Source organism: Ylistrum balloti, unplaced genomic scaffold (assembly GCF_031769215.1).
Source record: "Ylistrum balloti isolate Yb309-2 unplaced genomic scaffold, AGI_CSIRO_Ybal_v1 Utg370696, whole genome shotgun sequence".
NCBI classification, from domain to species: domain Eukaryota; kingdom Metazoa; phylum Mollusca; class Bivalvia; order Pectinida; family Pectinidae; genus Ylistrum; species Ylistrum balloti.
Genome location: NW_026782418.1, coordinates 345,784 through 412,558, shown reverse-complemented (window position 1 = coordinate 412,558; position 66,775 = coordinate 345,784). Strand labels below are relative to the sequence as shown.

General features: G+C 36.5%; 1 protein-coding gene and 1 long non-coding RNA gene across 4 annotated transcripts; one reads left to right on the top strand and one right to left on the bottom strand.

Annotated features, from left to right (window-relative positions):
- Window positions 1-7,650: 7,650 nt before the first annotated feature.
- Window positions 7,651-52,844, bottom strand: LOC132557561 (septin-7-like). Of its 3 annotated transcripts, none has more exons than XM_060222059.1 (13): window positions 51,907-52,844; window positions 31,634-31,907; window positions 19,901-20,007; window positions 18,928-19,028; window positions 17,348-17,482; window positions 17,066-17,183; window positions 16,829-16,921; window positions 16,253-16,349; window positions 16,025-16,076; window positions 14,946-15,065; window positions 13,747-13,882; window positions 12,759-12,901; window positions 7,651-11,705 (listed from the first exon to the last, which is right to left on the bottom strand). In XM_060222059.1, exons 1-13 carry the CDS (start codon window positions 51,952-51,954, stop codon window positions 11,672-11,674), a joined length of 1,458 nt encoding a protein of 485 aa, XP_060078042.1. In that variant the 5' UTR covers window positions 51,955-52,844; the 3' UTR covers window positions 7,651-11,671. The 3 variants fall into 3 exon arrangements, with proteins under 3 accessions (XP_060078042.1, XP_060078040.1, XP_060078041.1); XM_060222057.1 differs by lacking the exon at window positions 51,907-52,844 and adding an exon at window positions 37,809-39,151; XM_060222058.1 differs by lacking the exon at window positions 51,907-52,844 and adding an exon at window positions 37,833-39,150.
- Window positions 22,329-23,438, top strand: LOC132557562 (uncharacterized). Its single transcript, XR_009554518.1, has 2 exons — window positions 22,329-22,434; window positions 23,089-23,438. It is a non-coding gene; the product is annotated as an uncharacterized LOC132557562 (long non-coding RNA).
- Window positions 52,845-66,775: the final 13,931 nt, after the last annotated feature.

The following is a 66,775-nucleotide window of genomic DNA, read 5'->3' as shown; positions in this document are numbered from 1 at the left end:
AACATCTTTGAAATCATGAAATTCATTTTCCGTCGGGGCGCTTCGCCCGCCTAACAACGCCCCCACCCCCCAGCAGGGTCCTGCCCTGGACTCGCTGGGGGCCTAAACGGCCCCCAGACCTCCCGCCTGGGCTTACGCATTTCTGCTGGGCTATAACTACGCCCCTGTTTTCTCTCGTTGGCCCGGATACATGTGTCTTATTGCATAGAGTGGAGGTTACAAAGAGTAACCGGGCGAAAACCCACCTGGTCCGGCAGGTGTCCTATACAAGAACTTATAAGACCAACTTAAACACAATAGTCTTCACATATCGAAGTTGCACGTATAAAATGTTTAAACTTTGAACTTTTGTCAGTAAATTATATTTGGTGATGCATCATATCAATCCATTATTAAATTTGTATCTCGTGATCCATTAGGTGTACGTGCTTACAAACTGTTTCATTTCAACGCTTATACGAATACTTCAATGTTCAGGTATCCCTGCACTGACTGTATGGTTTAGCTGAGATCTTTGTCAACTGGTCAGAAGGGTTAGCTGAGATCTTTGTTTCAACTGCTGTATATAGCAGAAGGGTATTATTTTTTAAACATTGATTTTTGTTTTAGCACTCATGTGGTTAGCAACGTAAAACAACTTTAAAAATACACGTATTTTTAATGACCGTAATTTGTCAACCGGCACATAAACTTGCTATATTTCGTTTAAATAACGCTGCCTATATAGCACGAACAATGAGACTATAGCTTTGCGATGTCTGACCGTCTTTCAGTGTTCCCGCTATCTTATTCGACCTTTATATCATCTCTAAATTTGTATTTTAAAATGGGTGTTATTGTGGCAGACACTGCTGGTGGACGGTCCTCGAAGTTTGTCGTAACCAGCCAGAGGCACGGTTATGAAAATACATATATGTATTTGATCATATTCTAAAATTTTCAGATATATGAAAATAACGAAATTTATTAAACCACGGGAGTAGTGATTTTTTTTCCATCTACATGTTGACTTTTCTTTCGATCACTAGGCTTCAAAATGTATAAGCCATTAATATCACTGGTGAATCTCAAATGGAAAGACGAAATAGTCGTATGATGCAGTCTGGCCTACGTCAAAGAAAAGGTTTTTCTGGGCTCTGTCTCATACACTAGTTGCAACATAGTTTATTTATCAATACAACAGAAGCGACTTAGTTATGACAAATTAGACAAGCATCTTTCCTGGTTTTCACAATCAGTACGATCAAAGGTGATAGCACAGAGATAAAAGTAAAATAAAATTGTTGTCGATATAAAAGCAATTATTATTCATTCTAGATGTGAGTAAATGATTATTTACTTTCACTAATAGTTTTCCTTATTTATTTTTTCACTACTATTTTTATGAAGCTGTAGGATATTTGACTTTTGAACTATATACCACTATCTATTTGGTATGTGTTACCCCTCTATGTTGTACTATCCTTATGTTATACAAAAGACCAGCAACAACCGTTCTCAAGTACAAATGTTGAGTATTAACACAAGTTACAAGAATGATAACATGTATGGCCTGAGTATCGAGCTTAACCAGTTACTCCTTCCACGGCCACACCAGGACTGACTCTATTTGCTGTGATCTTACAGTTTATCCTAAAGCAATTATAATCTAATTCTGATAGGGAAAGTGTCTTCTACTGATCTACAATTAAACCGTGACCAGTTAATGTCTCCATGGTGGAGAGCATGTCCAGCCAATGTTTCACGGCATGATTCTGACACTAAGGTGACCGCAATTAAACTATCTGTCTGATAAGCCAGCCGGTCACATTAAGATTTAACACAAATTATGTTCTACACTTGAGTGACAAATTTCACTATTAACAGTATGATTAATGCACAAGTAAGAGTAGATTTTCTGGGAAGTGGTAGAGGTGGACACTATCTGGTTCAACGTTGATTCAAGTATTCCGTTAAGACTAGTCGTAATGGTAGATGTTATTGGAGATGTGTAGATAGCCAGTGTCCAGCAACAGTGACCACACTGAACAACATCCCTGTGACGTTCACGAACCAGCAACCCAAGGCGATATAAATCTTCAGGCAAAATGGAAGGAAACATCAACTGGTGATCGTTTTCTTCTTTGTGACGATATTATTGCTTTGGGAGAGAGGATTGTGGTATTTTGGACCGACAGCAAAATCCGAAGATCAGCTGATTCAACAACCACCTTTGGAGATGGGACGTTCTATTCCTACCCGGTACCGTTCTGTCAACTGTACTCCATCCGTGGTTATGTGGAGAACAGCGTTTTCGCGTTAGTGTCTGCCTTTCTGCCGAACAAACGTAAACAGACAAATTTAAGATTTTTCACCCTCCTCCAGAATGCTTTGATACAGAAAATTCTGCGATTTTTATCTGGAATATGTGCTTTTATATTTTGATGTGGCAACGAAGAATACTTTGAGGACAGTTTTCCCAACGGTAACAATTAAAGGGTGTTTTTTTCACTATACACAGTGTACTTGGACGAAGACCCAGGCCTGTCGACTTGCCATCAAATACAAAGAAGAGAAAAACATTTGACAACTAGTCCGCCACGCAGCACTTCTGTCATTGGTTCCTCTGGACAAAGTTGAAGATGCGTGGTTCCAGGCCTTAGAGGACAATAGTGACATCTGCCCGAATGTTATCAACTTCACGGACTACTTGACAGAGACTTGGGTTGAAGGTGACCAACAGTAGTGGAACCATTATGATCACGATGGAGCACGTGCGACAAATCGCATGGAAGGCTGGCGCAGCAAACTTAACCGGGTATACAAGCGTGCACATCCAAACATCTTCTCCATGGTGAAACTGGTACAGGAGATCCAATCTACCAACATTGTAAAGATTCTGTAGTATCAGGCGGGAGGGAGACCGAGAGCTGCAGAACAGACTTTATGTACTTAAGGGTAGGCTTCCGAACAACACCATGGACGTGGAATATGATGCTGGTAGTGCTTCACACCTTCTTCATCTGGAGTAGATACCAAAAACCTTGTGGTTTTATAGACATTGACTCAACAGATAATAAATTTGAGGACAGACTAACTAACGTAAGTGTATATTTCAGTTCTACCTTTGTATACACGATTATTATAATGACAACTTTAATCCTTGTAGGAAGTTGAATTTTAGTTATCAGTGGCATTTTGTGGTGTTAAATGGACATAGACTCTTAGAACTGTGTGGCCTACAATTAAAAAATATGTTTAAAGATATTTAGTGCTGTAAGATATTGATCAGAGTGTACATGTTTATTGAACATGTATATTGTAATATCATTCAAGTTTTAAAAAATCATATTCACATTTAATGCTGTTTCTTTGTTAAATAGTATTTTGAAAAGATGTTAAAATATAAGGTTTGATGTTGACCATTGGAATATCTTTGTTGTGATTTACATATATACATCTTAATATATATATTGGTATACTCCAAATAATTCCCCAGGTAAGTTGTTACCGGAGAATCGGTCTCTGTAATTAGTACCATTGTTCTCTCCCGTTACAACATTACCTGTGCTCTATACTAAAATAGGATATGTTGGTTGAGTGGGAAGACATCTGTAAAATAACCCACGAAGGCGTAGTATTCGTCTGCATTTCACCCGGGATGTAGTGAGTGAAGGGTCTGGGAACGGAGAGCTATTCAGTTTAATATTTAGTTCACTTTTCATTTGTACCAAACAGTTTAAGAACACTCTTGTATCTCTCCGTTGGTTATGTAAAACCCACGTTTCTATTAAGTTGATTCTACACATGTATTTGCCGATTTTGGTCGGTTATGTAACAAGCGACCTAGCGGCCTTGAGGTACGCAGTTATTGCATGTAAAGGTAAAAGGTTAAGTAGCTTTGAAGGTCACGAAAAAGAAATTGTGACATTAATGATGATAAGACTGAAGTGATATGTTTAGCCAATGTTAATATATGCGTTGAAACCGTCATCATAGACTAATGAACCTAACAACTATATTCATTTGATTCTACCATATCGAGATTTTTAGAAGAAGTCTTTTGAAATTGAAGTCAATTTGACCCCTTCTGGGACCAACAATCAGCCCTTGAGGGTCAGCCTGGATCAGCATGAGCTTACCATCAAGCTGTGATCCTTTGCTCATAATTCACTGAAAATTAAACAAATTATACTCACAAATGTACTTTTCCTAGATAACCTCATTTGACCCTATATACCTTGAAAGTAGGTCAAGGTCAATCTGAATAAATCTGGTTGCCCTTCATCCAATCTTGTTAAAGAACCATCAACATCTTGTTCAGAAGTAATTTGAATTCTATCACATGAACAAAATTAATAACATTTCATCCCAGCATGTCACAGGACCAATATCAGTATCCTTAGCCTTTTGGTTATTGCGAATAAGTTGTTTAAAGATCTGAACATATTTGACTCATATGACAATGAAAAATGGTCAAAGTCATTAATTTGAACAAACTTAATAGCCCTTAATCCCAGCATTCTACTGTAGTCCGGTGGCAGATACCATCAGGCATGCATCGCGGTCCGTACAAAGATTTTTGCTGTTTTTATATCTCTGATATACGCTCTTTCAAAATCTGTATGATGCCTCTCTGTCATCCTTGTGCAATCCGAACAATATGCAAATGAAGGCCGCCATTACTGAAAATCTTGTTTACATCAATATATCAGTAACAATTAATGGTATCGAAATCATTTTGGTCTCTTTCCCCATGTTTTGAGGGATGAAGAATCAGAATAAGTCATTTCAATGAAGAACGCACCAATTACTTTATGGTGAATAGATATTTTTAGGCAGCCATTACTGGAAATCATTTTTGTCAATATCTCAATAATTACACGTGGTATCAAAATAATTTTCGTGTTCATACCTATGTTCTTAGGGGTAAAGCATCGGATTAGGCCATTCCAGTATTGATAACAACTGCAAAGAATGGACAATCAACTTTAGTGTGTATGTGAATCGTCAAAGAACATTCCAATTATTACTTGTGTTGAAGCATGTTGTCTGTCACCAAACAAGTCAGAAACATTGTCACTGTCATCAACACGTCGGGTGTGCTTATTCGGGCAGTGTACTTCCCCGTGACATACACAAAACATTGTGCACGGCAGGTGATCTTTTTTAGCATCCATACATTGTTGTCAAACATGGATTATCCGTAGCTTAACCACATCTTATCATTTTCCAGCACCTCCGGTGGAGTAAGAATGACGTCTGGTTGCACTGTTACTGGAGTCAAGTATCGGGTACGGTCGTCACGTTTCCATCCGAACTGGACAGGATCCAATGCTGGAGGTTCTGAATCAAGAGCAGACTTCCAAATGACAGTTTGGCTGTGCGCCCGCTTTACATTCTCTTTGAATGCCTCTTGGGAAGGTGGGAGTGACTTGAGCTCTGGAGCCTTTGTTACGTTTTTTTCTGCCCATCCTTCTTGAACAGAACTCTCTCCCCGGGCCTCAGCCATGTTCGACGTGACTGAGTCTCTGACCCCGTAGCATGCAGTCATGAGTGCTGTTATTTTTTAATGATGTCAACCATGTCATCAAATAGTACACCCAATTTCTGCAGTGTTATACCACTCTTGAGAACTTTGATGCTTGGTGCTTTTTCCTATTCCGAAGCACTGAGCGACAGTGTTACAGCCTGAAAGGGCATGTGCGGCTGGTAGTTGTAAGAGCAATTGTCCATATTAATTTACATTGGCCCAAATATCTATAGTAGTTCGTTCACCGCTTGGTCCTTCCATTGTAAGACAACAAGGCAAGTTCAACTAGGCGTAGAAGTGCAGCAGGAGAACAAAAATATCTGTGTCCTCACACACGATGTTGATTCTTCCTACGTCACTTTCCGCCACCTTAACCATCTGATGTACGATTATTACTTCCGCTACTTCGTGGTATGTCATGAGATCGTCTCTGTGAAAGACAATACCATCACGAATTTCAACTGGTGCAGGGTCAACAGTGGTGATGACTAGACTATTCATGCTGCTTGTTCTGTGCTTCCTGAATGAGAATCAGACATATCAGATCTATAACCTGTACCTTATTTTCAGTGACTGTAAGGACTGCTTTCTGAGGTGGCAGTGGAGTATGTAACTGCAGTTTGTGTCGTCGGATTGCTTCGTCACCAGCTCGAGCTGTCCGCGTTCCACTTTTAATGCTGAAGTCGAAGTAGTGATCGAAGATAAGATATGTATCCTGGATTGTTAACTTTTTCATCTCATTCCTCGTGAAGCCTCGACAAAATCTGCCACAGTTCCTTGATTCGGTTTATAACCCAAATGATAGCACATCCATCCAGTATTTCTACCACTTGCTTCTAAATTAGACGATGTGACACAGCCATCTAAGACTGTTGCAACCCTAGTACCCGCGTGAAAATGAGATTCGTGTCATACACATTGTTTTCAACCCTTACTGCCTAGCGATGATTCTGCTCTCAGTTCATTGACTGTCATTTCAATAGCCACGTCCACCTCCTCTTGACTGATACTAGATGCTGCTGAAGCTGACTTCACTGACCGAGATGAACAAAACTTCTTGTAATTGTCGGTGTGGTTTCTACCATCGGCTGCATGCAGATCACTCACTGCCCCAGCCAAGTCTGTGAATCCTATCAGTACTTGCTATGCAAAGTTCCTTCTTGCTTCCATCTTCATTACAGAAGAAATAACACCTTTCTCTTAACTCTACCTTGAAGATATATTTTTGTTTTCTTCCGATTAATGTTTGCTGATCAATTACTGAAGGTGAAACAAAGAAGTCAGAACTCAAGTTCTGTAACAAATCTCTTAATACAATGTCCAAGTTCCACATACTATCTGAACAACCTGTTTCTCCATCTTCAGTTTATGTAGTTTGGATGACCCTGTCAGCTTGGGTGACTCTGTACACGTGGTCGCGGTTCAACGTCTCATCCGAACAACGGTGCTGCACACGTGGACACGGTTTAAGGTCACATCCGAACGACAGTGCTGCGGTTCGCCTGTTCCTTCCCTTTTTATATCACTTTAGGCGCTTAACTGTCGGAACAGTTTCTGCTTTACATGGCCGTAACAGTTGAGATTATCAATGATGGAGGTCTTCATTCGCACATTCCGCAGAAAACAGTTGTGTGGTATTTAATGGAAAGGTCTTATCTGATTCTGTACCCCTCGAAACATGGGGTTGGATGTCCACCTTTTTGTTCTTGATACCATGTGGTCCTTACTGAAATGACTTCATCCGATTCTTTGCCCCTCATAACATGGGGGTAGACACCAAAATCTTTTTGACACCATTTGCATATTGTACGGATTGCCCAAGGATGACAGTGGCATCACACAGATTCTTGAAGAGCACACTACAGAGGAATAGAAAAGGCAGAAAAACTTTGTACGGACCGCATTGCAAGGTTCTCCAAAAATCTTTGGTTTAGCAACCGGACTACAGCCCCATACCAGCACCATGAGCATTTTGTTTATTGAGAAGTTGTTTTAAAGATATCAACACATTCACCCTGTGACTTTGTAAGTGGGTCAATGTCATTCATTTTAACAAACTTGGTGCCTTTCGGATCATGTAAAACATGAAAACAGAAACACTGTCCTTAAAGTATTTACATAAATGACAAACACAAGTGTATAGTAGCATTTATATTTATTTTGTCTTCATGCCAATGAATACCAATGCAATTTATTAGAGAGAAATACATGGATAATCATACAAAGGTGAGTTTCGTTACTCGTTCTATAAGCAGAGCTATATTTCGTCCCCCAACAGTATAGCAGTAGGTTTTTATTTCCCCCTCAATATACATTTAGTCCTGTAAGTCATGGTTACTCTATCAAATAAATCCAAATAATAATTACCAAGGTTATTGTTTCATCTTATTTACTTTTTTATCAATTTCCAACATGTATAGTAAACATTTTACAAAGGAAACAACAATGTGTGTAGAAGTCTAATAAAAGTACCAGCTGTGTATTCTCCAGTAATGAGTATAGTGTTCAATTTTGAATGACAATGATTTCTGACTAGATGTAATGTGAACTTTTGATTTGTCTATTTGGATGTATTACTTTAAACCTTCTAAACTATATTGCATGTCATACTCAGTGCAATAATTTCTTAAAAATGAAAAAAAAAATATATAAATAAATGAAGTTTTGGTAAACTTTAAGAAAAGAAAATCAATTAATGACTTTTCCTGATGTTTTCTCCAAAACAATGTAAGAATTTATTGTTACAAAAGTCCCTGATTGGAAGAATCACCAAAGAAAATTTAGGAATTGCATTAGATCACATGTAAGTTATTGCAAGAAAGGTTTATGGAAACAAAAATAAATGCATTAATACATGTTTATATGTTTATGATGGCATGAGAAACCAATGTGTTAATAGTTAAAAACTGCGTATAAAATCAGACTACGTTACCACAAAAACAACCATTCAAACGAAGACAAAAAATAACAATAAGGCATACATATACATTGTTTACAGGACACTCACTAGTAATACTTTTGTTTTACAAATTAATTATGAATGTTACAATCATAAATAAAAATGGAGTACACAAACATCTATGCAAGTACAGAGATCCATAATAATTGCAATGATTGAATGTATGACGATACTATTGGACCCTATATCTCAGTAATATATAGACATATTTACCAGGCTGATTATGCTTAAGATAATACATATGTATAAAGAGTTCTGGCATAAAAATATTTAATATGCTGTATGACTTTTAGATAGTTTAACAAATATATTCTTAAAGACATTTTGACAATTTTATTTCCTTCCCTGTTGAAATTTTACAAGAGTTTTCCTATTGGTTATTTAGACAGTTAAGATATTTCCCATCATATCAACATCACATATTTATACCACAAATATTATGGGGGAACATTGTAGTGATTGGAGATCTGTAGAACATCTCTCCTTACCATGGGTTATCATTGATACACAGAGGATGATTATGATGGATTGTATTCATCACATCTCAGTAATATTAGGAAATACAAAACAATTAACATAAAATGTCTACTGAAGTCAATGCACCAAATTATGATGAGGAGTAACAACAGGTTATCAGTAGAACTGCACACTTCTTCCATGGTTAAGTATACCCCTATAACACCTGTGGTGAATCACACAACAGGTTATCAGCAGAACTGCACACTTCTTCCATGGTTAAGTATACCCCTATAACACCTGTGGTGAATCACACAACAGGTTATCAGTAGAACTGCACACTTCTTCTGTGGTTAAGTATACCCCTATAACACCTGTGGTGAATCACACAACAGGTTATCAGTAGAACTGCACACTTCTTCTGTGGTTAAGTATACCCCTATAACACCTGTGGTGAATCACACAACAGGTTATCAGTAGAACTGCACACTTCTTCTGTGGTTAAGTATACCCCTATAACACCTGTGGTGAATCACACAATAGGGATTCTTATCATCCCCAGGGAATAGCGAGTTTACTATCACACCTATGTCACCCTAAACATGGTGAGTCGACCTTCCTCAATCACTCCCTAGCGTTGTGAGGACACCTCTTTCTTATCCATGGCTGGTGAGTTTACTGTCACACCAAGGGGATGACGAATCCATTCCTATATATATTACCTTGGACATGGTGAGCCTGTGCCTATAACACTTAGGTCATAGCAAATCCACTCCTGTATCCCCCTAGTCATGGTGAGTCTACTCCTGTAACACCCTGGACATGTTGAGCCTACTCCTTTATCACCTAGGACATGTTGAGCCTACTCCTATAACACTCTGGTCATGGTCAGCCTTCTACTATAACACCCTTTCCATAATGAGTCTAATTCTGTATCACCCAGGGCATGTTGAGCCTACTTCTATATCACCCAGGGCATGTTGAGCCTACTCCTATATCACCCTTGACATGGTAAGTCTATTAAAACACACGGCACATTGAGTCCTATTCTTAATAGGATCATATTGGCAAGAATATCTAAGAAGCATCTGTAAAGCTTGCTGCTAATTTCGAGTTAAGACCCTTCTAAATGAAACAGTTTTCACAAAGCTGATTGTCATTCAGTTGACAAGATATTTTTATGACTGTTGGAACTACTAAAGGACATACGCAGGTGTTCAAAGCAGCTATTTTGGCAAAACAGTGATTTTACATTACAATACAGAATCCTGGAAGCATCACACTATAGTTTACTGTTACACATAGCAGAACTACTATTTAAGGTAAAATTACAAAACTGCATAGAAAAACAATTACCCTCTCAATCATCAACACTAAACTTCACTCTATCCCAGACTACAGAGCAAACACAACACCATACATTGGTGCATCTAGGAAGCATGTAAAAATTTACTGTACTTAAACATACCTTGTATGAACTGACTTGTAACTGCTACATGTGTGTTTGGTATGATTAAATTAATGCCTTGTTCCAAGTACTTTAGTGATATTATCACCAAAACAGATGCTTAGTTCCCAGTGCTTAGGTCTGTTACTATCATAGGGATATGTACCATGCCAGGTCCCTAGGGCAGGCACAGATGCTAGTCAACACCTGGTCCCTAGGGCAAGCACAGATGCTAATCAATACCTGGTCCCTAGGGCAAGCACAGATGCTAGTCAATACCTGATCCCTAGGGCAAGCACAGATGCCATAGCCAATACCTGGTCCCTAAGGCAAGCACAGATACTAGTCAATACCTGGTTCCTAGGGCAAGCACAGATGCTAGTCAATACCTGATCCCTAGGGCAAGCACAGATGCCATAGCCAATACCTGGTCCCTAAGGCAAGCACAGATACTAGTCAATACCTGGTTCCTAGGGCAAGCACAGATGCTAGTCAATACCTGGTTCCTAGGGCAAGCACAGATGCTAGTCAATACCTGGTTCCTAGGGCAAGCACAGATTCAGTGTTTGGTTCCTAGGGCAAGCACAGATTCCATGTTTGGTTCCTAGGGCAAGCACAGACTCAGTGCTCAATTTCAGGTCCCTCAGACAAGCACAGACAACATTTATTTTCTGGTCCCTACAGAAAGCAGGCACAGCACAATCCTCTACCTTCATAAAGTGCCATTAACAGAGATCACTGATAGTACATTCGAAGACCTGTTCCCCAGGGTGGAAGGATGGATGTCTTTTGGTATTAGGGCAGTTTTATCTCGTATGACAGCAGTAGATTAAAACAGTCAAAACTGATCTGACAATCTATCATATAAAAACTGACAAATTGTTTAACACAATACATAAACAATAAGTCCATTAAAGTACAGCTAAAGAAAACTCAAGTCCACTTGAAAGGTCAAAGGTCAATTAACCCTTGAGGCATGAAGCTGCCATATCCACCAGGTAACTGTATCAGATGTCTCAAATGAAACCTTTTTGAAACTGTCATCACATCCTTTGACATATGGACTCTTCTATCACCTTGTCAAGTATTGTACTGTGAGCAAATCTTATATTTCATCAATCCTCCTGCCCTCTAGGTGTTGGCTAATAATCTCCAACAGCTAACATTTAAGTCTCTAATGAACACTGGGATCATGATGTCTGCACAGTATTTAACATTTCTTGTCACCAAACTTGTCAGATGGTATTGGTCCAAATTTTACCATCTGAGTAAAAAAAGGCATCTTCAATGCTGTTTTTTAGAATAACCTCTTCTTGTCTTTTTTCCCTGATCTGAAAAGGATATAACAATGTACCAACTTTATTAAACTATATAGAAATATTTTATTTATTCTGAGAAAAGTTGACTTGTTGAAAACCTTATAATAAATGTTAAACTGAAGTTCTCAGTTTTAACTCATACAAATTATCTGGTGACCCCTGTAGATACAAACCACATTTATTTAAACAGTTGCAAAACAAGTTATCCAACTTACACTAATGACTCTTGTTGACCTGAACTGAAGCATGCAATGGTTCTTAGTGTGTACACTGCAGTACCCGGGGAAACCCACATGGTCAGGCAGGTAACCACTTAATTTTTCATATTCATCTGGGAAATTACATATTTTCTAATAATCATCTACAAACATATCATCCGGTGAATCTTTTACCAACATATTATCTGATGGCCCCTCTACTTACATATTATCTGATGGCCCCTCTACTTACATATTATCTGATGGCCCCTCTACTTACATATTATCTGATGACCCCCCCTCTACTGACATATTATCTGATGTCCCCCCTCTACTGACATATTATCTGATGGCCCCTCTACTTACATATTATCTGATGACCCCCCCCTCTACTGACATATTATCTGATGTCCCCCCTCTACTGACATATTATCTGATGGCCCCTCTACTTACATATTATCTGATGACCCCTCTACTTACATATTATCTGATGGCCCCTCTACTTACATATTATCTGATGTCCCCCTCTACTGACATATTATCTGATGTCCCCCCTCTACTGACATATTATCTGATGTCCCCTCTACTGACGTATTATCTGATGTCCCCCCTCTACTGACATATTATCTGATGTCCCCTCTACTTACATATTATCTGATGACCCCTCTACTTACATATTATCTGATGTCCCCCCCTCTACTGACATATTATCTGATGTCCCCTCTACTTACATATTATCTGATGATCCCCCTCTTCTTACATATTATATGATGTCCCCTCTACTGACATATTATCTGATGTCACCTCTACTGACATATTATCTGATGTCCCTTCTACTTACATATCCTTACATGATCCCTTTACTTACATATTCTCAGAAGATCCTTTGCCAGTAAGGCCTACAGAATCCTCCCAAGTGGATTTTTCCTTTTCAAATTGTTTCCATTTCTCATCCAGTTCCTTCTGTTGTTGTTCTAAGGACTTTTTCATCTGTTCTGCTCGTCTTTGCAACTATGAAAATAATAACAACACTGATTGTAAAATTGCTTTTTAGGATAATTGTACTCATAAAATCCACAGGTACTTATATGCAATCAGTATGTAACTGTCACTTTCTAAACACATAATTTCGTGGAACAAAAGTACTCGGAAATGTACAAATTCCAAGTGTTAATGAAATGTGGAATATTTCCACTAAATAACAAGTGCTTAGTTTTGAAATCATCTGGAGGACTGTGATTGGCTGGTTACCACAAGATCTGACTATCAGTTGTGCAGGACTGTGATTGGCTGGTTACCACAAGATCTGACTATCAGTTGTGCAGGACTGTGATTGGCTGGTTACCACAAGATCTGACTCTCAGTTGTGCAGGACTGTGATTGGCTGGTTACCACAAGATCTGACTATGAGTTGACTGATGGGCATTTACTCATACCTGACTATTTGTTCAACTGATCCTTCAGGTAATGGTGAAAACCCACCATTTGATGTGTATAATGACTGATGCTTTGACTTTTTGTTGACCAGACGGAGAGTAAAGGGATTGAGAAATCATGCAGAACACCCTATTTATGATGTTGATGACAATAAATTTTACAATAAAACTAAACAATCTAATTTCTCTGACAAAGATCAGTCATTAGAACTTGAACAGCAACCTACAACCAGGATATGGTTTCCAGGGAGAAATGGTTGTGGAACTTTGAAACTAGACTTATGTCAATATTGTACCAGCAGATTTAGAGATCTTGCCATTTCCATGATAAATATTCACACAAAAATCATTTTAAGATTCAGCAGTTGTTGATGGATTGTTCCAACACACAGTCCACTGGCAGTACATAATAACACTTACATCTGCTTCAGAGTCTTTGAGCTTCTGTTTCTTCTCCTTGACTTTCATCTCAAAAACTTGTTCCATTTCTGCTTCCATCTTTTTCATTTTGTTGTCGTGTTCACGCTTCTCCTCTGCCATCTGTGACAATGGGTCTCTGTAACAAATGACAAATGACATGTAACCATGGTAACACATAAACAGAGCACCAAGTCAAAATGGTGAGTATTTCAGTTATGTTTTACTAATGTTTGTATAGTAACTTAACAGATTATACGGTTTTATTGACCATGATGAAAAAGTGTAGACTTTTAGAGATTTAGACATCTTTTCAATAGTTGTTTTAAAAAAAATTTCAGACTTAATACTGACGATCAGTGAGTACCTATGCAAGTCATCAGTCCACTGCATCATTAGTGGATCATCACCACATACATTACCTTTGTTAGTTATCATTTTGGCATATTTAGTCATTTTAACGTTTGCTTCCAGACAGCATGCTTGTAGTCAGTAGGTGTATTTGTGCATGTTTGTCACCAATAGTTTATGTTCTTTCAATGTATTTCAATTGTATTTCCTAATCAAATTATGGTCGAAGCATAAGGATTTCTTGGGCTGAGTTCAATAAACACATTTTATTTTTAGATATCATAACAGCTAACCAGGTTCTGGCATGATTCACTTCCTATTTTTTCTAGGGACCCAGACCTAATGTCTAGCAGAACACAAATAATCTATTTCCCTGTAATGATGTAAAATTTCAGATATAGGTGATTGTTAACATTGAGACAGGGCTACTGTATCAAAGTCGCGACTGTCACAGCTACCATTTATAGGTATAAGATGGTCAGAGTAGATTGAGAAACATTTGTACTCAAATACATTCTTCGAAATGATAACACAGAGGATAAGAAAACTGTGATATAACACGGTGACTATAGTTAACTACCTAAAATACTTACTTGTTACAGTAATGTTTACCTGGCATTTGTTTAATGTCACTGGGTGGAGTTTAAGTAGAAATATTATAAATTAAGCCTTGTTTACCTGAGGTTGAAGAGACAGTTGGCCAAGAGTTTCAGAGGTCTGACGGACCAAGACCAAATAGTTCCTTTGACTTTATCAGTGATTTCTTTTCAAGTCTTTTAATCATTACATCAAATCTAGATCTAATTACTCAATTTAACATCATCTTGTTTCACTTTGAATGAATTTCTTACTTGGACATAGAGCCTGGTTTGACTTGCTTGCTGTCTCCAGTGGAGGGGGCTAGTTTGCTGTATCTGTAATTCTCATAATGAACGTTATTTGTGACATCCTTCAAGTCTTGCATGTGTGTTCTGAAAAGAAATTATTTTTTGGATTACAATTTCAACATTAACTTGTCAGTTCAGGAATGTGTCCTCTCAATGACAACAAGTGTACAGGACATTTTAAAACAAAGTATGATAACAAGCATTAATGTATTTACTGAAGTAACAATTTAACAATAACTATCACTTCTATGACTTTTGTTATAGATATCAGCATTAACATAAAACCATATCTTTACATAGCTATTATAGAGAATGGAAAGATTTCATAATAGCCACTTTAGAGATTGGAAAGATATTTCATGATATGTAGCAAAATTATAGTCACTATAGAGAACAGAAAGATATTTCATAATAGTCACTATAGAGAACAGAAAGATATTTCATAATAGTCACTATAGAGAACAGAAAGATATTTCATATTAGTCACTATAGAGAACAGAAAGATATTTCATAATAGTCACTATAGAGAACAGAAAGATATTTCATGATATGTAGCAAAATTACATAATCACTATAGAGAACAGAAAGATATTTCATGATATGTAGCAAAGTTTGTCACAGGTTTTAGTTAGTTTACTATCACTGTTTTCTACATATGATAACAGGGAATCTGTTAATGCTGGGAGGAGCTGTAAAATGTTAGGGGATAATGCGTGTCGTGGAGGCCTATTAGGGGATAATGTGTGTTGTGGAGGCCTATTAGGGGATAATATGTGTTGTGGAGGCCTGTTAGGGGATAATGTGTGTTGTGGAGACCTATTATGGGATAATGTGTGTTTGGCCTGTTAGGGGATTGTGTGTGTTGCAGGGTCCTGTCATGGGATCATGGTTGTCATGGAGGCCTGTTAGGGAATCAGATGTGTTGGGAAGGCCTGTTAAGGGATCATGTCTGTTGGGAAGGCATGTTAGAAGAGCATGTGTGTAGGGAAAGCCTGTTGGGGGATTATATGTGTTTGATAATGTAGCAGTTGAATCTGTCTTACCTGATAAGCATATTTCTGAGGGCTATGAAGTCATTGTGCTCCAAATTTTCAACTGAAAACAGAAGATTGGTATTTAACATTTTTTTTTTTTCAAGTTTGAAAGTTCATGGATTTAAAGAATATATACAAATAAATCAAACTGAATACAGAAACATATTTTGACTAACATCATTAACAATAATAACACCAATCATGAAGTATTTATAGAAAACTACAGAGGACACTCACCCTCTACAAGGCCCCACGGGTACTGTCTGCCACGCACTCTTTTACCTCCAGCTTCTATGACTCTATTGCTCCCCACCACAGCAAATGGCACACGGTCCTAACAATACACAAGAGAATGAAATATGGCCACTGTACTGTGAAAGTACATACTACAATGGATTACAGACTTGAGACTGGTCTTGTGTCTGGATCTGGAACTTGTGATCTCTGATACCAAATCACCTCACCAAGAAATACACAAAGCTCTGTAAACAAGTAATCAAAACTACTGTCACCATGCATGGTGACATCATAAAAAAATTTAAAAGTTTGACATGTCATTCTCTTATCCTTTCATAACAGCACAAATTGTCCTATAATTCAAATTTACATGCAAAAATATAACATGAAAGTATTCAGTGAAGAAAACAGAATTTATGTGATGAAATAAACATATTGTAACAAAAGTTCATTATGTAGATTACAAAGCTTTGATATTGATTAGCAGTCCATTCATATTGCAATTTACAAACAAACAGTTGCATTATTGAAACATAAAATATTAACCACATGGTCCAGCATTGTTCTATTACCTACCCGTAATTTTTTCTGTATCTTACTGTCCTCATCATCATCACACTCAGGAAACTCGTATATCCTGATTTTATGACGGGCAATTTCATTTAAAATCTGTCAACAGAAACATTAAAATTACAACATTTTTATTTCAATATGGCACTTAATAAAGCTTATATTGATTACCATATCAAAGATATAATAATGTAGAACTACTGGAGAATTTGTGAGAAAGGAATGAAAGTTTGAGGGACTTACTGTCTTTTTGAACTCACGGCATTCATCTGGTGTGAGCGTGTCAGCCTTGGCAATCAGAGGGATGATATTTACTTTGTCATGAAGTCTTTTCATAAATTCTACATCTAATGGTTTTAAGCTGAAATACAAAATAAAAAACATCATGATCTACACAGAGATGGTTCCAGTTAAAGCTCTGTAGAGATCAGAAATATACTGTTTCGCAGTGTCTTGATAAAAGATTTTGTATACTACAGCTATTATAATTTATCATATAAGGGTGGGAGCCTTTGAAGCACTTACCCATGCCCTGTTGGGGCGATGAAGTACAGACAGGTGTGTACTCTATAATCTGGCATTGTGATCCTACTGACTCGGGACTCAGAATTGAGGTAATCATCATATTTGCTATCGATGAAATCAATGACTGGTTGCCAACTAGAAAAGAAAAATATGGCATCACCGAATTATAACTGAAATATCAATACTCATATTTGTTTTTAGTAACAAAGTAACAAAAATGAGCTGCCAAGGAGACTGAATCTATTCCAAACTAGTAGGAAAAACTGTAAGAGATATGTTGTGTGATCTTTTATTGTATCTTAGGCCAGTTCAAAAGATGCCCGACACCAATACCTTCATCCTGCATAAAGTTGACCAAACATGTAGTTAACTATGGTTACAACACTGAAACTTCTTTTTCATAGAAGACACTGCAGGCTAGTGCACTCACAATGAGCTCTTAAACATCTGCAAGGGGACATAACTCAAACACCCTCAGACAAATGAGCATTGTGTCCAGCAAGCAGCAAGGCCTACGTGTTTGACCTGTGGTACTATCAAATGGATCACATCTTTTAAAGTTGGCTAAAGTGGGGTCAAGTTTTATACCACTTCACCTCTAGTAAACCCATATCTAACATTGTGAAGGGTCTGAGGGCGTGACCCGAAACATGATCCTACAGAACAGCCACTGTGTGTCTAACACTACAACTAACATACAAAGGCTACAAGTAGTATCACATATCTTAAACATGGATCTTTATTTGTATTTCGACCTCAAGTATTTTATTTGTCTAAAGTGATATATCATCAATAACACATATCCTCAAGGCCAAGTAATATCATCCAAATGTTCCAAAGAAACCTCTTACATATATATCCTTTGATCACACTAACTTTGTTTCCATTTATCCAATTAGCTTTCACACTTTTGTTTGACACTTTTCATAAACTACAGGAGATACCAGTATTATGATAAAATGACTAGAGGTACAAATATAGAACAAAAGAGTCTCTTATGTCTGTAGTATAACTTTATCATTAGAGGTAATATAAGATTGTGTAAGGTTGGTTTATCAAGGCCTGGCTATGTCTCCTGGGGATAGAGTAACCCTTTATCAGCCAGTCTGATACAGGAATGGGCTGATTTCCACCTAATGAGGTGTTAGTGAGACTGTGATGTGTGAAGGGGGTCACTAACCTGGACTACACATACACAAATCTCTCTCCTAGACTATGCCACTGAGAGAGTATCTAAGTCTACCTGATGAATTTTAAATAAACATTTGAAAATAATACAGTATTTAAAATTAGAGGCAATAAGAGGTTAATCAAAACAGTCTGACCATATTTTTTATGTAGATTTTATTGTTTGCTGTTACTTCGATAAAAGACCCAATGTCAGATAAAGATTACTGTCAATGCTATAATACTAATATTACTAATGCTAATGATTGAATAATTCAGCCTATTTGTTTCTGCTCTAAAGATATTAATCACAACACTTAACAAAGTGGTTTGATGTTGACATCAATTTAGGAATCAACAGGTTGACCACCCTTTTAAAGACATGTTTCTAAAGTTTCCTAAAAACCACTTACCAGTTACTATTATCTACTGCGTCCCCAAATCCTGGTGTATCCACAACAGTTAGTTGTAATTGTACCCCATTTTCCTTCAACACGGTTTTAGTTGTCTCTACCTGCAAAAGCACCAATCAAGCTTTATAAAGGAGTTAAACTGGTTTCCTACTTTTTTAGGAAAGAAATCTGACAATTTTTTTTAAACATTCAGATGTTAGTGTTTAGATTCCAAGGCAAAGATTAAAAACAAAAACGTCATTTTTATTCAACATTGCAATAATGTCTCATTAAATTCCACTTTTTCTAGAAGAATGGCAGAAGAAACCAGAAGACAAAACAAGAATAAGAAACCAAGCAAAGACATTTTGTCCCAAACAAACAATCAAAGATAACCTATTATTCTCCATATTGGTATTCAGAGTGTGGTTCAATAAGATTCCAATGTACAATTTGAAAACATCTTTAATATGCCTAACTCTTCCAGGCTATACTTTCTCCTTTAGACACATGTTGTAGCATTTCTATAAAATACCTAGCTTCAGTTCCTTTCAATTAACTCAACCTCTCCTGATTTTCCTACCCCATTGCTTGCCTGCATTTCTTTCTCTTGCCTGTGTCACTTTCTAATCTGATTCTGACCTCTTTCAAATAAGTTTGTAATGTTTAGCAATGAGGCCGAAACTTGTGCACTTTAGAAAAGAACTAGAAAATGATTGTAAGATATAAATGTCCCTGCTCCAATCCGAAATTTTATCAACATCTGACAGATTTCTTTGAAGGTAATGGTGACCTTGACCTGAGAACATTGAGGTATGAACTCTACTGAAGTATTGCTATAGTTTAACAATGGGACAGAAAAACCACTAAATATTACTCCTCAATAAACCCTGAAAAAATCTTTCCCCATAAAAGTTTGACTGAAATATATGACAGAATCTGGGTTATAAGTGGTTCAATAACTGCTGTGTTACTGAAGTTTAGACTGCCTTACTTTGACAGTTTTCTGTATGCGATGGGAAGGGCCTGGATAGTCCCCACTGTAAAGGTCAGAAAGGAACAAGGAGTTGATCAGTGTGGATTTTCCCAGTCCAGATTCGCCTGAAAGAAAAAAAATGATATAAATTATACATTCTGAAGTAATTTAATAGCAGACTGCAGAGAAATTAAAGTGTCTTCAGAAATGTACAAATTGTCTTTAGTAGAGGCACATCTAATTGTGACTTCTATATCATTAGATTTTGAAGTTATCTATCTGAAATTTACCCTCCTGTACATAAAATAGGCTATGTTTTACCAAGAGCATACTAGATTGAATGATTGATAGTAAAATGTCACTTATATGCAAATCAGTGTAATGCAAAGTACATGTTCTATTACAGATCTATGATATGTTGCCTTTTGACAGATCTATGATATGTTGCCTTTTGACAGATCTATGATATGTTGCCTTTTAGCTGATCTATGATATGTTGCCTTTTGACAGATCTATGATATGTTGCCTTTTAGCTGATCTATGATATGTTGCCTTTTGACAGATCTATGATATGTTGCCTTTTGGCAGATCTATGATATGTTGCCTTTTGACAGATCTATGCAGGGTTTTCCATAATTTTGTTAGTAGTAGGCTGTGTAGTGAAAGTAGGAGGCTGGCCTGCCATGTACTTGTAGTCGTGTACGGAACATTATTATGGAACTGGATTGGTGTAGGCGGCCAAATGATCAAAGTAGCCGGTCAAATTGGCCGGCGACCGGCTTTTATGGAAAACCCTGTCTATGATATCTTGCCTAACCTTTTTGCTGACATAAATCACACTTTTCTTGAAATTTTCTGTGAGGTTGTCTCCCTTTACTCTCTTAACAGACAATCCTTAGCAAAAAATTTTGATATTCTTGAAAATATAAAGGATACAGTCTTTGTCATAATTGATCTCATTTCCCATTTTTTTGCAGGTTTCAAATTTTCTGATGGTTGTGTCATAATCTATGATGTTTATCTAATATATGTGGGCCAAACATATGCTTAGAGACAACTTTTTGGCGAGATTTACACCTTAAGACAACGATACAGGGAGGGAACATGTGCAGAACAATTTTGTTACAGAATTATACATTCACTGCATCCTGTACACAGACACACTGCTCTGATATAATCATCTTTTTTATCAGAGAAATGTCTTCATGCACAAACTGGCCTGGCAAAGTTCCAGAAGTTACACAGTGTGTGAAATTGCAACCGACTGGCACAGCATTCCTCTACCACACATGATAATGTACAGACGATTGGTAACCATGCAATTATGATCAATGACAATGTAATGAGTACAGGAAAGGGTGTCACTTAGAGGCAGTGAAAAGGGAGAAAATCATAAGAAGGGTGACAAGAGCAGTGAAAGGCATCCCTGAAAGGCAGCGAAAAGGTGGAAGAGTACAGGAAAAGTAATGTCCCTCAGAGGCAGTGAAAATTTGCATGTATAGATATATCTACTGATGATACCACAGCCATGTATAAACCCACTTTTGAGGAGACTTGGTGTTATTTGGAAACAAAATATAAATAAACTTGATCGTGGACATACCCTTTGGACACAAAAAATGGCTAGATACACACAGACTACTGGTGCAGTTTATTTCACTTTACAATGTAGGTATGAGTTCAAACAGGACCTGTCCTGATTTATGAGGAACAGGAAGTCTGGTGTATCCACCTTGAGAAGGTGAAGGCCATCTGTCAATGACTCCCTTTTAAAATTACCGGGAAAGTAAATAGTCAGGGATCTGTTTACAGAAATGATAGACAACTAAACACATGTACTGTCCTGACATATATGTCTATTCCTGGCAATTGTTTTACTTATATAAGTGTAAGGTGCAGGTAAGGGCAACAATGTCTGAAATTTATACTAAAAAACAATCCTTACACTAGAAATTGTCTGTAGGACATGATTATGTTGACCTTGAAACAGGAACTAATCCAAATTATTGTTGACCTTTGTATAAAGTTATTTAATCAAACTCCCTTCAGAATGAAAAGAGACAACATTTGTTGACAGGCTTTTCAAAGGGGAAACATGGTTAACACTATAATGTTTCCCTATACCCAATTAAGTTTGGTATTAATCGTTTATTTTTTACATGGAATAGCAATAAATGAAAAATATGGAATAAAAAATAGATAAGGCATCAGAGGCAATTTACAAGTCTATCTTATAACTGTTCACTCCCTTATACACAGGAAGTTATCAGAAGTACACAAATAACAGGAAGTTGTAACTCAGCTTCATCATTACACACCTGCTCATCTAGACCTATCATCAATTACTTGTAACCTAAAATTGCAATTTGATGCCAATTTTACACATATATTTACAACTAAATAGATGAATAACTGACAACTTTCAGGAATATCTTTATATGAATGATTCTAGTCAGCAGCAGGCAGGCAAACTTATGGTACTTTCAAACAAGAAATTGTGAAGACTTTCAGAGTAACAAAGAATGGCCTGTGGAATAATGCTTCATCAGCAGGTAAGTTGCTGTACAAAATGGGAAACCATGGGAAACAAAAAGGGCCAAAGAATTCCTAGGATAACAAAGTCAAATTACTAAACTCACAACACACATGGATATAGAGAGTGTGATAATTACTGTCCCTACATCTCCACACTGTCACAGATACATTGGTGATACAGATGATGTCAAGGGAGATAATTACTGTCCCTACGGCTCCACTCTGTCATAGATACATTGGTGATACAGATGATGTTAAGGGAGATAATTACTGTCCCTACAGCTCCACACTGTCACAGATACATTGGTGATATAGATGATGTCAAGGGAGATAATGACCATCCTTATATCTCCACACTGTTACAGATACATTGGTGACAGATATATAGATATATATAGATACAACATCTCATTGGACACTTGTCACTTCAATATTTGTAAGAATAGTATATACTGAACAGACAAAGCTGACATACTATACATAGGATATCTCAATGGACACTTGTCACTCCAACATCTGCAGATATCATAAATGTTTTACTGGCCCTCTGATGACAAGCTGAATGTTTCCAGCACAACAATTTTATCCAGTTGTGACCAGGCTTCCTAACACTCATTCAGCAATAAAAAAAAAACTGCCAAACACATACATGCAAACATCTCATGTTTCAGAAGAAAAATTACCAAGACGAACATGGTCCCTAAACCTTATCTACTGCCATAAACTTGATACCACTGCGCCATCTACACCAATGTTCTACTGAGGTCTCAGAGAATGGAGTTTCACATGCATTTGGTGATGTTTGATTGATTTAACTGCTGTCCTGTCAACTCTATCTTTGTGAGGTATGCCATCCTCTAAACATTAGCTCTTTTTTATACCACCATGTTTATATGCCTGTACAGTCAAAACACATTGGATACTTCATTGGCATCAATCTAGATAATGTGAAATTTTTTCCCATTGGAAACTGTTTATTTCTATCAATAGCAGTTAAGGAATAAAATTCATTTGACATACATTATGTCCTAATTATTTTTTAATTGGTGACTAATGTCCTGATGCTAATTCAAAAGTACTTATCCTGCATTAAACTTAGGAGACCAACGTCCTGACTCAAAGTCAGGGGTGGACAACAAAATAAAATTTGTTACTCTACTGAACAGCAATAGAATTAGGGAAAATATCCTGGATGGTTCAGTAAACAAACATCCAAAAGTGAGTCATCCAGAGGATTGCTAACATCAGATAATGCTTCAAGATACAGTTCATTACATATAATTCTGCTCAGGTTATTCATACTGAATTAGAGAACCTTTGAAGGTCAAATCAGGCACACCCAAGGCTTGCTCTTAACAGTGAAACACAGAGTCTGACTAAAGAGGAAGAGAAATTGTATTGTAAGTCCTTCAAAACAATGGGTTTCAAGTATTCCTGTTGTACAGTAATGTCTGGATAAGTATGGCTTATATGCAATATGATTAAAAAAATATCTCACAATAAGACTATTATTTTTTAAAAACATTTCAGAAAAAAAATCCTGAAAAGTTTTGCTGACAAATGAACTCAATTTCGTTGTAAAGAGAATATTCCTTGTAAAAATTAACTGTTACTTTGACACTAGAACAACAGTAATACATAATACATAATAATATTATGGGAAAGGAATTAATATATGGGAAAGGAATTAATATAAGCTTTAAGCTTGTTTTCCCATCCCATAAGATTATGCGTACCTGTCTGTAATTAAATGCTTATTACTGAATAAAAATATTGTTTAAACTAACAGTAATACAGATTCATCTCAGTTATCCTCATACTGGATCTTAGTGAAAGTTTGACTAAAATCCAGACAACCGTAATACAGGTTCATCTCAGTTATCCTCATACTGGATCTTAGTGAAAGTTTGACTAAAATCCAGACAACAGTAATACAAGCTCATCTGAGTTATCCTCATACTGGATCTTAGTGAAAGTTTGACTAAAATCCAGACAACAGTAATACAGGTTCATCTCAGTTATCCTCATACTGGATCTTAGTGAAAGTTTGACTAAAATCCAGACAAATTACCATTGAAATTGGTAATGATGAACATGGCCTTGAAACTCTAATGTAAGAACTCTGGCTAAGTGTTTTGAAACCTACATAAGTATTGGACAGGAGAGGCCAATGCTATCGTCCATAATCAAGTGCTATCAGCTAGATACTTTTGTCAATTGCACATCACATGTTACCTACATTAATTTACATTTTTTATACACCAGCTATTCCTTAAAATTCTTATAAGTTAAGCAATATTTTCCAGTGTTTTGTCATTCAATTTATTAGTTACCCTAATTGATGAAATAAATTACCAGCCATGTCACAAAATAAATACCTTTCACTATGTATACTACCAATGAAACATCATTTTAAGTAGTTAATGGTAATAATGAAATAATTATTAGAGGTTGTCCAGATATTCTACATTAACATGTCAGTAGTGATGGAAAGCGTTAAAAGGTTTCATCAGCTATATTACAGCATCAAAATTGGAACTCTGACAGAAATAATCATGCAATATTCTGTTCTAAATTATATATGGCATTACATGTAGTCTGTTGTGACATGTGATAACAAACCAGGAGTGGCTTGTGATGGAATTCATCTTTCGATCTTTGAATTTGATGAAATTGTTGATTAAGTAGAGTGACTTGGCAATGAGGCAAAATGTTACTGAATTCGTAAACAAAACTGGCAATAATTAAATTCGAGAAGGAAATACAGAATATGGGAAACCTGGCCAGCATGCTGCAAGTTATACATGAGTAGAACATAAGGAAAAATTGTTTTTTCTGTGTGTAATTACTACAGCTTGAATGAATGTGGCTAATGAAAATGTATTTACTTAACATACAAACAATAACAAATATTTAAGCAGGGTCTTGAAACATTGAGAGAGATCTTAAGATGCATGTAATCTATGCTTTGCAGTTTTATCCTAAAAACATAGCTGGTCATCTCCATGACATAAAGTTTATTATGAACATCCCCTTATATCAAACAATGACATTCACAGTGTAGGCTGTTTATACTAGGGTTTTATTTCAGCATATATGTTCATATTAAAGAGTTGATATGTAAATATATTGTGCAGATTTACGAATCCAACACATTGAACATCCACACTAGATTATTTTCTGGATTTCCAAACTAACTGTTCTGTCTTCACTCTTTTGATGACTAAAACAAAGAATGAGCAGGCTGGCCTTCAAGTGGACCCACCTTGAGCTTTGTGTTACTTTTCCCTCTTCAGATGTTTTTCTTATGCATTTCCCAATTCTATTTGAAAGTTAAGTAAACATGACATGACCTATATGGTTTTTTTTTTCATTCATAAGTTAAATAGAGCAACTGGTATCTAGCTGAGTACATGTATAAAGGTTTAATAGTCAACATTACCATTGATATACATTATACTTAATACAGAAATTCAGAAAAAGTCAACTAAATACTGACCCCAGATTGTCCAGGTTACCACCAGTAATAGCTTTAGGAATTTTAGAGATTTCCAGGTTATATTAAGGATACTAGAACAAAGTTACAGTCTGTGATTTCCTTTCTAACATTTTCTTTCCACATCATTTTATCTTTATATTTCTCTCCGTCATGTCTGAATGGCATCTCTATGTAAATAGAAGAAGACTTTAAAGAGATACGCCCAACACAGAAATGCTATTCCTGCCCTTGGACATTTCACATGAACTTTATGTATAGAAAGACCCTTTGTTTTATAAAAGCTAAAATTCCTCTCCTATATAACATCTCACCTAGTAACCAGAGTTTAGATGAAGATTGAGCTATGCTGTATACATCATTATCTCCAGTTATGTCAGTTTCTGATGTTATAATACTTCAAAACAAGGTTATTATCTGCTGCTTTACTGAACAAAAACATTTTTGAGCTAATCCAACCAACAAAAATTGTGTTCCTGTCTGGTAAGACAAATATATGACAGGAAATCAACCAAAATACATTAACAAGTACTAATTGTAATGAGGACCATTACAAATGTCCCCCAAACGTCCCCTTCAGCAGTTAATGATCACAATAATCAGACCTGCAGCCATGCCAAACATGGACTACGCCATTTTGCTCCTAGTGCCACTTAATACATGTATACCAATTTTCACGAAAATCGGACAATATCTAACATTTGGCCAAATTTTGACCACAGCTGACCACTCAGATGACCGATTGGAAAATTTCAAGTGGCCTGCACTCCACCTTGCATGTATGAATATGTATGTCAAGTTTTGTTAAATTCCATGCAACATTTTTGAGAAACGCGTCGGAAACCTCGCCAGCGGAAGAAAGAGGAAGAAATAATATAAATAATAATAATAGGAAACGGAGCAAACACAATATGTCCCCCCACTTCATTTGGTGTAACTAACTATAACACTGACAACTGTACAGGTGTAACTGACAACTATAACACTGACAACTGTACAGGTGTAACTGACAACTACAACATTTGTATCTATATATACAGGTGTAACTGACAACTATAACACTGACAACTGTACAGGTGTAACTGACAACTATAACACTGACAACTGTACAGGTGTAACTGACAACTATAACACTGACAACTGTACAGGTGTAACTGACTACTATAACACTGACAACTGTACAGGTGTAACTGACAACTATAACACTGACAACTGTACAGGTGTAACGGACAACTATAACACTGACAACTGTACAGGTGTAACGGACAACTATAACACTGACAACTGTACAGGTGTAACGGACAACTATAACACTGACAACTGTACAGGTGTAACTGACAACTATAACACTGACAACTGTACAGGTGTAACGGACAACTATAACACTGACAACTGTACAGGTGTAACGGACAACTATAACACTGACAACTGTACAGGTGTAACTGACAACTATAACACTGACAACTGTACAGGTGTAACGGACAACTATAACACTGACAACTGTACAGGTGTAACTGACAACTATAACACTGACAACTGTACAGGTGTAACTGACAACTATAACACTGACAACTGTACAGGTGTAACGGACAACTATAACACTGACAACTGTACAGGTGTAACTGACAACTATAACACTGACAACTGTACAGGTGTAACGGACAACTATAACATTTGTATCTATATATACAGGTGTAACTGACAACTACAACATTTGTATCTATATATACAGGTGTAACGGACAACTATAACATTTGTATCTATATATATATATGTGTAACTCACAACTCTTCCATTAAGAACACTACAGGTGTAATTGACATGTCAACTAACAACTAAACATGTATAGTTGGCAACTCTTATTGATAACTGCAGGTATAACTGATCACTCCACAGGTATAATTGACAACTGTGAATACCTCACTGAGCATTGAATTTGGCATATTGTTTCAAATTTATTTGACATATTGTTCCTGATTTCCACATCTTCCAGAAATTTTCCAACTTAATGGAATTCCTTTTTCTATGTTTTTTTTTTCTTACCAGCTATTTATACAAAGTATCCAATCTATCTATACAACAAGAATAAGAAGTATAACATCTATATGCACACAAGTCATTCTAGCACTAGACCACTAAACATTTGGGTATAAATGACTCATTCACTGAAAAGTCTGCCAGAAAGCACTTGAGCTCACTTTGTCCCTGTCTTGCCCTCCTAATATGATCAATAGTACTACAGCTATTACTACCACACAAGCTTAGTCTCCATATCTCATTCACTTAGCAGCCAGCTGTTTGTCTCCTCCAGTATCTCCTGTTCTATGTCTGCAATGACTGTAATACAGGGAACATGTCAACTTTACCACTGTCAGCATTTATGATATTCATAGTCATCCATTTTTTCATATCCATCCAACTTCAGAAGCAGTTGAAGAAGTATGCACGAGTAATTCATAGAACCACAATCTCAAAAAAATCAATGGTAAGCAACTGCTTAACATGAAATGGAAAATTTGGTCATGACATTCATAGATGATATGGCTGTCATTTGTATATGGATTAATTACACAATTATCCCATAGAGTGGTGTTAGATTTTATTTACTGCAGCCAATGATTTGCAATGATTTACTAGAAAACGCAGCAGGTCTGGGTGTGTATAGGCTGTCCCCAGATCCTCTTCAGCTCCCTATGATGAGATAACTACAGTAATATTTATAGAGGTGAATAATCTGCAATCTACATCCTTCCCTTTACAACATGACAACAACTATAAACTGAAATGTACAGTCATACTAGAGGTATGCTGTTTGCATAAGCTCTTCCAAATTTGCTGAATCTCATTTTTCATGATTTTTTATCTTTGATTCTTCAACACAGAATCTTGATGAGATGATGCATTACATGTATAGATAACATGAAATAGTAGATAACCCTGTCCTTCCCCAACCCCCTCACCAGCTGTAGGGGGTGGGGATGCAGGGGAGATTTTGACAAGCTGAAGATTGCAGCACCAAACCAACAAGGTTATATCTCCGTCACAAACAGAACCTTCTTTAAACAGGACACAAACTTCTTACACAAAGTTTTCAATTTATTTTATCTTTGCTTGCCTTTTTAGCACAAATTAGAAATATTTTGGTGAAGTAGAAATTATGAGACATATCAGCTGATTCGGCACATACATAAGCTCAGGTCAATTAAATACAGTATCATTTTGTTTTTTGATGTAATGTGATATTGCTACACTTGATATTAACTGCATAGTTTAAATTTGATTTTCCTGTAGCAGTAATACTGCAGTATGAAACAGTAATAACATTCCTAAGATGTAATTATACCATATGTCACCTAATGATTAAAACATAACATCTGGTTTCATGTTTCTAATGACCCAGACAATACAGGCTACACCAGATTTGCACCAAGACTATTTATCTGGTAGGGATCAAAACCACACACTGCTGGCAGACATGTACCATACCAGTTACAATAAACCCCCAAGTCTCACTGTTGACAGAACTGTACCTGTCACTTCTGACAGATATGTACTGAACAGGTACAAAAAACACCCCAGTGTCACTACTGACAGAACTCTACCACGAAGGTTTTAAAAAACATGTGAATCACTTCAGACAGAACTCTACAATAAATGCTTAAAAACACACCCCAGTGTCAAAATTGTCAAATAAATGTGAATCATAGCTGTAGCATTTTCAGTTTGAATAAAATTGATGAAAAGGCTAAGAGTTACAGCATTTTATGTGAAAACCTGTGTATAACAAACTGGTAACCATGGCAATCAAAAGTCTGCATGCACATATGAATATAATCCTAACATCCCTGCATTGTTTTATTGAAATCCTTCTGCAACATAAGGAGGACTCTGGAAAAGAACTATCCCATCATGGGTCTCATTTGGTTACCATAGAAACCAAAATAATAAACACCCCAGTGACACTACTGACAGACATCGACCATACAGACTACAATAAACATCCCAGTGTCACTACTGACAGACATCAACCATACAGAATACAATAAACACCCCAGTGTCACTACTGACAGACATCTACCATACAGACTACAATAAACACCCCAGTGTCACTACTGACACACATCAACCATACAGACTACAATAAACACCCCAGTGTCACTACTGACAGACATTTACCATACAGACTACAATAAACACCCCAGTGTCACTACTGACAGACATCTACCATACAGACTACAATAAACACCCCAGTGTCACTACTGACACACATCAACCATACAGACTACAATAAACACCCCAGTGTCACTACTGACAGACATTTACCATACAGACTACAATAAACACCCCAGTGACACTACTGACAGACATTTACCATACAGACTACAATAAACACCCCAGTGTCACTATTGTCAGATATCAATCATACAGACTACAATAAACACCCCAGTGTCACAACATTGTCATTCATATTCCTTTGTCACAACAACATATATATATATATATGTAACATCGTTCATATTCAAGTGTACATGTTATTTCCACGAAATTGGTTAATAAGTCTATCAGGAGTTGCCCATACATAATAATTCTACAAAATGACACTGGCATCATTACAGATAGATAGCACACTCAACATAGGCTCCAATAACATTCTAGTGTTACCACACACAAACATGTACCAAAGACAGTGTATCTGTCGTTTGTTATAGATATAAGGACTATCCCCATGGCTTGGACTATGTACTGCTATAAGTAATCTCTTCATTCCACATTTGAAGAGAAATGCTGGTTTCCTTAGGCTTGCACAATACCATCTGTGTGTTTTTAATTACAGGCTAGACACTCAGAGACACATTTGGCCCACATTCATTGAGCTAGCTTGTATATACAGACAATGAAGAGCTGTTCACTTAGAAACTTTATATGCACACATAGCAAAATAATTACCTTATTACCTCTTTTTCTCTTGGTAAATTTAAATTTATGATCATGATGATGAGTGAGTTTCAAATCTTTAATTATGATGATGTGTGAGTTTTAAATTTATGATCATGATGATGAGTGAGTTTCAAATCTTTAATTATGATGATGTGTGAGTTTTAAATTTATTATCGTGATGATGTGCGAGTTTTAAATTTATGATCATGATGATGAGTGAGTTTCAAATCTTTAATTATGATGATGTGTGAGTTTTAAATTTATGATCATGATGATGAGTGAGTTTCAAATCTTTAATTATGATGATGTGCGAGTTTTAAATTTATGATCATGATGATGAGTGAGTTTCAAATCTTTAATTATGATGATGTGTGAGTTTTAAATTTATGATCATGATGATGTGCGAGTTTTAAATTTATGATCATGATGATGTGTGAGTTTCAAATCTTTAATTATGATGATGTGCGAGTTTTAAATTTATGATCATGATGATGTGCGAGTTTTAAATTTCTGATCATGATGATGTGCGAGTTTTAAATTTCTGATCATGATGATGTGCGAGTTTTAAATTTATGATCATGATGATGTGCGAGTTTTAAATTTCTGATCATGATGATGTGCGAGTTTTAAATTTCTGATCATGATGATGATGTGTTTATTTTATAAAATGATCCTGGTGATGCTTTCTGATCTCTGAAGTGTTTCATATGTATTTCAGTAATTATCCGAGTTGTTTATGTCTGAAAAATGTCGGAAATTATTTCCAAGTAAGATTTACTTACCCACAACCATCAGTGTGAACTCAAATCCCTTCTTCACAGATTTTCTGTACACTTGATTGGGTAAACTTGCAAACCCAACATAACCATCTAGTTCTTTCGTTCCCTCGCCATACTTTTTGTCCTTATCTTTGTCTTTGCCATGGTCTACTTCCTTTCGTGGAGGTTCCTGAATTCTTTCACGATCCACTCCAAACCGAGAACTCGGATCAAATTTTGGCAGTTGTGCTGAGGTATCTCCACCTTTAAAGAAGGCTTCTCGCTTGGCAGCATTAATCTGGAAAATTAATTAACACAATCAAATGAAACATTTTCATACTTGATGCAATGGTGATCTCAAGAAAACAACTTCAGTCATACCAAAGTAGGTCACTGTGACCTGGTCAACAGACAGTCAGAGAGGATTTAGTCAATCAGATACCAAAGTAGGTCACTGTGACCTGGTCAACAAACAGCCAGGGAGGATTTAGTCAATCAGATACCAAAGTAGGTCACTGTGACCTGGTCAACAGACAGCCAGAGAGGATTTAGTCAATCAGATACCAAAGTAGGTCACTGTGACCTGGTCAACAAACAGCCAGGGAGGATTTAGTCAATCAGATACCAAAGTAGGTCACTGTGACCTGGTCAACAGACAGCCAGAGAGGATTTAGTCAATCAGATAACAAAGTAGGTCACTGTGACCTGGTCAACAGACAGCCAGAGAGGATTTAGTCAATCAGATACCAAAGTAGGTCACTGTGACCTGGTCAACAGACAGCCAGAGAGGATTTAGTCAATCAGATAACAAAGTAGGTCACTGTGACCTGGTCAACAGACAGTCAGAGAGGATTTAGTCAATCAGATACCAAAGTAGGTCACTGTGACCTGGTCAACAGACAGCCAGAGAGGATTTAGTCAATCAGATAACAAAGTAGGTCACTGTGACCTGGTCAACAGACAGCCAGGGAGGATTTAGTCAATCAGATACTGATTGCGCGACAGTCAGTGTATTACATATTTCATCATATACTTACAATATGCTAAAACAAGGTATTGATTAATTATTTTTTAGTGATATAATTAGATATCAACATTCGACCTGTATTAAATTACAATCTATCTTTTATGACTTTTTTATGGATTTAAAGTGCTATCCTGATTTCATCATGTCTGACTTCAAAGTCTTTTCTGATATCATAAGACAAGGTGTAGCAAAGCATACTCATGTCCCTTCATGGTTTGTCTAATTCCATCTTGAAAGGTAAAACCATTTGTTTAAAGAGAAGAAAAATGATATCACAATACCTCATTTTAAGAAATACAAGACTTTACATGGAGTCCTGGATGTTATTCAAGATAATCATAAACATCATTGTTCCAATACCAAAGGAAAAAATATTACTGTAAAGAGATTCTTATATACAGCACAATCACAGGCAAGCACTTTCTCTTTTTCGGATGAACTCAGAATGGCCAAACAGAATTGAAAAAAAGATTTTGTGCAGAAACCAATTTTTTATTTATAGTAACAATGACCTTGACCTAAGAGATCATCTGAAAAGTAATCATATCCAATGAATTTCTTTGAGGAAGTACTCTAGAGTTTGAGTGGAATATAACTTGGCAATCAGAACTTAACTGAAATAATGTGCAGAATGAAAAAAAGTGGAAAGCTTGATGTATGGACCTGTAGGAACACAACGTCCAATACTGATCTCTGAACAAAACTTCTATATTTATATTTCAACCTATTAAAATAAAAACAAACTGTTAACTTCAATAATATTTCTTCAAGATTTCTTAAAATAGCCAAGATCAAATACTGACACTTGGTAATGCATCTGTAGAGCTACTTAAGCTAGATACAGAAGTATGAAAGTTTCTATACTAACTATAGATCAGTTACCCTGTTTGTCTAGGAACTGTTTAATTTACTTTTGTGAAGTCAGACTGCTACATAAATGTAGATGCCAGGTGTTCATATGTAAACACACAAGAATGAAACGTTGAACAGGAACTGGTTTTCTAAACAGGAAATCCGCCCCTCTAGCAGTAACCTTGCCCTACAGTATGCACCTAACCCATGATTAATCATCAATCAAACATGCCTATGTCATTTCCAGTTTGGGATACAAATCAACTCTATCTGAACAATTTGATGTAAGAAAACAAAATATTGCTATCGAATATTCGCTAGGAAAGGATTGTAACCTGCCTCAGATTTTATATTCATAATCATTAATACATGTAAAATTGCTTTGTTAATTTCATTAACCTAAAGTTTACATTGAAATAACATATTCACTTCTATAGTACAACTCCTTATAATCTAAACAACATGCGTTAGGTATCAAAACACTCCACGATGTTGATAAGAAATATAATTTAAAACCTACACCCAGATTATATGTGGTTCCTGTAGAGTAAACATTACCGATTCCCTTGCTACATCAGCCTGGGAATGTGTGAACCTGTGGTAGTGGTACCAGAGATACCATAGCCTGACCCCCTGGGGAGTCTCGATAACTCCTCATCCCTAGAGTATAATGAGAGAGTGACCTCTCCTGCCCTACATGTCCCTGAGGAGAGATAGGTACTCTATCTAGGACTTTGCTCTGAAGATATTGGGGAAGGAAACAGATATAAAACTGACAGGCATCACATGTGGTAGTAAATTTCTGCTTCTTCTTGTGAATTTACGTCCATAGCATGTTATAAGCACAGTGATTACAATGGAATCTACTACAGAGCAGCTGTAATGCTGATTTCGGGTCACAGAGGTAATGTGTTATGAGACCAAAAAGTTCAACGATAAAGAACCAATTTTGAACAGAAGTCTTGGAGTTATTGCATTTATTGGAAATATATATCTAGCTATAGTTTATAAGAATAAAGCTGAGTCTAGTACAACATGTGTTGGCATGTGTAAGTAGCCTGTCAGTGTAGGTGATCAAGATGCGACTAGCTAGGTTTAGTACACTTAATCTAGGTGTATAATTGGCTCATGTATGAGGTAAGGCCTGGGTTCACTTTATGGCTTTAATGATAAGACATCTTGACAAATGGTTGATGAAGACCAGAAGGTCTAGGAACATCTTGGTATAATCACTTTAGCTGTGGAATATGATATACCTAAATGTTATCATTATCCCAACATAGTTAATTATCATCACCCAGAATACATCAGGTACATCAACACAGGTCATCATCGTGATTACATCAGGTACATCAACACAGGTCATCATCGTGATTACATCAGGTACATCAACACAGGTCATCATCCTGATTACATCAGGTACATCAACACAGGTCATCATCCTGATTACATCAGGTACATCAACACAAGTTATCATCCTGATTACATCAGGTACATCAACACAGATCATCATCCTGATTACATCAGGTACATCAACACAAGTTATCATCCTGATTACATCAGGTACATCAATACAGGTCATCATCATCGTGATTACATCAGGTACATCAACACAGGTCATCATCGTGATTACATCTGGTACATCAACACAGGTCATCATCCTTATTACATCAGGTACATCAACACAGGTCATCATCGTGATTACATCAGGTACATCAACACAGGTCATCATCCTTATTACATCAGGTACATCAACACAGGTCATCATCCTTATTACATCAGGTACATCAACACAGGTCATCATCGTGATTACATCAGGTACATCAACACAGGTCATCATCCTGATTACATCAGGTACATCAACACAGGTCATCATCATCCTTATTACATTAGGTACATCAACACAGGTCATCATCGTGATTACATCAGGTACATCAACACAGGTCATCATCCTTATTACATCTGGTACATCAACACAGGTCATCATCGTGATTACATCAGGTACATCAACACAGGTCATCATCCTGATTACATCAGGTACATCAACACACACCATCATCCTGATTACATCAGGTACATCAACACAGGTCATCATCGTGATTACATCTGGTACATCAACACAGGTCATCATCCTGATTACATCAGGTACATCAACACACACCATCATCCTGATTACATCAGGTACATCAACACAGGTCATCATCGTGATTACATCTGGTACATCAACACAGGTCATCATCCTTATTACATCAGGTACATCAACACAGGTCATCATCGTGATTACATCAGGTACATCAACACAGGTCATCATCGTGATTACATCAGGTACATAACACAGGTCATCATCGTGATTACATCAGGTACATCAACACAGGTCATCATCCTGATTACATCTGGTACATCAACACAGGTCATCATCGTGATTACATCAGGTACATCAACACAGGTCATCATCCTGATTACATCAGGTACATAACACAGGTCATCATCCTGATTACATCTGGTACATCAACACAGGTCATCATCCTTATTACATCAGGTACATCAACACAGGTCATCATCGTGATTACATCACGTACATCAGCACAGGTCATCATCGTGATTACATCAGGTACATAACACAGGTCATCATCGTGATTACATCAGGTACATCAACACAGGTCATCATCCTGATTACATCAGGTACATCAACACAGGTCATCATCCTGATTACATCAGGTACATAACACAGGTCATCATCCTGATTACATCACATCAACAGAGGCCATTGTCACCCAATACATCATATATATAAAGGTCATTGTCACCTTGATACATCACACATACAAAGGTCATTGTCACCTGGATACATCACACATACAGGTCATTGTCACCCTGATACATTACAAATACAAAGGTCATTGTCACCTGGATACATCACACATACAGGTCATTGTCACCTGGATACATCACACATACAGGTCATTGTCACCCCGATACATCACACACACAAAGGTCATTGTCACCCCGATACATCACACACACAAAGGTCATTGTCACCTGGATACATCACACATACAGGTCATTGTCACCCCGATACATCACACACACAAAGGTCATTGTCACCCGGATACATCACACACACAAAGGTCATTGTCACCTGGATACATCACACACACAAAGGTCATTGTCACCTGGATACATCACATATACAAAGGTCATTGTCACCCTGATACATCACACATACAGGTCATTGTCACCTGGATACATCACACACACAAAGCTCATTGTCACCTGGATACATCACACACACAAAGGTCATTGTCACCTGGATACATCACATATACAGGTCATTGTCACCTGGATACATCACACATACAGGTCATTGTCACCTGGATACATCACACATACAAAGGTCATTGTCACCTGGATACATCACACATACAAAGGTCATTGTCACCCAGATATATTACGCATACAGGTCATTGTCACCTGGATACATCACACATACAAAGGTCATTGTCACCTGGATACATCACAAACACAAAGGTCATTGTCACCTGGATACATCACACACACTAAGGTCATTGTCACCTGGATACATCACACATACAAAGGTCATTGTCACCTGGATACATCACACATACAAAGGTCATTGTCACCTGAATACATTACACATACAAAGGTTGTTGTCACCTGGATACATCACACATACAAAGGTTGTTGTCACCTGGATACATCACACATACAGAGGTTGTTGTCACCCTGAATACATCACTTACGTCACCACAGGTCACTATAAACTGAATTACATCAAGACATGATAGAAACTGGTCTAAACATGTGGTTTCAATCAGTCATATAGTGTTGATGTTACAGTTTACACTAAATTCTCATTCTGAACAGAGATAATTTAACCTTAGAAGATGAGATCCTTGTTAACAAGAATATCAAGGTTAACATAAGACATATCAATTATTGGACTTGACATTACAATAATGAGGCTCTCAGATAATGACAGTAAACTTTGACAGGACTTTTTGCTAAGTTTTATCAATGAAGTTTGATATTTGTCAACAGTTGTATCTAAGAAATAATTTTTGATATTTCAAATCATGTCAAATCTTCACAGCTTCTGACTATGTATTCTAGGAGAATTGGGATGAATGCATTACAAGAGATGATAATATACAGAAGAGAGTGCATATTAAAACGGACCTCCATATCACAGGGAGTGGGGATTTCTGTACTCCAGGGAAGTCAGGACTGAAATGTTTCCGGTTGTTGGGATTATGCACATTCTAGGGTTGGGACTTAAAGGGTGCTCAGGTAGGGACTTACGTATTCCACAGACTGGGAACTTACAACTGGAGGGTGGATCTCCTTGTTTTCCATCTGAACTGGGGTAGTTGTGGGTTTATCACTGGTGTACCGGCCTACCCCGGTCATGGAACTCACGCTGCTGGCAGGGGATGGTGATTCAGATTTGTCACCATTTGTAGTGCCATTACTGTTAGTTGGCGGTAATGTGGTGCTTCGGTCAGATAAGGGACTTGCTCGACTATCCACAACTTTTGGTTTTTCTGCTTCTTCTTTTCGAAAGCTTGATCGAAGAAGACGTGTCCGTTCTGCGACAGAGGGAGGTTTTTCAGGGAGAGGTGGGGCTGGGCCCCTTGAGCCAGTGGAAACAGGTGCTGGGGCGGGGTTTGTTGCTGTTGTAGATGCCATGTTGGTTAATCACGCTATCCAATGAAGACTTGATGTAACTTAAACAACACTTAATTGATATATTCCCACAACCTCAAACAGAAATGTTGCACACAGATGTTTTAGTATTCATAAATTCCAATTCGAATCACAGGAAATAGGAGGTGTTTTGCTGCCAGACAGAAGCAAAAAAAAAAAAGGCCCTCTGATATTTGGTGCCTGCAGCCACAACACTGAAACACTCAGCAAAAAAACACAAAACACTAATTAATCCTTCAAACTCAGTACTGTTCAAGCAATAATCCTGTGTAGACTAAACTCATCATTGCCATCAGAAAATGTATTCCTTCTACATCTGTTTACTTTGACAAAAACTTCCTCAAACTCCAACCAACATGGAGAAGGAGGCACACATATAGAATGTACTCAGTAATGCAAGTGCCAAATTCTTCAGCCAAGCCCAGGGTTGAAATTTAATCTCCTCCACCAAACACACACACAGTGCAACTTTCTCAGTCTGCCATCACTTTCCCTTTCTATGGTGTTAGCAGTCCACACAGATCATGGAGAGGTGGCTCAGGGCACTTTTACACTTAAAACTCCTTCAATGGACGGCCTGTTTGTTGGGTTGAAAAAATATTTCCGCTAGCTGGTTATGTTGCAGCAAGAAAACCCACTTTCCCCTGTGTATGTTAGAATTATGGTAGTATGTACAAGGTTAATCTGTTCTAGGCTATAATACACATAGGCTGAGGGCTTGGCTATACACAAGTTCATAGGACTGTTCACAGGGCCGGATGTACAAATATTGAAAAAGCTGGTCTTGGTTTTAGGGAGTGATGACCTTCATATTACACCCTGACATCCTCCTCCTCCAACGTAATGTGTAAGTTATGTCTGACTGTACAAACCCAATCTGATGTTAATTAAATATATCTCTAGCAGTCAACACTGGGATCCAAAGTATTTTTCCTGCTTCACAGTTTTACAACCAAATATTATCAAAATATTAATTATAACACAAATTTATCAGAGCCAGTTTCACTTATATTCAGCTGACACTATCGAAATGCCTCAATTAGCCAGCAATGGTCCTTAGCAAGTCAAGTGTAGAAATACAACACCTTCCTTCAAAAAATAAGACTGTGTAATGATTCTGTAAAATTTTCTGCAAGAAACATTTAGTAGTGAGGTATAATTCTATATTTTTTCATCAGTGTAACATCTTTTCCTTATTTCTCCTGAACTTTTATCAAACACTTCATCAGTGAATATGCCAGCTGTTCTACTTTATACCCTTAGGAAGTTTGTAAGATCTCTGTCTCTGATCTTACACAACAAACAGGGTACTGGTCTATGTAAATCCAGCTATACTAATGTAGATCTAAGAAGCTAGTATCTCCAAGGATATAAACCTCAAATCTGTTTAATAACTCAGGTCATATTCACTTCACCAATTAAGTTCCAGCCTCACTATCTCAGCAAATGTAGCATTCCACAATCCTACAGGCCACACAGTTGTTGGTTTTCAGATAATTTTCCTCCACAGTTCAATGCAGGTAACACAAACTTTTCCTTGTAGTAAAAATAGCATTCGAGATCATCTGTTTATCACTGTTTGGTAATCTGTCTTGTCACAAGTAGAAAAGGGAAATGAGAAAGTAATGTCATATTTCCTGCACAAACATAAAAAGTCTGGGTACTTTATGATCCATGTCTTCATACATTCCACAAATGACCTTTTTAGTCATAGATATACGAAATAAGTGTATAACATTTAAAGAACTGTACTAAAAACTTGCATCTATGATTGTAGCAAAATGGTGGGCTATTAAATATACGGAAAAACATGCAACATGAAGACAGAAACGCCAGCTCTTGTATCCTACTCCAGCCTTTATAGTCTGTACTGATGCAATATTTGAAGTGAAATTCCTGCCCCACCAATGATTTCCTATCTCTTGTTTATGTAAATGATCAAATTATTTTGTTGGCAGAAAATCAACTCATGAAATATTTGTAGAACTGAGGAGATATATGTGAAGTGGGGAAAATCCATGTTAATACATCTTGTTCATCATACTGCTGTAGTTCTGCACAGAAATCCTGACTGCTCAAAGTACTAGTCACCAGATAAAAAAGTAAGTACCAAGGAGAGTGTACCTGTCAGTTCATTGTCAGAACATGTATCTAATTATCAACAAATATTTATCTGGTACCTGCACATAGGTATATTACTTTACATTCACTTTACTTAGTGTAGCTCTGCACCTCCAAGGTCGTTCTGTCTAGTCACTTTACTTAGTGAAGCTCTACTCCTCCTGGGTCGTTCTGTTTAGTCGCTGTACTTTGTGTAGCTCTACTCCTCCAGGGTCGTTCTGTTTAGTCACGTAGCTCTACTCCTCCAGGGTCGTTCTGTTAAGTCACGTAGCTCTACTCCTCCAGGGTTTTTCTGTTTAGTCACGTAGCTCTACTCCTCCAGGGTCGTTCTGTTTAGTCACGTAGCTCTACTCCTCCAGGGTTTTTCTGTTTAGTCACATAGCTCTACTCCTCCAGGGTTGTTCTGTTTAGTCACGTAGCTCTACTCCTCCAGGGTCGCTCTGTTTAGTCACTTAGCTCTACTCCTCCTGGGTCGTTCTGTTTAGTCACGTAGCTCTACTCCTCCAGGGTCGTTCTGTTTAGTCACGTAGCTCTACTCCTCCAGGGTCGTTCTGTTTAGTCACTTAGCTCTACTCCTCCAGGGTCGCTCTGTTTACACGTAGCTCTACTCCTCCTGGGTCGTTCTGTTTAGTCACGTAGCTCTACTCCTCCAAGGTCGTTCTGTTTAGTCACGTAGCTCTACTCCTCCAGGGTCGTTCTGTTTAGTCACATAGCTCTACTCCTCCAGGGTCGTTCTGTTTAGTCACGTAGCTCTACTCCTCCTGGGTCGTTCTGTTTAGTCACGTAGCTCTACTCCTCCAAGGTCGTTCTGTTTAGTCACTTAGCTCTACTCCTCCAGGGTCGTTCTGTTTAGTCACGTAGCTCTACTCCTCCAGGGTCGTTCTGTTTAGTCACATTATTTTGTGTAGCTCTACTTCTCCAGTTTTGTTCTATACCTTGTCAGAATTATTCGATAACGTGTTCACAACAAGGCATCTTAAAGTCTCCTAGTCACAATGTACTCCATTAGGATACAACACTAACTTGTTCTACTTTTCTAGTGGAAGCTTTTTACACTGCCAGGCTAATTGTTTATTTAAACATCCACTCTGGCGGAGTCAAGGCTGACTTTATCAATACTGAATGATGATATGTAAAGCTCCAGGTCATATGTCACAGTCTTATTATAAATGTTTCTTAAGAATTTAACTACAGATATCGGAAGCGTTTTGTAAACATTCAGTCCTCAATTTACTTTAAAATCCAATTGTGAAATTAACAAGGGGACTATCCACATTGTTAGACCTCTTTGTCCCTACTACATGGCATTGTTAAGGTCCATGCTGCTACGTTTGGCAGATCACACAAGTTTTACACTGATAATATCAATCGCTCACATCAAAGCTTGAATCACTCGGTAAGTATTGATCGGTCTGTCTGACCATTGAATGCATACACACTGGCTTTATTTACGTTTTCCCCATTAAATTCATGGGTCTGAATCATTCCTCAGCCAGACAGATGGTTCGGTCACCACACTGCATCACCTGCCCAGGAGGCAATAGCCCAGCCCCTCATTTCCATAGTGTGACCATTATAATGAATATTAATGACAGAAAACCCACCAAGAAAATCTAATACTGTCAACAGAAATCTGTTCACAACAATTGGAATTCCAGAGATCAAATGTTTGATTTAATGATTTCAAATCCTAAATGGGAACAGTGATGTAAGTCAAGGTTATAAAAAATGCCTTTGTGCCTGAGGGAGAACACATTAATCTCTCCGAGATAAGACAGTATGTGTGAAGGACAAAGGTTAAAATGAACAATGGCATTATAGCCTGTTGTCAAAAGGTCATGATAATGTATAGTAGGTTATCCATCAAAAGGGGAGATAATCACATTGTCCCCAAGATACATATATTTTGTAAGTGCATATTGCTCCAATCATCCTTTCAAAAATCATTCAAGAAAATATCAACATGGCAACATAATCATAATTCAAACTCAAATACCATAAAACTAAGGCAAAATATGAACAAAAGAAAGATTTACATGGAGACTCCTAAAAAAGTATAAGCACAATAAGACGAGGTGTCTTTGAAAAACAAGCGTCTTTTGCTTCATCGACGACACCCACCATGTAAAACTTGGTCAATCCAAGTAAGTAATGTCACATTCTCAAATGAGAACAAAGTATAGAACAATGGAACCAACTTGCAAACTAACGAGTACCAAATATGTCCAGATTCATGTCACAAAGGAATAGAATATTTATAAATAAAATCACTATGGCGACCACCAAACTTCCCCATAATTTTCATCACTGCATCTTTTGAACCCTTGTGTTACAAGTTTGTCAGTCAGTGGACAACTTCTTGTACAAAACTTGTTATTATGGGAAAAAGCCCTTGAATATTGAATCAACTGTGCCATGTAAGTTCCATAGGTAGGAGATGCAATGCTATTACTAGCCAGAAATGGAAAATTCATGATAGAAGAATTGAAATCATTATGTTTATCATACAGCTTGATTGGAGGCTGTTCATGTTGGTTTCGTTGTAAGAAACGATTGAGATAAGCAGCTGATGTAGAAGAGTCTGTCATATGTTTGATTTTCTTTTCTGGTGGATACACATGACAAACGTAGTCAAGAAATTTCTTGTTATTTATAGACAAGACCTCATCAACATATCTGAAGGTAAAATTAAATGACTTTACAAGGTGATCTGTTTTGATAAGCTTTTCAATAAATTCAGCCTCGTATGAAAACAAAAACAAGTCAGCCAACAAAGGGGCACAGTTGGTTCCCATAGGTATGTCAATATTCTGTTGGAAGATCTTAACACCAAACACAATGAAGATGTTTTCAACAAGAAACTCTGTCATTTTTATGAATTCGTCCTCCGCATACCTCTTCTTTGATTTGGACGTAATTTTTACGAAATACAATTCAGTAGTTCACAGCCATATATTTGTACCACCATTCAGCTTTCTTGGAGAAGAGAGCTCTCATAACAAGAGAACAAAGGCATTCTTTCAGTTTAGAGTGGGGAACAGAGGTGTACGGGTTGGAAAAATCAAATGTTCTTATAGAAGAAATCTTATTTAGAAGATGACAACAAAATAATCCAAGGCACTGAAAACATATAGAAGTCTCTGCAATACTTTTTTCTATATTATGGACCCTGAAAGGAGGACAAGGGACACTTCATGGGAACAAGAATTGCCAAACTGGGTGGCGTCAGATATAGAAGTGAAGGTTGGGGAGTCTGTTAATGAGCTAAAATTTTGTGTCAATCACCATATTGCTATGCGGCAAATGTATCAGTTGATATAAAACATATCATTGTTTTTCTGTATGTACAGGATGGCAATTATGTAACTTTCTGATAGGTTTCTGAGAAGGAAATAGTTTTTTTCCTTGTTTTAGTATAGTTTTCATATTTCTGATAAAAAAATAAATTGACTTGATGTAAAGATATGTGTGTGGAGGTATTTACCTGTAACCATCTGTCTAATAGTCACATTTATCATACAAATTACCTTGCTATACCTTATATATACACAGGACATGAGTAAGCAACATACCTCCAACATGAACCAAGCACCAGGTCAACATTCCAAGGTATGGCACAGCTTTCTGTTACATATATCAAGGTGCCACACAAAATCAAACCTATGGTGGATATATGCAAGTGTAAATATAATGTATAAATATAAAATTGATAAATAAATCTTATTTGTATTTAAAGCATGATGACTGGATCCCCAGTTATTTTGATATGATGTATCTGAGTTGTGTGACCTGAATGTCATTGTATCCAGAAAGGTAGGACAACATTATACCAGCCACCCACCGTAGGACAGCTGTTTATAGGTATCAGTTCTGTATCAAATAATGCCCACATACAAAGGATGTTTGTGTGGCATTAGGCCCCTGTGGTGTCCACTGTGAACCTCCCAACACCTCACCTGGCCCCTGTAATGGTGCTTGGACACTTCTCAGCAGATGTTAGTCACAACCGGAATCTTTAACACAGCTGATTTCTCCATAAAGCAACCTTTTATTCTCTAATGACACCATACAATATACTTCATGTGATGGCTTGATTACAGGGGGAGACAAACAAACTGTATTAATTGCCTCCACCATTGGTACAATAACAGGTGGATATGAAATAATGATGATTTACTCACAGATGCAAGTGACTTACATAAAATTATCTGATCCAAGGGAGATAAACCATCAAGGTGGATTTCTAGTGTGTAATAAACAGACATTGCCAGCATCTCAGCATTTCTTGATAGGAACGTCATGATATGCTTGAGTAGGTTCTTACTATTTACATAGGTATTTATGCTGAACAAAGTGTGGATACCACACCTGGCACTGACAGACTAATTACCTAGTTCCTTCCATAGTTCTCGGTATGTTTCCCCCCTCCCCATCTTCTTCCTCACACACGCACACTCCCTATCAGGTTACACCAGACCTCAATGTTCTGTCAATCTAGACACCTGTACTCAGGTGTGTCTCAGGCCTTATCTGCTACTTGACCTGCTATCCTCTCTGCAATGTAATGGTGTGAACTTTAAACCCCACTTTAAACCTACACTTGAAATATTTTTTATTGCTTTAGTGAGTTTAAGAGTAGAGAGTCCAGATTCCACTTATGCCTCATCAAAAGATTCACACTGGTAGATAAGTACAGACCTCTGGATAACAAAGGTCTGGTTTTCAATACAAATCACTAGTATATTACATCTGAAATACTGGTACCTGCATGCAAATAAAACCAGAAAGTATGATCAAATTTCCAATAACTGACTGAAAATCAATCGCTTATTAATTAGTGGTGGGACATCAGTTGCAGACATAATGGATTAATTGGTTGGAATCCACTGAACATTAAATGCTGTAATATAAATCTGCCTGTTATAACACCTGTAAATGCTGTAATATAAATCTACCTGTTATAACACCTGTAAATACTTTTGTAAATCTACCTGTTATAACACCTGTAAATGCTGTAATATAAATCTACCTGTTATAACACCTGTAAATGCTGTAATATAAATCTACCTGTTATAACACCTGTAAATGCTGTAATATAAATCTGCCTGTTATAACACCTGTAAATGCTGTAATATAAATCTGCCTGTTATAACACCTGTAAATGCTGTAATATAAATCTGCCTGTTATAACACCTGTAAATGCTGTAATATAAATCTGCCTGTTATAACACCTGTAAATGCTGTAATATAAATCTACCTGTTATAACACCTGTAAATACTTTTGTAAATCTACCTGTTATAACACCTGTAAATGCTGTAATATAAATCTACCTGTTATAACACCTGTAAATGCTTTAATGTAAATCTACCTGTTATAACACCTGTAAATGCTGTAATATAAATCTACCTGTTATAACACCTGTAAATGCTGTAATATAAATCTGCCTGTTATAACACCTGTAAATGCTGTAATATAAATCTACCTGTTATAACACCTGTAAATGCTGTAATATAAATCTGCCTGTTATAACACCTGTAAATGCTGTAATATAAATCTGCCTGTTATAACACCTGTAAATGCTGTAATATAAATCTACCTGTTATAACACCTGCAAATGCTGTAATATAAATCTACCTGTTATAACACCTATAAAACACATTAGAACACTTCAGTACAAATCTACCTGAATGCTATAGCAAAACTAGAATCATTTTGTGTTGCATAATGGAATGCAATTGTTATCTATCAAATTATGATAACCTGAAAATTAGAAGCACTTTGACTTTCTGCCATTTTCTAGTACTTCTTTTGCATTCCTGCAGATTGATATCATTCTAAGCAGTTTTTTTCTATTTTTTTTTTTTTGATGTATTTAGTTTTTCTTAACCACTACATAGAATTCTAATTCAAACTTACATCATATTACATTTTCCTGCTGGTTCCATCTATAGCTAGTAGAATGTAATGTTAATACAGAGTGCACTCTTATTTCTAAGTTATCATATGACAAAGTGAAAATCACTATAAATTAACACACAGTAATTTATATACAAAAATTTAACACAGACACCTTCCCTTACACATTAAATCTTCAATAGCAGGGAAACAGGAAATAGTTGTAATTCCTTAACATCAACTCAGGTTTTTGATCAAAGCCCCATGGACAATAAACACACCAAAAAGAAAACTCCACCCTTGACTTCTGAAGCATATCACACATAAAAGTCAAGATATGACAGCTTTTTAATAATGGAACATTAAAATTATAGGAAATGAAATTAAATCATAATATTCCTGGATCTGGTTAGGAGTTTCATGATAATGACCCGTACTTTATACAGATCTGGTTAGGAGTTTCATGATAATGACCTGTACTTTATATAGATCTGGTTAGGAGTTTCATGATAATGACCCGTACTTTATACAGATCTGGTTAGGAGTTTCATGATAATGACCCGTACTTTATACAGACCTGGTTGTTTCAGTGATACACTTACTAACATAGATTTTACATGTTTCAGTGATACACTTACTAACATAGATTTTACATGTTTCAGTGATACACTTACTAACATAGATTTTACATGTTTCAGTGATATACTTACTAACTTAGATTTTACATGTTTCAGTGATATTACTAACATAGATTTTACATGTTTCAGTGATACACTTACTAACTTTTTACATGTTTCAGTGATACACTTACTAACATAGATTTTACATGTTTCAGTGATACACTTACTAACTTAGATTTTACATGTTTCAGTGATACACTTACTAACATAGATTTTACATGTTTCAGTGATACACTTACTAACATAGATTTTACATGTTTCAGTGATACACTTACTAACATAGATTTTACATGTTTCAGTGATACACTTACTAACATAGATATTACATGTTTCAGTGATACACTTACTAACATAGATTTTACATGTTTCAGTGATACACTTACTAACATAGATTTTACAGTTTCAGATATACTTACTAACATAGATATTACATGTTTCAGTGATACACTTACATTTTACATAACTAGATTTTACATGTTTCAGTGATACACTTACTAACTTAGATATTACATGTTTCAGTGATATACTTACTAACATAGATATTACATGTTTCAGTGATACACTTACTAACACAGATTTTACATGTTTCAGTGATACACTTACTAACTTAGATTTTACATGTTTCAGTGATATACTTACTAACATAGATATTACATGTTTCAGTGATACACATCACATGCTATAATTTACTAATTCTGATTAATTCCTATCCTGGGATCAATAAAATCATCCTCTACATTTGTTCATAACATTGAATTAATTTTTGAGAATAACAGTTTCACACATTTTGAACTTAAACTAAATGTCATTCCTATTTACACTGTAATTCCTTTAGTTAGTCTAATGTATTGATTGTACATTGCTTCATTTAAACCAAGCCTCCTGAATCAGGAGAATCAGTCTCACAACAGGTGACTGGAGAATTAATTTGGACTTTGGAGCATTAAGTAACATCATCATATTACCAAATACCATCATGCAGCATTTCAGCCCATTAAATTGTCACGTACAAAAGCTGTTCACTGAAGTTTAACATTTCAATTATTTTGTTCTTAACTTTTGAAAAGACAGCTTTACTCATTTCTGAAATACTTCAAACACACAACACGCAACTTTTACCAATTTAACATTGACTGAAACATGTTGTGTTTTTAGAGTCCCATTGACATGTAAATAAGCCTGTTTTCTTTTTTAAATCTTAAGAAGTATAAAGTAGTGAAATCCCATCAAAATAATTACCCATCTTCCTATGAAACATGTTCAGCAAAATGAAACCAACTACACTGGAATTTATTACATTTTATAGAAAAGGAGCACGTCGACCAGATAACATCTTAGATATGTCTGCTAGTTTCTGTCACACAGCTAACTGGTAATATCCGCATAATTTATCATCTAATATGCTATTGAAAATTTACAGCACCTACTTGTGTACATCACATACTTAGGCAGTTGATAATGATTAAAAGCTCTGATCTACATATATTCACTTAAAATACTTAGGATTATCAAAGAAAGTCAATAAATGGCTTATGGCAGAAAGCACTTTAACAAGTATGAGGGTTACATCTACTTGTTGCAATTGTTAAGAATATGGGAAGGAAGTATCATACTGTGTACTGTAACATGTACGTAATGACACTGACAGAATGTGTAGTCTGTATATTGAACTATTATCAGAAAGTCTGCATATTGAGCTCTATAAGAATGACTCTATATTGTAAGCTCTATCAGCAAAACTGCATTTATATTTAACTGTTAGAAAGCCTGTAAAATGAGCTCCATTAGAATGAATCTGTACATTAAGCTCTATCAGAAAGCCTGTATATAGAGCTCTATCATACACCTGTATATAGAGCTCTATCAGAAAGTCTGTATACAGAGCTCTATCAGAAAGTCTGTATATAGAGCACTATCAGAAAGCCTGTATACAGAGCTCTATCAGAAAGCCTGTATATAGAGCTCTATCAGAAAGCCTGTATACAGAGCTCTATCAGAAAGCCTGTATATAGAGCTTTATCAGAAAGCCTGTAAATAGAGCTCTATCATAAGCATGTATACAGAACTCTATCATATGCCTGTATACAGAGCTCTATCAGAAAGCCTGTATATAGAGCTCTCTCAGAAAGTCAGAGCTCTATCAGAAAGCCTGTATACAGAGCTCTATCAGAAAGCCTGTATATAGAGCTCTATCAGAAAGTATGTATATAGAGCTCTATCAGCAAGTCAGAGCTCTATCAGAAAGCCTGTATCTAAAGCTCTATCAGAAAGCCTGTATATAGGGCTCTATCATAAGCATGTATACAGAGCTCTATCATAAACCTGTATACAGAGCTCTATCAGAAAGCCTGTATATAGAGCTCTATCAGAAAGCCTGTAAATAGAGCTCTATCATAAGCATGTATACAATGCTCTATCATAAGCATGTATACAGAGCTCTATCAGAAAGCCTGTATATAGAGCTCTCTCAGAAAGTCAGAGCTCTATCAGAAAGCCTGTATATAGAGCTCTATCAGAAAGCCTGTATATAGAGCTCTATCAGAAAGCCAGTATATAGAGCTCTATCAGAAAGCCTGTATATAGAGCTCTATCAGAAAGCCTGTTTATAGAGCTCTATCATAAGCCTGTGTACAGAGCTCTATCATAAGCCTGTATACAGAGCCCTATCAGAAAGCCTGTATATAGAGCTCTATCAGAAAGCCTGTATATTGAGCTCTCTCAAGAAAGTCAGAGCTCTATCAGATATAGAGAAAGCCTGTATATAGAGCTCTATCAGAAAGAAAGCCTGTATATAGAGCTCTATCAGAAAGCCTGTATATAGAGCTCTATCAGAAAGCCTGTATCTAAAGCTCTATCAGAAAGCCTGTATATAGAGCTCTATAAGAAAGCCTGTATATAGAGCTCTATCAGAAAGCCAGTATATAGAGCTCTATCAGAAAGCCTGTATATAGAGCTCTATCATCAGCATGTATACAGAGCTCTATCAGAAAGCCTGTATACAGAGCTCTATCAGAAAGCTTATATAGTATCTATCAGAAAGCCTATAAAGCTCTATCAGAAAGCCAGTATATAGAGATCTATCAGAAAGTCAGAGCTCTATCAGAAAGCATGTATAAAGAGCTCTAACAGAAATCTTGTATATAGAGCTCTATCAGAAAGCCAGTATATAGAGCTCTATCAGAAAGCCTGTATATAGAGCTCTATCAGAAAGCCTGTATATTGAGCTATATAAGAAAGCCTGTATATAGAGCTCTATTAGAATGCCTGTATAAAGAGCTCTAACAGAAATCTTGTATACAGAGCTCTATCAGAAAGCCTGTATCTAGAGCTCTATCAGAAAGCTTGTATATAGAGCTCTATCTGAAAGCCTGTATAAAGAGCTCTATCAGAAAGCCTGTATACAGAGATCTATCAGAAAGTCAGAGCTCTATCAGAAAGCCTGTATAAAGAGCTCTAACAGAAATCTTGTATATAAAGCTCTATCAGAAAGCCTGTATATAGAGCTCTATCAGAAACCCTGTATACAGAGCTCTATCTGAAAGCCTGTATATAGAGCTTTATCAGAAAGCCTGTATATAGAGCTCTATCAGAAAGTATGTTTATAGAGCTCTATAAGAAAGCCTGTATCTAGAGCTCTATCAGAAAGCTTGTATATAGAGCTCTATCTGAAAGCCTGTATAAAGAGCTCTATCAGAAAGCCTGTATACAGAGCTCTATCAGATATAGCTATATGTTTATAGAGCTCTATAAGAAAGCCTGTATCTAGAGCTCTATCAGAAAGCCTATATAAAGAGCTCTATAAGAAAGCCTGTATATAGAGCTCTATTAGAAAGCCTGTATCTAAAGCTCTATCAGAAAGCCTGTATAAAGAGCTCTATCAGAAAGCCTGTATATAGAGCTCTATAAGAAAGCCTGTATACAGAGCTCTATCAGAAAGCCTGTATATAGAGCTCTATCAGAAAGTCAGAGCTCTATCAGAAAGCCTGTATACAAAGCTCTATCAGAAAGTCTGTATATAGAGCTCTATCAGAAAGCCTGTATATAGAGCTCTATCATAAGCCTGTGTACAGAGCTCTATCATAAGCCTGTATACAGAGCTCTATCAGAAAGTATGTATATAGAGCTTTATAAGAAAGCCTGTATCTAGAGCTCTATCAGAAAGCCTATATAAAGAGCTCTATAAGAAAGCCTGTATAAAGAGCTCTATCAGAAAGCCTGTATGTAGAGCTCTATCAGAAAGCCTGTATATAGAGCTCTATCAGACAGCCTGTATATAGAGCTCTATCAGAATGGAGCTTCTTGTCTGTCAGGTATATTTTGTCCCTTACTCCAGAATGTTCGGCTCATATCACTATTGGTCACCTGAATGTTATCTGTCAAAAACATTACAAATGTTAGAAACTAGTCTGCACAGGGACATTTACTGACCATGACACAGACTTTGTGACTCATGGGACCCCAAGGTCATACTTCTTTATATTACACTATTAATCCATCAATTCATTCAAAATTTTAATTCAGAAGATTCTTCTTATAAATAGCTACAGAAATGTTCAGATCAGCAAAAGTAATGAAAAATAGATATGGGAGAATCAGGACAATAAATTTGTTCTCTAGAAAGCGTTGAGTTTTCTGCAAATACAGAACATGGAATGTCATCACTAGGGAATGTATATGATGAATTAGTGTTTCAGTTATGATACAGAATGATTACACATCTGGCACAATCTATAACAGATATGATAGGTGAAGCATGTGTTTATAAATCCAAACCCTGGGTACAAAACAGATGGAGAGACTGACTGTCAAGATAAAAATACTCACAAGATAGACTGGCTTGAAGCTAACACACCGATAATCATACTACAGAATCATGGCAATTCAGCTACACAGATTCATGCACATATAAATGATAAATGCAGATATCAGAAACAGCACATTATACTGCATCTTTAAAAGATGGATAAAACAAATTTCCCACGTCCATTCAACTTACCTCTTCTGCAAATGCTTCACTGTTCAAGGTTACTGCCTGGGTCGACATTTTCTGACTTATACGTGGGAAACTCAACAGGGAAACAATTCTTCTTATATTTTTGCTCTTTTGCTATGACACAGCACACGTAATACAAATCCAAACCGTTTAATGTCAAAAGTTTAAAACCAACACACATCTATATACACTCAACGTTTTTATCCTGAGCACTTCCGCAAAACTTGCCTAGCAATTCTCACAATTTGCAGGCTCTCAGTGTAAATCTAAGAAGAAGGTTTACATTTACAACAGCCATGTGGAAGATGAAACCTACACTTCATTTCTCTAATGTATACACTTAGAAAGCATGGATGGTGAACCAGTCTTGTCCCTCTCATATAAAGTTCAGGACAGGAAATCCTTAAAGGAAAGTTTTGGGTTTAAACATCAGTAAGTCCAGCCAGGATGAGGCTAGATAAATGATACACTAAAACAAGACGATGGCAGTTGTACACAACAATCACACTGTCCTCGCTTTTCTTTTATCACCACAATAAGAACTACAATCAGGTGTTCTTCACAATTATATAGCCCTGTGGCAAGAAAGTCACAATGGTATATATATGTCCCATCAAATGAACAGAATTTTAGAGAATCACTAATCTGTTACCTCCACCAACAATCTGGAACTTCCCAGAAACATTCACTATTTGGTCTGTACCATCAATAAACTTTTCACAGGTATAGATGAGGTAATCACTACCTTAACAACAAATTAACAGGAGGTCAGAGGGTCAGTCAAAATGATTCCAACTCACTTTACCCAACACATTACACGTTTGTCCTATTGCATGTCATGTCAGCGCTAGGCTGAGGTGTCTCTGATGACACTACCTGGGGGAACTACTAACAATTGACAGGTAAAAACAGTACAGGTAATCCTAAGCCTTCATCCTCTGACTGATCCCTGGAATGTCTTACAGCAGTCTGGCAGTCACACTGTTTATGATAGCTTAATGTACATATAATATACTCCAGCAAAGCAGGTAGGGTTGGAGGAGTTGTGTTTTAAATCGTCTGACAGGTTTTATTTACTGAGAGTACTGCTGAGCTGTATCAGTAAGCGATAACTGCCCAAACGCGTGTATGGTCACAACTATGTGAGGGATCCTTTACACAGAAATATAATAACCTGTCTTAAAGTTCAATCCAAAAGCACAGTAAACAAAAAACACTTTAAAATGAACACTGGTTCATTGTTATCAATCAGTCATGAATAATTCCATTATTACCACCACACAACACTGTGATTTTGTGATTCTCAATAGCTTTACCACTAAGATTTGGGGTATTTCCTAAAGCCAGTACAAGAATGTGACTTGAACTATATATACACAATTTTCTAAAACCCAATGTACAATCTCAATATTTAACCATTAATAATTAGTCATGCTTTTTCTTCCTGGCCATGTCTGAAGCTTCCGTACAACAGTCAGGATGCACCTTAAGCTGGATGTGTTACATACTGGTTTGCTTCATCTTATAATGTAGACAGATTATAAATCAAAATGCTGTTTTGTCTCAATATATAGAAGCAGCAACACTAGCCAAGTGTTACTACAATAATACAGCTCTTTATGATTACAATACAAACAGACCAGTGTGTTCCCATCTCTCTCTCTTGTTATCTCTGACAACAGTTATACAAGGCTTATATATCTGTCTCCCAAAAATACTTCAACATCACATTTCAATATACACCATCTTTGTAAATTATCTTATTTCTATAAATAATTGAATCATGGGGTCAAATACTTCAAATATTTGAGACTTTCTTCATTAAAAAACGAAGGGGAAAAAAATATTGTTTAGAGTGGCCAGTGTAAGAGAGGTAACTAATCAGTATGTAACATATATACATGTATCATTTTGTTGATAAGGAGCGTACTTCAGTAGGTGTATTCATATAACTCAAAACCCACTGATAAGTCAATTCTAAGAGACAAATATATCCAGTCAATGCACAAAGCTGAAAAACTGTTAGATCAAGGAACAATCTAACTTTATACTACAAATCTGATATTTGTATGTAACTGTTGAAATACAACACTTCATAAAAATGTTTACCCCCTTATGAGAAGCCGTTTTGTCGATATAAGAGTGTAAGTAACCTCTACACTAACATAAACCTACAGGTACTTCTGTAGAATATCAAGTGTATAAAGTCTTATTGACTTAAGGGATCACCTTAAGTACAGGTGTATTGTTAGAGTCATGCAGGTGTAAGTGACAGTTTCTGTCATTGATGTAAAGGTTAAACAGGATTAGAGTGTCCTTGGCAGCATTCCCAGGTGTGAAGTACACGCAGTAAAGCACAAGTTCAACCGTTTCTCTTATTGAGCACAAACACAACCTAACGGATCTAAAATATCACTTGCATTTCTCCTTTCCTTTATGCTGAACATCTGTCATTCTAAAAGAAAAAGGGTTAAAGGCAGACAGATTGCTTAAAGATGACAGGTAATACAATTTATGTAAGACAGAACATTTTGGACTTCGTTTTTTCATGGATCCATGAGTCATAAATACTCAGATGACAAAATAATGAAAAGTGTTGTACCTAATACCCAGGTCACCCATAATGAATCAAAGTCACACTATCAATTACACGGGAATTGTAGGTAATTTCATCCGGGTAAAATTACCTTCGTTGTCCTTAAATCATTTTGTCTGGTCGTGACTGACAAGGGAAGCCAAATGTCTAGCAGACTAGAAACCAATCCAGGTACAAAAAATAACATTACTGTAAATATTGGGACCTTGCTATCCATGCATGACATCTCTAATTATATCATCAAAATGTTTCTAAAATCATATACTAAATAATGATTTATAATTGTAAATCACAACTGGTATCCATTGTGGATGTACACAAAATAGTTTATCCTGTCTTAACTCATGTTTTAAAGCTATCCCCTCAATACAGAACCCCCCTGAAAGCCTAAAGCTGATGGAGGTCCAGAGCTATCCCCCTCAATACAGAATCCCCCTGAAAGTCTAGAGCTGATGGAGTTCCAGAGCTATCCCCCTCAATACAGAACCCCCCTGAAAGCCTAAAGCTGTTGGAGGTCCAGAGCTATCCCCCTCAATACAGAACCCCCGTGAAAGCCTAAAGCTGTTGGAGGTCCAGAACTATCCCCCTTTATACAGAACCCCCCTGAAAGCCTAAAGCTGTTGGAGGTCCAGAACTATCCAACTCTATCCAGAACCCCCCTGAAAGTCTAGAGCTGATGGAGGTCCAGAGCTATCCCCTCAATACAGAACCCCCGTGAAAGCCTTGAATTGTTTGAGGTCCAGAGCTATCCCCCTCAATACAGAACCCCCCTGAAAGCCTAAAGCTGTTGGAGGTCCAGAGCTATCTCCCTCAATACAGAACCCACCTGAAAGCCTAAAGCTGTTGGAGGTCCAGAACTATCCCCCTTTATATAGAACCCCCCTAAAAGCCTAAAGCTGTTGGAGGTCCAGTGTTATCCAACTCTATCCAGAACCCCCCTGAAAGCCTAAAGCTGTTGGAGGTCCAGAACTATCCAACTCTATACAGAACCCCCCTGAAAGTCTAGAGCTGATGGAGGTCCAGAGCTATCCCCTCAATACAGAACCCCCGTGAAAGCCTTGAATTGTTTGAGGTCCAGAGCTATCCCCCTCAATACAGAACCCCCCTGAAAGCCTAAAGCTGTTGGAGGTCCAGAGCTATCTCCCTCAATACAGAACCCACCTGAAAGCCTAAAGCTGTTGGAGGTCCAGAACTATCCAACTCTATACAGAACCCCCCCTGAAAGTCTAGAGCTGATGGAGGTCCAGAGCTATCCCCTCAATACAGAACCCCCCCTGAAAGCCTAGAATTGTTTGAGGTCCAGAGTTATCCCCCTCAATACAGAACCCACCTGAAAGCCTAGAGCTGATGGAGGTCCAGAGCTTTCCCCTCAGTACAGAACCCCCCTAAAAGCCTAAAGCTGTTTGAGGTCCAGAGTTATCCCCTCAATACAGAACCCCCCTGAAAGCCTAGAGCTGATGGAGGTCCAGAGCTTTCCCCTCAATACAGAACCCCCCTGAAAGCCTAAAGCTGTTTGAGGTCCAGTGTTATCCCCTTAATACAGAACACCCTGAAAGCCTAGAGCTGATGGAGGTCCAGAGCACTTGAGGATCTGACATACAGCAATAGATTTCAACCAATCAGTGTTTACCTGTAGGAAAGAAAAACAAATTCTAATTGACTACAAATTGTTTACCTGAATTAACTAACTGGTCGTGTGGTCATTACACAAGCTATACCTCCCAGACATGTACTTAATGATTAACCAGTCATCTACACTCACCTGTTAATAGTGACATTAACCAGGTCCTACCCTCCAGGCATGTCAAATGACCGGTGATTATTGTGAACCATATTAGAGGAATGGTGATGATTAAACTATAAAAACCTCACAACTCCAGCCTATTAACCTTCGGAGATCTATACGGACACTCTATAATTGAAACACTAGTCTGTTACAGTTTGTTCAGTATACCAAATTAACTCAGAAAGATGTATGATTTATTGTTTACTAATTACAACAAACCCCCCCCCCAAAAAAAAAATCTTAGTTTTCTCACAGGGTTAGGTAAGGCTTATAAACAGCCAAAATATTTACTTTCTGGGTAGTTAACATAGGCTAATAACCCTCCAAACCATTTGTTTTATGGGAAGTATGCTTATAAATAACCCTCTAAACCATTTGTTTTCTGGGAAGTAAGCTTATAAATAACCCTCTAAACCATTTGTTTTATGGGAAGTAAGCTGATAAATAACCCTTAAAACCATTTCACATGTACATTGTATCTTTACAGTACATACATTGTATCTTTACAGTATATACATTGTATCTTTACAGTATATACACTGTATCCATACAGTATATACATTGTATCTTTACAGTATATACATTGTATCTTTACAGTATATACATTGTATCACTTCAGTATATACATTGTATCTTTACATATATACATTGTATCTTTACAGTATATACATTGTATCCATACAGTATATACATTGTATCTTTACAGTATTTACATTGTATCCATACAGTATATACATTGTATCTTTACAGTATATACATTGTATCACAGTATATACATTGTATCATTGTATCACTTCAGTATATACATTGTATCTTTACAGTATATACATTGTATCTTTACAGTATATACATTGTATCCATACAGTATATACATTGTATCTTTACAGTATTTACATTGTATCCATACAGTATATACATTGTATCTTTACAGTATATACATTGTATCACTACAGTATATACATTGTATCTTTACAGTATATACACTGTATCCATACAGTATGGACATTGTATCTTTACAGTATATACACTGTATCACTACAGTATATACATTGTATCTTAACATCCATTAATTCCACAGTGACCTTGAAGGTGGGTCAAGTTGCCTAAAGGGAAAAAGACAAACAGACAGATGGCAACACACCATGGTGAAATTTCATTCAAATCACCTGGCTAGCTAAACTAACTACTCACGGTACTTGCTGGAAACATGTAGCAGAAACAGCAGTGATCGCCAAGCATGTGAAAGTTAGGTCCAGTCCAGAAGGGTCCAAGGTAGAAGATGAACATAAAAAAAAAAGTGAAAAATGTGTATAAGTAAGGGAACATTTAATCTGAGGATGTGGAAATATCATGACATCAGAGGAAATAATTACCTGTCTACTGCAGTCTGCAAGTAATAATGTTCTGCCAATATGGATTATGAAAGCTAAGTGACTGCAAATTAAAACACATATTTTTTTTGTGGTCATATAAATGACTCGTCGAACCTGAGGGCTCAAATGCATGTTTAAACAGTACTTATAAGAAATGTATCTATTTAACATTGTTCCTTATTGTGCCCAAGGTTCTACTACAATACAGCACATCAGGGCTCTTGATCTGCCAGATATGGGCTGATATTTGGCCCCATTCCCAATGCAAAATAGTATCTTTCTTTCCCAGTTTAGACCCCAAGTTTTCCCAATTCTAAGGAAAACACCATTATTTTTCCCAATTCAAAGGGCCCCCGGTCCCAGTCCCAAAATGGGGTGTGAGAGCCCTGCACATATACCAATTCTACAAACATATAATGAAAAGAAGAAATGTTTGTGAAATCTTTCAAGCCAGCACATAAGTCAAAATGATTTAATGTTGCTATGTCATGTCTACTTATATATCATATCTTGAACAAGTTGGCTTGATGACTTACCTATTTAAGGTGTTTTAATAATATGGTTAATTGTATCATTGATGTGTAATTTTGTCAAGACCTTTAGGACAAAAGGGAAATAACTCTTGTTGTTTACTGCTGCCTGCAGCCCCATAAAAAGGCTGCATGTTATGCAGGTGCAAAAACCTCATGTTGACTAGATACCACAGATATACGTTGGCTATATCAGAAAGCTACTGAATTATCAGTAAAGATGTAATGATGAATTATTTGTATTAGATCTACATGTAGGATATATGTTTCTAGTGTCATCTGGTTGTAGATTTACAGATATCTAGAGAGCTCTACGTAATCTAAATGTGGCACCCTGTGTCACCTACAACCAAAGTTATAACAAGAGTGTCTTCAATACCACTGTATCAGGATTAAATGAATAAATTAAAAAGTTCTGGGAGCCTCTGGCAGTTCTTATTGTAACTAGTTTCTTGATAAGAAATAGTACATCTATTCTTTTATGGAGAACAGTCCCCTACGATTACATCCCAGACACACAACAAATCTGTATCAGTCTCAGTTGTCATGGTAATATAATCAGTGAACCAGGTATATAAACAATTGTTTAGATTGTTAAGCCATTGCTTTAATTTTTACAAATCAAATACTAAAATTCCAGACATATTTGTACATAAATATCATCATTGATACGTAGATTCTGAATTTTAGAAATACGCAGAATATCAATCTGGTGTTTCCTTAGTCTACAAGCTCCCCCTAGTGAACACCTTTATCATAATACATCTTCTTAGTCTACAAGCTCCTTCTAGTTAATACCTTTATTATAATACATTTTCTTTGTTTATAAGCTCCCCCTAGTGAACACCTTTATCATTATACGTCTTCTTAATCTATAAGCTCCCCCTAGCGAACATCTTTATCATAATACATTTTCTTAGTCTACAAGCTCCTTGTGAATATATTTACCATAATATATTTTCTTAGTCTACTACCATACATTTTCTTAGTCTACAACCATAAGCCAAGCTTGCATCATGATAGATTTTGTTGATTTTTATATAAAAGTACCTGTATGTTCTTTAATCCTGGGATCTCTGAATTGAGATTAGCTCTCCAGTTACTACAAATGCCATATTTATATTACAATTAACCAATGACAAGATACTCTGTGCTATACCATTACAGGTCTTCATCTGTGTAATTTTCGTTTTTGTGGTAAGTCTAAAACATGGTTAAATTCCATTAAATACATACTGGTAGATGTAATGTGCTGCCAAAATGTGGGTTATTTCCACATGAAAATTGAATATTTAAGTTCATAAGGAAGGGAGTAAAACAAATTCTGTGATGTTGTTTTATAAAATGTTATCATTTCTTGCTTTTATCTTAATGTAAATATATCTTAATGTAAATACTAAATGTAAATTTAAATACCTGTAAATATATGCATATCATATATATTAACTACAACAGAGATTCACAATTATGGCACCAGATTTTTATTACAACTGACACAACATAAGTGCAGCTGCAAGTTGCTATATATAAGTATGCATGTGATGAAGGGGAGATAACAGAAAATATACATATTCATGACCACACGACACCCCTTGGCCTTAGCTATATACAAATGTACATACCCATGTCAAGTTTGATGTACCAATTTACCTTTTTCACAGAACCAAACTTTGATCGACATTGCTTTGATCACCATTTCTATGTTCTATTTTGTGTATAAACATTCAATACCTATCTCAGCCTAGATCTGTTGTTAAAGGTTGTTGTATGTAAGTATGGTAATGAATAAGACTGCTGTCAGTACATAATACTTGTCACATTGTTACTTTTCTGTATATATTACCTAAAGAATGTATGAGCATATATATTTACACACGTCTGATGTAGCTCCAGGCTAATCAGGACTCCACCAAACAGACAACAAGTACCAAAACGTGTATCTGCATAAGAAATTAGTGACCAGAAAACCATTAGTACATAGTTTCTTTGCTGAAAGTTAAAAATGAGATGCTTGTGTGAGTAGAGAATAACAAGTGAAAACAGGATAGACTTCAGTGTATAGATCCTTAAGTACAAAGGAGTACTTCAGACAAACGTAGCCCAAGATCTTATACGGATTGTAACACTACATACTAATTATTACACCATTTCTAACATCTGATGTATCGAACAAAAACGAGAGTTGACATAATGTTATACAAAACAGTCATATCTATCTCTGAAAAATGTCTAGGTTAAAAAAATAATGTATATTCACATTAACAAAATAAAATAAAATTGTGTTACTAATATAACTTTCCTCAAAAATACTGACAACAAATAAAAACTTTCCAGCAAATTGCAATTTTTATGTAGAAATTTAAATTCAAATGTTCCGTGCAATATATGGCTTGTACTCTATATGCACACAATAGAATAATCCAATTGTTTATTAATCAATAAAAGCAATTACAACTAGTTGGGTAACAGTTATGAACAAGATTATCATCAACCTATGTATGCATATTTTTAGATTTATCAATATATGTTTAAATGAAGTTATCAGTAAATGACTTCAACTGACAAATGATAATAAAGCACTATAATCTGGCATGTTTTGGATTTTAAATCATTACGAACATAGAACAGGACAAAGTCCAGTTGAAATAGGTACATTGTAAGTACTTGTAACTGGTTATAATAGAAATGAACACCCCTGGAATGGATCAAAGACTGTTAATGTTCTATATCTGTCTGCACCATAACTAGAAGGTAATAACACCAAGAAGTACCACATGTACCGGTAGTTTTCTGTTAGGAAAATCCCGTCCAATATTAAGGACTATTTTGAAATTTTGGCAGCTGTGTAAATGTTATATGTAATTATATACATTTCTGAACCATAATTCGAAATCTGAGCCAGCATTAAATAATAAAACAGTAATTCAAAGAACGACAAATAATTTATGATCAAGTTAATATGCTGAGTGTGATTACACACTTGGAGTATCTATTGATTTTGTAGCCAGTCCACAACATAATGCTGTGTAGCATATGCACAGATACACAATGTGGTGGTTGAGAGATTATTGATTGCACACAGGCTATCAGAGGGACCAGACTGTCCTCGTGCTATAAAATTCTTTCTCACTATCTAAAACAAAATCAGATCAAGTCATGCTATTTCACAGACATTCATCAGACCTTGCTTTTATTCTTTATAACTTCCTGGCATTAAATTTCACTAAGTGAAAAATGAGATCATTCACAATTTCTAGCATTTTGTTTGATTTTGAAATGAAAAGAAAAACACAATCCCAAGTGATACATGTGCTTCAATGCTTTAACCACTTATATGCAGACAAACTTATTATGAATCATTAATTACACAACATACCAACATGTGCACTGTAACTTAACCCTTCCCATTAACTCCTACTTTGGCAGTTGTCAAGTAGGTCATCATATTTTTTACATTACATTGTAGGTTGTGTATCTGACCGATTTTATGGGTCAGCAAGATTTAATGGTTCAGTGACTGTAACAATAAAGTTATTGGGGCGTTGTAGGCTATCATTTACACATGTATCTTACACAGGAATTTAGCTATCTGAAACATCCCCATCTCCCCACTTTATATCTCTTTTATTTATAGCAGATCTCATCGAATCATGAGGCCTGCTATTTGTTGTAGCTCCTGTCGGTTCAAACTGTACTTCAAACTGCCACCTAAATTATTGCCAGTGCATTCAATATAAAGAGATGAAACAAGGCGTGTCGTGTGCTTACAGTAGATCTATAATATTCAAGTGATGAGGGCAATAAAATACTAATTTTACTTATACATAAATACAACTATAGTGCAGCACATGTGAATGCATTTTCTAATACACACCGGCTTATACACATAAACCTGATTAACGTAAACAAGTGTCTGTAACACGATACACGAGAAAAGAAGAATATGTATATGAACTGCTGGAAAATGGGATTGCCTGTTTGACAGAATATGAGTAATCGTTCTGGATGATATGAAAAGATGGAGACTTCGTACGATCAAAATAACTCATCCTCGGTTTACGGAAGTGAGCAACCAACCAGTGTTTTTAAATGCCAAGATGATGCTGGGTTGATTTTAAAGATTATTTACCTTCGAACAAGTATACATTCACAAACTTAGATTTATCATCTACTGAAAAAAATATAACAATGTATGGTACGTTTTATCTGCAAAGAAACCTAAATGTAATTTTTGCTTACCCATTATGAGAATTTCGTCCGCTTCATTCACCGCCAATGTGGTTCCTGCGCATGCTTACATCAATATTTTAAGTTACTTCCGCTAAATGAACCCGATCGACCCCTCGCGTTTTTCAGTCATGGTAGTGATATACACACGCGTTTTAAAGAGCCATCAGCCCTGTAACAAAATGCACCTGGTTAAAAGAAGACTTCCCTTATCTAAGAACTGAGGGAGAAAGGGAATTAGATAATAGATGTCAGATATACGCAAACGGCATTTGCTGACGATTGAAGGGGAATAACTCGTACTTGTAAATCTGAGGCCTATACTTTAATCACTGCAATAGAGATACATATTGTTAAGTATCATTTTTACTTTTGACTTAAGATATTATTTGTATCACAAACTGGTTAGTGCATTTTCACTCTTTCTTCATGTTCGCATTGAGTGAATTTGTAATAATAACTTTTGGAGTAATGAAAAATACCTTGCTACCTGTGAGGTTCGACTTAGCTTCTTATGTTGCCCTAGTTTTAAGTTTGGATTGTGATTATGTCGACATGTTGATATTTTCTTGTTGCTTTTTCTTTTGAAAAGACATCGGTACAAGTACGTGGTAGTGAACCATATAGCAGAGTAATTCGAGAAAAGTAAGATTAAAGCCAATCAGAAATGACTGAATTTGACAATGTCTTCATTCAGTTTGATTTGAAGATATTCCTTGAGACTTTTGGCCTACCTAGGGGTGCAGACTCTGTCTCTCCCTGTTCACTGACGTAATATTGTCTTCTACGTGGTCGAAGAATAAATGAAAACAGGTAGGACAAACCTTTCCAGTTGTTTCAATTTCACTTTTAACATATTTATGGTATTGATTTATACTAATTAAGTAATAAGAGATTTATTGACCAACGGTGTAAGTTGGGTTTATTCACCTTTTTTAAAAACGAAAACGAATTCGGTTATATCGAGTGTTAATCGCGATCGTTCTCTATATTACGAAATCAGTAGAGAAAGCTTTACATCAAGCTATGTAATAATCGTAACGAGGTCGGTTTTGTAAATTTCCTATTTGTACCTGTCTAGATATCGTAGCTAATTCGCTCTTCGTAGACTTATTCCTAAATCACGAGTTAATTCATTTTATCAACAGCTAACGACTGACGAAGTCTGGAACGTTTTATGATGCAAAGATCAGTGCTATTCCGCGAGTGTTATCAAGAACGAATTTGATGGCCATGCCGAATTCTTTTCTCATGTAATTGCTATATTGTATACATGGCAAATTACATCACCTCAATCAATCAATCAATCAATCAATTCTTTTATTCCTCAACAGTGAGATTTACAAGGAAATATCAAAATTCAAATTTAAGCAAAAGTTCAAAAAGCTCAAAATCTTATCTTTTTACATGTATTGTCACTTTGAATCACATCACATACTATAATGAGATGCACCATCTACTTAAACATCACATCTTGCGGTTGTTTTGCGATAAAATGTTTTTGATGCGGTGTCCAGGAACTCAATGCCGTCTCTAAGGAAGAGAAAGTACTGATCGTCGGATTCGAAATATTGTTTAAATGTCGAGCAATACATCCCAAGTAACAGTCTCAGGGAGTGTTCATGGGAGAGGTTATCAATGTAAATACAAATATCCGTTCCATATGAAACAAGGACATGTTCCATGAACTTAATTCTACTTTCCTGTGTCACAGAACACTTAGATGAGAAATGGAGAATCAGATCAATGTACAGTTCTTTGCATTTTTCATATTCCGATTCTATCCACGTCGGAGTATATGTTAACATTTTTGCAACACATCTTGAAGATTTTGAACACTTTAGCTTCCATAGTATATGAGGTGAACAGTAAGTATGGTGAGTATCGTGATATCGTAAAAAGTCACGGTCACAGTGCATTCTTTCTCTTAATAAAGTATCTTCTTTTCGATTGATAGCATCTCTGACTAATTTCTTCCAGGGAAACTTTTGTGGAAAAGTGTACGTTTGAAGATATGATTGAAGGTACTTCAGAAGATCATAGTTTGATAATATTTTTACGATATCCGGTATGAAGCCAGCTTGATGAGTTGGACTGTTTTCAAGGTACTGATACAAGCGCGACAGAAATATTTGCTTTGAAAGGGTGTTCGTAGGGAGATCGATCAATGAGCGAAGGAATAAAAGTTTCTTTCTGTCTAACTCCGCAGTTATTCTATGTATGCCGAGCATGGATTCGGCTATGTCGGACCGCGTTAACTTACGAAAACACTGAGTTCTTTTCGCGATTTCATGTTGGAAGATATTTAGATTGTTTATATCTTTTCGCAAAGGATTATTCCAAAACTGTGATCCAAATAGTACACTCGGTAAAATGACTTTCTTATAAAGGTCAGCTGTTATGATTGGACTTGTAGTTTTACAGTCTTGACCAAATCTTGTCATAAGGTTAAATGTTCTTCTTCCTTTTTCGCACCCGTTGGTAATCGCCTTCTCAGTTTTTAGATCATTCGATATAATCATCCCGACGTGTTTATATGAATCACATATTTCCAATTTTATTGTGTTTAAAGTCCATTCAAAGTTTGTTTTATTTCTGATTTTCCCAAATATCAAGATAGCGCTTTTACTTGCGTTATATTCAAATTTCCAAGTTTTTGAATATTGTAATAAGTCATGTAGATATATATCGGCCAGCGCTGGATTACCACAGTTAATATCCGAGATACGGGCTCCAGCTTTTGAAGATTCAAGCTCAACTAGTAAGTCATTGATATATATGAGGTATAGAAATATTGACCCTCCCCCTTGACGTAATCCGGAACTGACCGAGAACCACCGAGAGCGAATCCCGTGGGTCATCACGGCACTGCAGATATCCAAATAAGAATTACGAATGATTTCAAACATGTGTCCTCTTATACCAAAGCTGTGTATTTTTCTGATTAGTCCCTCCTGCCAAACAGTGTCAAACGCTTTCCGCGTATCAAGGAAAGCGGCGAAAACATTACTGTGTTTTTCAATATTGTAATGGATACATTCTCTAAGATTGAATGCAACAGTTTCGCAACTCAAGTTTTTCTGAAAGCCTTGCTGCTGGGTACATATTTTGTGTTCGGTAAGTTTCATCCAGTCTTGCAATCTCACATGCATTACTTTTTCTAAGAGTTTGTATAACACCGGAAGTAAGGAAATTGGCCTGTAATTGTCAGGGCAATTTTTAGATTTTTTACGGTCTTTTAGAAGTGGGATGATAATTCCACATTTCCATGTTTTCGGTATGTAATGCTGTTCTTGTATTGCATTGAATAGACGAAGTACACACATCAGTAAATTGCGGCCACCATAACGTAAATGCTCATTGCATACATTGTCGACGCCAGGAGCTTTGTTAAGTTTCGTATCCATGACAGCATTCCTTATTTCCGCAAATGAGAACGGAGCGTTAAGTATCTCCAGTGCTTTAGGATCTGGGTTTTGGCATGATGCCGTTTCAATGTTGTCACTACTGTCCGGGCGATTGTAAATACTTTCAAAGTAGCCGGCAAAAGCATCTTAGTTATTCTGTTTTTGAATAAAGGATTAAACAGTCAGCAATTTTTTTGTTAATAGACGCAGCCAAATCATCATAACATATATTTTTTCTAGTTTTAAGTCGATCTTTTAGAGAGATGTGAAGATTTTCAATGATTTTTTTCGGTTACCATTTTTTTCAATTCCGAATATGCCAAACCATGTCAAAACAGAATACAGATTTGATTTCAATTACATCATCAAAAACTATTAACTGATAGACAATACTATCATAAATATCATCATATCGCGGAAAAAAAGACAAAATGATATAAATCAAATGGAATGGCCAACAAGTTGCAGATGTATTTGTCACCCGAAATGAAATAGCCTTATAATGTAAATGAGTTAAAGACATGCCGTTTTCCTTTGTAATTTTTCGTGTTTTGCACTCGTTCCATCAATTCAAGTTTGAATGAGATTATGATAACACCGATCTACATTTACCAGCTTGTATGAATACTGTAGCATTATGTATATCGGTGTTTAGCAATACAATGGGTAAAACGAGAGACACTTCAGCTGGGAATTTTAATTACCGATGTTTAACCTGCGTGCAACGTTTGAATTCATTCAAATAAAAGTCCCGGTTTAGAATAAGCATGTATTTATGTTCTTATGAAATTATCAGAAAATTGCACTTTAACTTCTAGCTTAAAACATTCTTTTCGCTTGGTTTTTCTTCAGTCGCCTGCATAGTTTAAAACGGTGGGATCTTAGCATCACTATCGAGTTCTATCAGGTAGAAACATCTGTATGATGCAATTAATTTCATTATTTGGCACTCA

What these genes read in the sequence shown, in the direction of transcription:
- LOC132557561 (XM_060222057.1), bottom strand. Translation starts at nt 38,195, where the DNA reads ATGGCATCTACAACAGCAACAAACCCCGCCCCAGCACCTGTTTCCACT. An exon ending in GTTCACACTGATGGTTGTGG is followed by an intron (nt 20,008 to 31,633) that starts GTAAGTAAATCT and finishes TTTTTCTTTCAG; the next exon opens with GCGAATCTGGACTGGGAAAA. An exon ending in AAAGGATCTTCTGAGAATAT is followed by an intron (nt 11,706 to 12,758) that starts GTAAGTAAAGGG and finishes TATCCTTTTCAG; the next exon opens with ATCAGGGAAAAAAGACAAGA.